The following is a 72,089-nucleotide window of genomic DNA, read 5'->3' on the forward strand; positions in this document are numbered from 1 at the left end:
CTTTGTTTTAAATGGTCTTTGTGTGAAAGACCATTTCTCATGTTTTGGGTTTGACACGGTAACCATGTTTTGGCGCTTATCTCCATAGAATCCAAAAGAACGTCTGTGGTTTCATCACTAACTGTAGAATTTATGTTATGATCAACACAATACGTGCTCACAAACATGAATGTGTAATTGATTAAAGATTTCAACTGATCTTTCACAGATTGCATGACAATTACAAAAGCTCATGTGTCTATTCAATTAACCTTACTCTTTTCACCCATGTTGTGGAGGTGCCAATGTTGGACTGGGGTGGAGAAAGTTAAAAATCATGCAACACCAGGTTATAGTCCAACAGGTTTGTTTGGAAGTACGAGCTTTCAGAACACTGCTCCTTCATCAAGTAGCTACACCAGGTGATTTTTAATTCCTTTCACCCAAACAGCATCCAGATATTGCAAGGGTTATTTAAAAAAATGCTACTGGAGCAATAAATGTAAATGCTTAATCCTGATGCAATGTTTGTGTTGCAAGCGAGCATTGCTGAATCCAACTGTGTGTTAACATGCTCTGTGGCACTTCATGCTCACGAGAGTTGAGCTCGGGGGAAGAGGTATTTGATCAGCTAGTAGTGCTCATAGAGAAGGTAATAGCCTGCCAGTATTATTGCTAGACTTTTAATCCAAAGACTCAAGTAATGTTCTGGGGATCCAGGTTCAAATCCCACCACAGCAGATAGTGTATTCTGAACTCAGTAAAATCTGGAATTAAGAGTCTAATGATGACCATGAATTGATTGTTGGAAAAAAACCATCTGGTTCACTAATGTCCTTGAAGGAAGGAAACTTCCATCCTTACCCAGTCTGACCTACACGTGACTCCAGACCCACAGCAATCTGGTTGACTCTCAACTGCCCCCTGGGCAATTAGGGATGGGCAATAAATGCTGGCCTGCCCAGTGCTGCCCTCATCCCATGAATGAATAAAGAAAGAACCATATCAGGGATTGAGGGTTTGCCAGCCTCCAACCAACCTCTATTCAAGGCCAAGACAGGAAGGCTCACGGGTGTCGTCTTGTCCCTGTGTCCAACTGAAGGCCTTAAATGGACCTCACCCTCCTCCCTCTGATATTAACCAGTGAAGGTCTGGGGGGAGGGGGGTTCTCCTTTTGGGGGGAGTTACCTGTCAAACCTACATTTAATGAGACAATATTAATTAATGAGCTCATAGTAAAGGATCCTCTTATTAACAGGTATGATAACATGAGAGCTTTGCAAATTGAGATGGGGTGAGAAATTAGTATTTTAAACCAAAATAATGCTGGTTACAAGGGTACAAAGGTATGAGACCACATTTGGTTAAAGTGCAGTGGTAAATATGTGAAAAGGTAAGTTGATTCTGTACTGGTAAACACTTTAGGAAATATTTCGTAACTGATCAAGAAGGTAGTCAATTGAGAACGAAGAAAAAAGGAAAGAAAGAAGGAACGAAGGATTATTTGTTACTTTGGTTAGACCCTCACTATTCGACTCTTCTGCCTATTGTGTTATTCCAGCCATTTGGTTTGTTTCCAGAACCATCCTGTTTTTGATCCTCTGTCATTATGAGTCGGATCATCCCTTCACTTGCTATTCAGTTGTTGATACCTTAATCACACCGTTTGACACTTCGGATCACCTGCGAAGACTTGTTCTTCAGCCTGTTGATAGCCCCCTCACACATTTTTATTTATCTTTTAACACTCTTAATTATCTGGAATTACCTGACCATTATCTCTGTGCATATAAAGTCTATGCCTGTGCTCCACTTCACCTGATGAAGGAGCAGCGCTCCAGAAGCTTGTGATTCCAAATAATCCTGAAGGACTATAACCTGGTGCCATGTGATTTCTGATGTTGATTTGCTGACAACTCTCAGGTGGGATTTCTAGCTGACTGAAGCTTCACCAAGCCTGAGGTTGGTGGAGCTAATGGTTTTTATCCCGGTTTCAGTCTGTTTATAAACAATACATCCCAAAAATAGGCTTCATTGAAACTTGGTATACAGAAGAGTTATGACCTGGGGAAGAAATCATTAGATTTGACAAAGCTGCAGATCAAATTCTGGAATCTTTTTTAAAAATCTCTTAATATTGTGAAATAGGTTGAAATTAGTTGTTTCAAAGAATTTTATGGGGATGATTTATTTAGAATGTCGGTTTTTCTAGGATGTTGTGGGTTGTCTCGAGTGTCGTGAGATTTGTCACAGCTGTGAATGTAATGAGCATTTTCAGGTTGTTCGATGCTGATTAGCTTGAAGCTGCTTCAATGAGATGAGATTTTTAGTAAGAAGATTCCTTTCTTCAACATTGTTACACAGAACCTCAAGTAGGGAGTGAAAAAGCCTCCAGTAAGACCTGCACAGTTGTAGTAATGTTGATGAGTTAACACAGTGTGGTATATGGATGTATACTACAGAAGGCTCTCTAATGTCAGCACTCTCACTTTTTGTGATTCGTGTACAAAGATAGGGAGATGCCTCTCTACCTCAACATTCTGCAATCTCTCTGCCTTAAATAACATTCTGTTTCTATGTTCTTGCTGCAATGGGACAATCTCATATTTTCTCATATGTACCATCTGTTCATATTATCCCCATTCTCTTCACCTATTTTTGTCTTTCGAGGCTCCTGAATATCCCCAGAAGTGCATTGGATCCAAGGTCCTGCCAATATTCCTTTTCGTATTGATAGAGCTAAAGTGAGACAGTTTAACAGAGCATGATGGATGGATGTATTGACTGAATGTTCTCTTCACTTGTTATTTATTCAACATGTACACTTGCGCTTTGTGAATTATGTACAATGTACCACAGCATTCTCCAGTCTCTATTACATAATATCATACATGGCTTTGTGAAGGTCAGGTCATGCCTCACAAATGTTATTGAATTGTTTGAGAATGTAACAAAGCATTTTGATGAAGGTGGAGCAGTGGATGTGGTATACATGGATTTTAGCAAGGCACTTGATAAGGTTCCACACTCCCAAAAATTCTGCTTGTAGGACCACATCCCATTTTTTACCTGTATCATTGGTGCCTGTATGCACCATGAAACTGGCTGTTCACCTTCCCCCTTAGAATATTCTGCAGCCGATCTGAGACATTCCTGACCCTTGCTTCTGGGAGGCAGCATACCATTCAGGAGTCTCGTTTTCGACCACAGAACCGGCTACCTACTTCACTTATGATTGAATCTCCGATGACTATAGCCCTTTCACTCTTTGTCCCGCCCTTCTCAACAGCAGAGCCAGTCATGGTGCCATGAATCTGGCTACTGCTTCTTTCCTCTGGTGAGCCATCTCCACCACAAGTATCCAAAACGGTATACCTACTTTGGAGGGAGATGACTGCAGGGGACACCTGCACTGCCTTCCTGCTCTTTCTATGCCTTTTGGTTATCCATTCCCTTTCTCCCTCAGCAATCCTAATCTGCAGTGTGACCAATTCGCTAAACTTGCTTTCCACTGCCTCCCCAGAATCGCAGATGCTCCAAAATGAGTCCATCCACAGTTCCAGTGCTGTCATGTGGTCTAACAAGAACTGCAGCTGGACTCACTTCCTGGACGTGTTGAGTCATGGACATCAGCTACGTCCCTGAGCTCCCACATTGAGCAACAGGAGCATAACACTGGTCTGAGATCTCCTGAAGATGTGGTCATTTTAATTCTTTAATTTTCATAAAGGATATTTAAAATCATTTGGATTAATATATGACCATGAGGTGATAGTACTATTTACATTGATTAAAAATAAAATTGATCAACCTAAGTTCAGGCAGTTTTGCATAATCAAAGAGACACTAACCAAAGGTTTGGCAGTTGTCCAAAATGCATCCAAAGAGCATTGAAAACATGAGCAGATTTTTTAAAAAAGACAGAAGTTCAAACTTTGTTGAAGGAGGGCACAATGGAGGACACGGGCAATGAGGCAATATGGGCAGAGCTCAGAAATAGGAAGGGAGTGGTAACAATGTTGGGGCTGTACTATAGGCCTCCCAACAGCAAGCGTGAGATAGTGGTGCAAATATGTAAACAGATTATGTAAAGATGTAGGAGCAGCAGGGTGGTGGTGATAGGAGATTTTAATTTTCCCAACATTGACTGGGATTCAGTTAGTGTTAGAGATCCAAATGGAGCATAATTTGTAAGTAGCATCCAGGAGGGGTTTATAGCGCAGTATATGAACAGTCCAACTTGAGCCTGGTCAGGTGGTTGAAGCTTCAGTAGGGGAATACTTGGGAATAGTGCTAAATTGGGGGAAGGCCATCTGTAGCAAAATTCAGCAAGAGCTGGGAAATGTGGATCAGGAGCAATTGTTTGAAGGTAAATCTACATTTTGATATGTGGGAGGTTTTTAAAGAGAAGTTGATTAGAGCACAGGGCAGATATGTCCCTGTGAAAATGAGGGACAGAAATTACAAGATTAGGGAACCATGGAAGACAGGTGAATTTGTGAGACTATTTAAGAGGAAAAACGAAGCATACATAAGATCGAGACTACTGAAAACAGACAAAGCTTTGGAAGAATATCTGGAAAGCAGACCAAGCTGAAATGAGGAATTAAGAGGGCTAAAAGTGGTCATGAAATATCTTCATCAAACAAGGTTAAGAAAACTCTCAAAGCCTTTTATTCATGTATAAGGAGCAAGAGGTAACCAGAGAAAGGGTTGGCCCACTGAAGGACAAAGGAGGAAAGTTATGCATGGCGTCAGAGAAAATGGATGCGATTCTTAATGAATACTTTGCATCAGTATTCACCAAGGAAAGAGACATGACGGGTGTTGTTAATGTTGTCCACATGGTTATGAAGAGTAGCAGGGATGATCCAGGTAATTATAGACCAGTGAGTTTGACATCAGTGGTAGGGAAGCTGCTGGAGCAGATACTGAGTGGCAGGATCTATTTACATTTGGAAGAAAACGGGCTTATCAGTGATAGGCAACATGGTTTTGTGCAGGGAAGGTCATGTCTTACCAACTTAATAGAATTCTTTTGATGAAGTGACAGAGTTGATTGACGAGGGAAGGGCTGTAGATGTCATAGACATGGAATTCAGTAAGGCTTTTGATAAGGTTCCCCATGGTAGGCTGATTGAGAAAGTGAAGTCACTTGGAGTCTAGGGAGTACTAGCTAGATGAATAGAGAACTGGCTAGACAACAGGAGATAGAAAGTAGTAGTGGAAGAGAGTTCATCAAAATGGAGAACTATGACCAATGGGGTTCCACATGGATCCATGTTGAGACCATTGTTGTTTGTGATATACATAAATAATCTGGAGGAAGGTATAGGTGGTCTGATGAGCACGTTTGCAGGTAATACTAAGATTGGTGGAGTAGCAGATAGTGAAGGGGACTGTCAGAAAATGCAGTAGAATATAGAGAGATTGGAGAGTTGGGCAGAGTCTGTCATTATGATCGACACATGAATGGCAGATTGCGTCCAATCCAAGCAAATGCAAGGTGATGCATTTTGGAAGATCAAATTCAAGAGTGAATTATACAGTGAATAGAAAAGTCCTGGAGAAAGTTGAGGTACAGAGAGGTCTGGGTGTTCAAGTCCATTGTTCCCTGAAGGCAGCAACACAGATTGATAGAATGTTCAATAAGGCATAGGGCATGCTTTCCTTCATCAGACAGGGTATTGAGTATAAGAGTCGGCAGGTCATGTTACAATTGTATAAGACTTTGGTTTGGCCACATTTGGATTTCTGCATACAATTCTGGTTGCCAGATTACCAAAAGGATGTGGATGCTTTGGAGAGGGTGTTGTCTGGTATGGAGGGGATTAGCTATGAATAGAGGTTGAGTAGATTAGGATTATTTTCATTGGAAAGAAGGAGGTTGAGGGGGGACCTGATTGAAGCCTAGAAAAACATGACAGGGTGGATAGTAAGAAGCTTTCTCCCAAAGTGGGGGACTCAATTACTAGGGGTCATGTGTTCAAGATGAGAGGGGAAAGGTTTAAGGGAGATATGCGTGGAAAGTTCTTTATGCAAAGGGTGGTGGGCACCTGGAACACGTTGTTGGCAGAGATGGTACAAGCAGGCACAATAGCGTCATTTAAGATGTACCTAGACAGACTCATGAATGGGCAGGGAGCAGAGGGATTCAGATCGTTAGAAAATAGGCAACAGGTTTAGATAGAGGATCTGGATCGGCGCAGGCTTGGAGGGCCTGTTCCTGTGCTGGAATTCTCTTTGTTCTTTGTTCATGTAATCCTGGCCAATAAAAAATGCTTAGTATTTTCATCTGTTTTTCTAAATATCTCAGTGACCTGTCATTGGAATTTTGTGGCCTACTCTCAAACTTTCACTACGATACTCACAACTGCCACCTGATTGACACTGTTCATTCCTCATGCCTAGTGTTTGAGGCGGTCTCCATTTCCATCTTACTGTCTTGTCTGGTGAATGATAACACTCAGGAATTGCTTCTGATTCAGTTTCTGAGTAAGCCTTTAAGTAGCTTAATTCAAAAAATTGTTACATTCTTGTTCAAGGTGAGCTAAATATATCAGCCTCATTCACTTTACCTTCATCCATGTTCGAATATTAGATCCAATAGCTGAATTCCCAAATGATCACCTTATTCATACTTTCCTCCTTGTGTAATCCTACAAGCCCAAATCCAGTCACAGCTCTGGCAGAAAGCAATCCAGGATGTTCCTCTGTAACACTTCAATTTCTTTCACATGAACTGGTTGTTCCACCATAGAATATGGACCACCCACTGGGTGGCACACAACCATTTGGTCCATCAAGTCTACAACCTCCTTCTGAAGAACATCCCATCCAGACCCTTCCTACCCTATCCCTGTAACCCTGCATTCCCCGTGCCTAATCCACCTAACCAGCACATATTTGAACTGTGGGAGGAAACTGGAGCACCCAGAGGAAACCCATGCAGACCCAGGGAAAACTTGTAGACTCCACACAGACAGTCACCCAGGGCTGCAATCAAGCCCGGGACCCTGCCACTGTGAGACAGCAGCGTTGCCACTGACCCAGTCTTAGGAAGGTCAGTATTCTTTAACCTGCCACACAATTTCTGAATATAAAATAAAATAAAGTCCATTGGAATTTGTTTCACTACGGCATTTGGTCTGCTTTCTTTTATTGGTCAGAGTATTGAGTACAGGAGTTGGGAGGTCATGTTGCGGCTGTACAGACATTGGTTAGGCCACTGTTGGAATATTGCGTGCAATTCTGGTCTCCTTCCTATCGGAAAGATGTTGTGAAAATTGAAAGGGTTCAGAAAAGATTTACAAAGATGTTGCCAGGGTTGAAAGATTTGAGCTGTGGGGGAGAGGCTGAACAGGCTGGGGCTGTTTTCCATGGAGCATCAGAGGCTGAGGGGTGACCTTATAGAAGTTTACAAAATTAGGAGGGGCATGGATAAGATAATTAGACAAAGTCTTTTCCCTGGGATGGGGGAGTCCAGAACTAGAGGGCATAGAGGGTGAGAGGGCAGAGATATAAAAGGGACCGAAGGGGCAACTTTTCCACCCAGAGGTGGTGCGTGTATGGAATGAGCTGCCAGAGGAAGTGGTGGAGGCTGGTCCAATTGCAACATTTAAAAGGCATTTGGATGGGTATATGAATAGGAAGGGTTTGGAGGGATATGAGCCGGGTGCTGGCAGGTGGGACTAGATTGGGTTGGGATATCTGGTCTACATGGACGGGTTGGACCAAAGGGTCTGTTTCTATGCTGTACATCTCTATGACTCTATCTATGACTCTACTCCCACTACAACCTCTCCACCTACCCTGTACAATAAGACAGATTTGTCACCTTGTGTAATTAATGTTTTCTCCTTCATGAACCCTTCTGGAACAGATAGTAGTAAAGCCAGTATCAGTGAACTGACTTGCTCCAATGTCTCTCAGTATCTTTCTTGGTTTACCTCACTGATTCAAGTATACCTCTCCTTTTGAAATAAAGTACTTAGAACCTCCAGTTGTCTGATTCTCAATGTCAGTACTCAAAGAATTCTCAAGACTATCCTTTCTTAGTGCAGTCTAAGTAAACATGTTCTCTTTGTATTACTCCTACAGTTTAAAATCAATTTCCTTTCTTTATGCACTTTTGACATTCCACTACTCTACTTGGTCTTCCATTTAATTTCCAGCTATAGGCATTGGCATGTCCAGACTAATTACAATGGGAACCATGTTTTGTTTCCCCCTTTCACATTTATTATTTTGACGTCCTTCTGTTTGTTCTCTAAAACTAGTGCCTCTTCCATCTGTGGATTTTCTATTCTGCCAGTTTCTTTGTGGGTGGTCATGTGACCATCAGCCCATCTGGAATGTTCTGTATGAGATATCATCGCTAGCTGCCAGAACTACTGCAGCTCTAATCTTTGATACTTAAAACCTGACTTAGATGAGCAGCAAGTTTGCAGAAATGCTTTTTTCTGAATTCTACAACGAACATAATTTCTCTCAGTTCTCAGAACTTTTCTCTCGTTTTAGTAATCTAAATCATACATCCCACTGCATTTCTTTTCTCTTGTATACATACTCCCAATGTCTGATTAAGTTTCTATCTTGGAACCTTAAGTTTTATTGAATAAGCTGCAGGGGTATGTGAATACGCATTGAGATTAATCTAATTGACAATTTTATGTTCTGCAGATTTGATCTTCTGGCAGAGTTGTATATACAGTCATAGCTGTATCCACTAGAACACTTCATTTTACATTAAGGTCCAAATATCTTTGACAACTTCATCTGTCTATCTACTTTGCCAAATGAGTTACAATTCCTTCACTGGAATCAGAATCATTTCTGAGCTATTGTCTCTTCCTTTCTTCCTTTTCGTTAAGCCTATCCTTCACTAAATTGTCTAATTTTCCCATGTATTGTAGTTCAAGTATTATTTCTTTTCGATTTCCATTTTAGTTTTGTAGCTCTGCCCTTTTCCATTACTCTGTTTTATTTTTTTCTTCACTTTTCCTTAGACTCTGTTTTTCTCTTTCCTCTAACTCTTTCATTTCTCTTTATCTGAGGTCAGTGAGTGGACGTCCAATATTGTGGGATTTGATGATGCCAAAGGTAGGATTTTAGTCCAATGGGATTGGGAGTTGGGTGTTGGTTCTGACGAGGTCGGGTCATGGTTACCATGAGGGAATTGGTGTGCGGGTTTGGTGAGGATTGGACCACTGTAGGGCACTCAGAGCAGATGTGTGGGTTGTGGCCTTGAAAGGTGTTAGGCTCACAGTGGGAAGATGGGGAGGGGGGTGGTCAGTGCTGATCAGGGCTATAGTTTAATAATTACCCATAAGTTAAAACTTCAATCCTGGGTAATGTTTAAGCTTAAGTCCGTCAGAACCCTCCGACATCTCCAACAAAATGGACTTTTTTGGAGGGGTATATATGCCATTGAAGACAGCTCCAGCTTCCAAAGTCATTCCCATGGACTCAGCTGTGACGTGATTTCTGTGTTGTCCTAAAGGGCATCTCTGGTCTACAGTTCTATAACAGATATCATAAAATAGGAAAGTCTAAGCCATAACTGTATCTACATGATGATACTAAACTGGGTGGAAAGGTAAGCTGTGGGGAGGATACAGGCTGCTCAGAGATGTGGATCCATGTTGTCATTTGGCAACAAGGTGGCACATGGAATATTGTGTAGGAAAATATGATATTATTCACTTTGGTCTCAAGAATAAAAAGGCAGATTTTTGTTTTCTTTTTAAAAATGTTGACCTTGTAGTGTTGATTTTTTTCAAGACCTATACCAGGAATGCAAAATGTCAGTAAGCTATTGTGATTGATTGGGATTGAAGTCACATGTAAAAATATTTGATTTGCAAGAGATCATTTTGAGAGTTCTGTTGGTCACAAAAATCTTTAGTGAGTTTTGAGAAGATTTATAACTCAGGTTGAGGTTCTGGATGTAGGTTTGTTTGCTGAGCTGGAAGGTTCATTTTCAGACATTTCATCACCATCCTAGGTAACATCTTCAGTGAACCTTCAGATGAAGCACTGGTGTTATGGCCCACTTCATATTCAAAAAGAATGGGTACCCAATGAACACAATCCACCGATTTTCTCAGCAACAAACCCAAAGAAGCAGTCAAAATATGACCAAAAACCCTAGTCACTCTCCCCTGCATCGAAGACATTCCAGAAATGACTACTAGACTACCCAGACCCTTTGGCATCATGGTAGCCCACAAAACCAACAACACTAAAGCAGCAGCTAATGAACTTGAAAGGCCCTTAACAGACTACAAGCAAAACTAATGTCATTTACAAACTACCTTGCAAGGACTGTAACAACACTACATTGGACAAGCAGGAAGGCAATTAGCCACCAGGGTGCATGAATATTAACTAGTCACAAAAACACATGACCCACTCTCACTAGTATCCTTACATACAGATGAGAAAGGACACCATTTCAGCTGGGACATCACATCCATCCTAGGACAAGCCAAACAGAAACACGCTCAAGAATTCCTGGGAGCAAACTCCAATCGAAACTCTATCAACAAACGCATTGACTTGGATCCCATTTACCACCCACTGAGAAAATGACATCACCACATGAAATTACGTCCAACAGGAAATGACATCACCAAACCAAGGAAATAGAAAGCGGACCATACCACCAGTGCTTCATCTGGAGGCTCACTGCTGATGTTACCTGAAATGCCTGAAAATGAATCTTCCAGCTCAGCGAGCAAATCTGCATCCAGAACAAAAAGTTTTAATGAGGAGGATGAAAAATCCTGGTGCATGGGATGCAAAGTGCATGGGATCCCATGCAAGGACTTCAGAAAACACTACATAGAACAAACAGGAAGACAGGCTAACGATCCGCCTCTATGAACACCAACTAGCCACGAAACGACATGACCAGATTTCCTTAGTAGCCGCACACTCAAATGACAAGCAACATAAGTTCGACTGGGACAACTTTACTATTATAGGACAAGCCAAACAGAGAACAGCCAGGGAATTCCTAGAGGCACAGCACTCATCCACAGATTCAATCAATAAGCACATCGACCTGGACCCAATATACCGGCCACTGCAGCAGACAGCGGGAACTGACAACCGGAAGCAGCAGATACAAATCACTATAAATGTCGGAGGAAACATCACAGAAGCACTTCACAGGAGGCTCCCAAGCACTGAAGATGTCACCTAGAGAGGGGACGAAATGTCTGCAACACAAATTCCCAGCTCGGCGAATAGAACCACAACATGTTGTGAGACCTGTCACTCACAGGATTGTTTTGTATGAGGTCATTACTTAATTCTATCTCATTACATGGTAGTTTTGCTGGGTAGTAGTGGGTGCAGAGGAGGTGGGGTGTGGAGGGCGGATATTGTTTCCTTCAAAGGAGAATCACCTCCACAGCACTAGTTATCACCAGCACCAGCAGAATTAGGCCCTTAAACCGAGACCTGAAACCATCAATTTGGCCCTGGGCAGAAAGGCTGCCAGCAAGCCATCCTGTTCTGGACCTGAATGGAGGGAGGTCACTGAGTGGCAGAATCCCACACTCTCTACCTGATCACCGACCCCCAACTTGCTGGGCTCATTAAATTCCACGGAGGATTTTAAGGTTGCATCAATTTAAGAACCTTACATTTTTCACTGCAGTAGCATTGCTAAAAACCTTGAAACATCTGTGCCCTGCTGGGGTTAGGAGGCTGAGGTGAATTAAATGGCCACATGAGCTTTTGTAATTATCTAATGATCTGTAAAGGACAAGATGAAATCTTTAACCAGTCACACATTCACACTTGTGACACACACTGTCTTAGCCATAAGATAATTTCTACACGTACTGATGAAACCACAGAAATTAGTTTAATGACTGTGCTTTTTTTTGGTAAAGAAATGGGTACTGCAACAAGCCCCAAACATATAACCATTCTTTGTCCAGACTGTAGGCAGGTTGACCATGTAACAAAGGGACAATAGTAAATATAATGTTCAGAGAGCTCATGGGTTTCCTTGTCACTAAGATCGAGACTGGCCAAACAGCTCACTCTGCTACATCCAGCCCTTCCAATATCCCACATTGTAAAATGTCCTGAATGCCCTTCCCTCGCTCGCCCAAACCTGCATCTTTTTCTAACTTCTGTTCTTTTTACTGTCATGCCATTTTCAAGTTGATCTTTTACATTCAATCAACTCCCTGCTCCTGTGGCTCTATTCTGACCACTCAGCCTCTCCTCTGGGTTCTCCCTTTAGCTGTTAATGGTGTCCTCTGTTTAGGGGCCAGCAATTTCTCTTTTATGAAAATCTCAGTAGAGACTGTATAACTTTGTTTTTATAAAAATAGAAGAAATCCAAAGCTCCAGTTATTAAATGAACAAAGTCACACAATTCATGCTTTTAAAGTTATTGTACAATAATTAAACCAGATACACATTAATTACTCTCTCCTGTAACCTCTGAAATCAGGAACCCAGAATCCAGATTTTAGTACTGAATTAATAGCCAGACAATAGGTTAAAAGCTAAGTGATCAGCATGTATATTCTCTCAACTTTTTTCTCTGTCAGTAAAAAGAACAGAAGTTAGAAAAAGATGCAGGTTCGGGCGAGCGAGGGAAGGGCATTCAAGGACATTTTACAATGTGGGATATTGGAAGGGAGGGATGTAGCAGAGTGAGCTGTTTGGCCAGTCTCAATCTTAGTGACAAGGAAACCCATGAGCTCTCTGAACATTATACTTACTATTGTCCCTTTGTTACATGGACAAACTGCCTACAGTCTGGACAAAGAATGGTTATATGTTTGGGGCTTGTTGCAGTACCCAATTCTTTCCAAAAAAAAAGCACAGTCCATAAACTAATTTCTGTGGTTTCATCAGTACATGTAGAAATTATCTTATGGCTAAGACAGTGTGTGTCACAAGTGTGAATGTGTGACTGGTTAAAGATTTCCTCTTGTCCTTTACAGATCACTAGATAATTACAAAAGCTCATGTGGCCATTTAATTCACCTCAGCCTCCTAACCCCAGCAGGACACAGATATTTCAAGGTTTTTAGCAATGCTACTGCAATGAAAAATGTAAGGTTCTTAAATTGATGTAACCTTAAAATCCTTTGTGGAATTTAATGAGCCCATCAAGTTGGGGGTCGGTGATCAGGTAGAGAGTGTGGGATTCTGCCACTCAGTGTCCTCCCTCCATTCAGGTCCAGAACAGGATGGCTTGCTGGCAGCCTTTCTGCCCAGGGCCAAATTGATGGTTTCAGGTCTCGGTTTAAGGGCCTAATTCTGCTGGTGCTGGTGATAACTAGTGCTGTGGAGGTGATTCTCCTTTGAAGGAGACAACATCCCCTCCACTTCCCCCCTCCCCTGCACCCACTACCACCCCAGCAAAACTACCATGTAATGAGATAGAATTAAGTAATGACCTCATACAAAACAATTCTGTCAGTGACAGGTCTCACAACATGATAGAATTGCACATTCAGTCTGAGAGTGAATGTAGGTCTGAAACCAATGGTTTAAATGTAAATAATTACAAAGAGTATGAATACACAATTTGTGAAAGTGCAGTGGGAAAATAGGTTAGAAGGTATGGTTGTAGATAACTAGTGACAGACATTTGGGGAAATAGCCAGGGTTGGAAGATTGAGCTGTAGGGAGAGGTTGAATAGGCTAGAGCTGTTTTCCCTGGAACATTGAAGGCCGAGGGGTGACCTTATCGAGGTTTATAAACTCATGAAGGGCATGGATAGGATAAATAGACAAAGTCTTTTCCCTGGTGTGGGGGAGTCCAGAACTAGAGGGCATAGGTTTATGATGAGAATGGAAAGATATAAAAGAGACCGAAGGGGCAACATTTTCACCGGGAGGGTGGTGCATGTGTGGAATGAGCTGCCAGAGGAAGTGGTGGAGGCTAGTACAATTGCAGCATTTAAAAGGCAGATGGATGGATATATGAATAGAAAGGGTTTGGATGGATATGGGCCGAGTGCTGGCAGGTGTGATTAGATTGTGTTGGGATATCTGGTCAGCATGGACGAGTCGGACCGAAGGGTCTATTCCCATGCTGTACATCTCTCTGTCTCTATGCTGTAAAACATACTCCATTGAGACAGAAAGATGTACCATCTTTGGTGAACTCGGGATCTAAAGATTGCATCCAACTGAAAGTAAAGACCTATAATGCCACAAAGATTAGTGATAGTCTGAGTAAAGAGAACATTTTAGAAACTAGATAATATGACTTTTGAAAAGGAGGAGAAAAAGAGTGAGAGGATTGCAACAAAAAAGCATAAAAATGGATAGTGAAAGCTTGGATAAATATGTATAATGGGAAAGTGTAGCTAAAGTGAGCACTCGTGTCTTGAGTTGAGATTGGTAAATTTGTAATGGGAAACAAAGTAATGTCAGAGAATGAAACGGTATTTTCGATGTATTTTCACAATATAACATGGAAAAGTCAAGAGGGAGAGAGAAACTCAAAACAATCAAGATCACCCAGGCTAATGCAATGAGAACTGCTGCAAATGTGTTGCTGATCAAAGCACAGCAGGCCAGGCAGCATCTCAGGAATAGAGAATGAGAAACCTCGTTCCCCTGTTCATGGGCGTTCTCTGCCTAATCAAGGGAACAGACATCAGGATACTTGTTTCAGCTGGAAGGATTTCCCCTCCTCTTATTACTTAGCCCTCTCCCTCAACTTGCTCTTCTGCCTGGCCCCTATTCCCACTCTCGCACTGTAGTACCAACAGTGGCCACATCTCCCTGTGGCACTGCTGGTACTGGCGAACTGCTGATGTTTAATTTAGTGACAGCTTTCATGATGTGGGGTTTCTGTCTAACTGGAGCTTTATCAGACTTGAGGCTGGTGGAACCAATGCTTTTATTCCTGCTCTAGTTTACTTCTTAACAACAGAACCCAAAATGAATGGATGAATGTGGATGAAACTTGGTACATGTGTTATGGCCCAAAGAACGTTTGGTCAGCTTTAGTTATTGTTTTTCACTAAAATGCCAATTTAATTGTGGATTTTTAAAAAGAATCTATTAATATCATGAAATAGACCACTGTTGTGTTTTTAAAGAATTTACAGTGTTGTTTAATTTAAAATGTTGATTGTTTTAGAATGTTGCTGGATGTTTCAGTGTGAAAATGAGAGGGAAGGTTTCATAGCAGATTGTTAAATATGGATTAACATCAAGCTGTTCCAGTGCGATGAGAAGTTCTTGATAAAGAGACTTCTTTTTATAGTTATAGAACATCAATAAGGCAGTCAAAAGCGTCGATGAAGAGATCCATCTGTCTAATAATATTGACACTGTTGATGAGCTCACACAGTATGGTCAGTGTATGTGTTCTGAGTGCTGTCTTCACTTGATACTTGCTGTACCTGATTTCTAACATTTTGTGATTCAGGTAAAGATGCCCAGGTTTCTCTGTACCACATATTCTCCCCATCAAATGTTATTATGCAAATAGCAACCTCATATTTTCCCATAATATGCTCCATTTGCCCAATGTGGCCCATTCACTTAATGTCTTTGTCGACTCTTTGTATCCTCATCACAACCGAACCTCAACTTTCCAATCAATCTTTGTATCATTTGCAAATTTGGTTACAATACAGGAGCTGCCTTCCTCAAATTCAGCAATATAGTCGCTTGAGGCTTCAGCAGTAATTTCTGCAGGGCTACGTTAGTTACAATTTGCCAAGCTGAAGATGAGCAGTTTATCCCAATTTATCTGTTACAGGTTAGCTAACTAATCTTCTATTCTTGCTAATACATCTTCCTAAAACTTCAGAGACCTTACCTTGTACAGGAACCAATTTGTGAAATGTCCTTATTAAATTCCTTTTGGAAATCCAAATACACCACATTTAGTGGTATTCCTTTATCTTTCCTGCTTGATGTATCCTCAACAAAGGACTCTACATTTTTGCTTGGTAGTATGGAATTTAAATGTAACTAAAAGGAGACAAAACATTGAAATGCTTCAACTTGCACACCTCAGAAGAATCAGGCTTGAATAAAGGGACACCATTTTATACAGCATGTGAACAAATGATTCCAATGATTTCTGTTTTAAACAATTACTCTCTGTTTCCAATCTGCATTACTGCTGGCCCCCTAATTCCAGGTGTTATAATTTTGCTCACAAGTCTGTTGTGCAGCACAAACACCTTTTGGACGTTCATGTGTAGCTTATCAATAACCTGCCCTTCATCAACCTGCTGTCATTCTCTTCAAATTCCAGTGAGTTAGTTAAATACAACTTTACATTAAGAAATCCTTGCTAGTTTAGTTAACCCACACTTGTTCCTGTGACTGTTCATTCTGTCCCAAACTATTGTATTAGAATATCCAGAATCTCAACATGACCTACAAATCTTCTCAAAGCTCACTAATTTGGATAGGTACATGGATGGGAAGGTTTTCGAGGATATGCATCAAATGTGGGCAATTGGAACTAGCTGAGTGGGCACCATGGTCAGCATGGATCAGGTTGGGCCGAAGGGCCTGTTTCCATGCTTATTTCTCGATTATTCTATTGCTCTATAATATTCAAGGTACTGACGTTAAGCTGGTCTGTAACTGCTAGGCTTATCCTTACATCATTTTGTTTTAAACAAAGGCATAATGTTTGCAATTCTCTGTCCTTTGACGACATACTTGAGTCCAAGGAAGACAGAAACATTTTGGACAATATCTCTGCAATTTCCACTGTCACCTCCTTCAATATCCTTGCTTGTATTTCATCTGATCTTGGTGCCTTATCAGTGTTAATGCAGACAGTCTATCCAATATCTCTTCCTTATGGTTTTGAATTTCCTTCTGTCATCATAATCTGGGTAGTATCATCTTCCTTGGAACAGATGGAGATTTATAAAGTCATGAGAGACATAGATAAGATAAATGGCAAGGGTCTTTGCCCTAGAATGGGGGATTTCCAATCAAGGGTCATATCTTTCAGGTCAGAGGAGGAAAACTTTAAAGAGACATGAAGGGCAACCTTTTTTTACATAGAATGTTCCTTGTGTGGAATGAACTTCCAGAGAAAGTGATGTATGTGAGTAGAGTTACAACTTTTGGATTCGTACATGAAGAAGAAATGTTTGGAAGGATATAGGCCAAGCACAGGCAGGTGGGACTAGGTTAGATTTGAATTAAGGTCGGTCTGGACTGGTTGTACCGAAGGGTATGTTCCTGTGCTGTCTGACTTTATGACTCTATAGATGCAATGTATTATATAATATCTTAACTATGCCTTGTGCTTTCCCATGTAAATCCCATTTTTAGTCCCTGATTATCCCCATTCTTTATCCCTCACTCCTTTTAATGTGCCAGTAAAGCCTTTGGGATTCCCTTTTGTGTGAACAGCCATTCTCTTTTCACAATGATTACATCCTTTAGGGAAGGAAATCTGCCGTCCTTATCTGGTCTGAACCGTATGTGGCTTTAGACTCAGAGAAAGTGGTTCCACCTGTGCAGTAAGGGAAGGGCAATAAATCCTAGTCTATGCAGCATGCCCATGCTCTGTAAATGAAGAAAAGAAATCCCACATTTGTCTTTTACTAAGGTGAACTCATGTCCTTTGCTGGTTTATAATTCAGTTTGAGATACTTTTATCAATGAACCTTTCCCATTCAAATCTGTTAAGCCTCAGACTTTTCCAAAGTTTCCATCGACTTCATGAGGTTAGAGATGAGCTGAATGGATCTTCTCACTAATCAGATCAAATCTCCTCGAACTTTTTTTTATGCTTTAACAGGATGAGGGCATTGCTGGCGAGGCAGCTTTTATTGCCCACCCCTAAATGCCCAGAGGGCAGTTGAGAGTCAACCACTTTTTGTTGTGGGTCTGGAGTCACATGTTGGCCCGACCAGGTAAGGATGGCAGTTTCCTTTCCAAAAAGACATGAGTGAACCAGATGGGTTTCTCCAACAATTCACAATGGACTCAGAGTAGGATTTCAGAATCTTAATTCCAGATGTTTCTTGACTTCAAACTCCATCTGCTGTGGTGGGATTCAAACCCATGTCCCCAGGACATTACCTGGATCTCTGGATGAACAATCCAGTGTTTATACCACTAAGCTGTTGCCTCTCCTAGAGTTCACTATTTTATTTGTAAAGTGCAACATTGTGTTGACTAAATTGATTGCATTGGTTAGCTATGTTAACTGTTGAGTCTGGAACAGCTCAGCCTATTTTCTTCTGTCATTTCAATGACATTTATGAATATCTACCCTTCTTGTTCATCTATCAAGATCTTTCAAGAGTGATTAGATTACTTACAGTGTGGAAACAGGCCCTTCGGCCAAATAAGTCCACACCGACCCGCCGAAGCACAATCCACCCACACCTATTCCCCTACATTTACCCCTTCGCCTAACACTACGGGCAATTTAGCATGGACAATTCACGTCACCTGAACATTTTTGGACTGTGGGAGGAAACCAGAGCACCCAGAGGAAACCCACGCAGGCACGGGGAGAATGTGCAAACTCCACGCAGTCGCCTGAGGCGGGAATTGAACCCAGGTCTCTGGCACTGTGAAGCAGCAGTGCTAACCACAATGCACCATGCCATGCCGTGGACTGGAGTGCATTGTGAATACAACAATGACTAAATGCAATCTTAAAGGTATCTTCTTTGTCTGCACTTAAATGCAGGGAAAGGAAGGAAACTGACTCCAAAATCTTTATCTGGATCAATTGTGTCTTTTAATTGAATTCATATCCAGGTATTTTGTCATATGTTACAACACTATCCATTTCAACTTTCTATCTTCCAAAAATTAGTGGTTAGCACTGCTGTCTCACAGCGCCTGAGACCCCGGTTCAATTCCCGAGTCAGGCGACTGACTGTGTGGAGTTTGCACGTTCTCCCCGTATCTGCGTGGATTTCCTCCGGGTGCTCCGGTTTCCTCCCACAGTCCAAAGATGTGCAGGCTAGGTGAATGGGCCATGCTAAATTGCCCTTAGTGTTAGGTAAAGGGGTAAATGTAGGGGAATGGGTCTGGGTGGGTTGCGCTTTGGCGGGTCGGTGTGGACTTGTTGGGCCGAAGGGCCTGTTTCCACTCTGTAAGTAATCTAATCTAATCTAATTTGCATAGTTGTAAATTAACCCCAGGATTTTGTTTTATTTCTCTGACCTGCCCCTTGCAAATCTTTCGTTATCTCTATCCACCCTGTTCTAATTAAATGGCACCAATTTTTTCAAAGCTTCTCTCTTTTTTGTATGTAGCATTGTTGTTTCATTGTTTTTAAAAAGTGGAGCCGTGAATTTAAGTTCTGCAGTTGCGAGAAAGCCCAATGCATTGCCATTGTCCGATGCAACATTTTGCCTCAAATATAAGAATGATTAATCCCATTATCTATAACCAAGATATAGCATTCCTGTGAGACAGCAATGTGGCTTTAGTGTTAGTGCTGACAAAAAAAGTCATTTACATAAATAGTCCTTCTTGAACCTGTCAATCACTGACTATTTCCATCATGTTCAAAGGGGGATGATCCAAAACATTAAGATATGGTATAAAATCACAGATCAGCTCACTCTGAATACACTTCTTGAGGAAGACCAGACAAAAAGAAGACAAACTGTTGAGGTAAGGTGGCAATAGGGAGAATATATTAACTATTTTAAGGCAAATATCATGCAAACTGATAGTAGAAGCAATTAAGAAGAAGTTATTGGTAATTTAACAGAGAATGTGGGATGCGCACAGTATAACGAGTGTGAACCATTCACTGATTTTTGCGGATGATAACTACCCTGTGAATTAACTTGCTCAATGTTTTGTGCCATTCTGCTGATGGCTCTGTATGAACAGCAGCTCATTGTGACCTCCCTCTCGAGTTTCACAAAATTACTATACTTTTTGCTGAAAGTTAAAGCTAGCACTTAACAGAGCAAAGTCTTTTTTTAAAATGAGGTGCAGGTTCTTGAAATGCCATTCAATATTCCTGGGTTGAAAATGTGTTGCTGGAAAAGCGCAGCAGGTCAGGCAGCATCCAAGGAACAGGAGATTCGACATTTCGGGTATAAGCCCATCTTCAGGAAGGGCTTTTGCCCGAAACGTCGAATCTCCTGTTCCTTGGATGCTGCCTGACCTGCTGCGCTTTTCCAGCAACACATTTTCAGCTCTGATCTCCAGCATCTGCAGACCTCACTTTCTCCTTCAATATTCCTGGCCCAAAATGAGAACAACTTGGGTCTCCTTCTTTTCAGAAAGTAAATTATTCCTTCGAGATTTTTAAAACTTACAAGCTGCAAATGTTTTCTGTCCTTTATCACTTTCATTCTTGCTCAGTCGTTTTTGCTTTCTCTACTTTTCTGGACCTGATTTGACTCTTACTCACTTCATTTCCTTCTCCATTGTCCCTCTGTTTGTTGATCTCTAAGTCTAATTCATCAGGGAAGTTAAGTTTGACCTAGACATTCCTATTTCCAATTATTTGCGGCACAAATAGTTTTTGAGCTGAACAATAACTGGGAAAAGTTAAGGGAAATAACCTATCCACTTACACCCATCATGTCCTGTAAGAAAAAGAATGAAAATCAGAAACAAAAACTGAAATTGCTGGAAAGGCTCAGCAAGTCTGTCTAGTTTTGTTGAGGGAGGTCATGTCCGAACAACTTGATTGAATTTTTCGACGGGGTGACCAGATATGTAGGTGAGGGCGAAGCATTTAATGTAGTCTACTTGTACTTCAGAAAGGCTTTTGATAAGTTCACATGTGGGAGACTGACAGCAAAGGTAAGAGCCCATGGGATCCAAGCAAATTTGGCAAATCGTATTCATAAATGGCTGAATGGTAAAATGATATTCCAGAGGTGTTTTTGTGACTAGAAACCTGTGTCCAGTGGGGTTCCTCAAGGATCAGTGCGGGGCCCTTGATGTTTATGGTATATACAAGTGATTTGGATTTGATATGTAGGAAGGTTCATCAGTAAGTTTGTGAATGATTAAGAAAAATTTGAAGGTGGTAGATAAAAGCGTGGCCTTAGTTTACAAGAGGGTTGAGATGGTCAGATGGGCTGATCAGTTGCAAATGGAATTCAGTTCCGATATGTGAGAGACACTGTGCAGGACAAATAAGGCAAGGGAATACACGATAACCAGTAGGAGCCTGGGAACCGCCATGTATCAGAGGGAACTTGGTGTGCACGTTCATCGGTCCCTTATGGTAGCAGGACAGGTGGATAAACTGGTTAAAAAAGCATCTAAGATGCTTACCTTTATTAGACAAGGCATAGAATTTAAGAGCAGGGAGATTATGTTGGAACATAAAACATTATCTATACCACAGCGAGAGTATTGTGTGCATTTCTGGAATCTACATTATAGGAGGATGTGATTGCACTGGAGAGGTTTACTGGGATGTTGCCTGCGCTGGAGAGTTTCAATTACTGAAGAGAGATTGGATAGGCTGGGGTTGTGTTCTCTTGAGCAGAGAAGACTGAGGGTATACGTGATTGAGGTATATAAACACCCAAGGAATATTGACAGGATAGACAGAAGGAGAAAGTGAGGTCTGCAGATGCTGGAGATCAGAGCTGAAAAGGTGTTGCTGGAAAAGCGTAGCAGGTCAGGCAGCATCCAAAGAGCAGGAGAATCGACGTTTCGGGCATGAGCCCTTCTTCCTGAATGCAGCCTGACCTGCTGCGCTTTTCCAGCAACACATTTTCAGCTCTGATCTCCAGCATCTGCAGTCCTCACTTTCTCCTTCTGTCTATCCTGTCAATATTCCTTGGATGTTTATATACCTCAATCACGTACACCCTCAGTCTTTGGATGCTGCCTGACCTGCTGCGCTTTTCCAGCAACACATTTTCAGGATAGACAGAAAGAAATTCTCCCAATGGTGGAGAGATCAATGATTGGGCATGACATAGATTGAAGATAAGGGGCAGCAGGTTTAGAGGGAACGTGAGGAAAATATTTTCCCTCAGAGGTTAGTGGATGCAGAACTCCCTCATAACATTTAAGGAGTATTTAGACGTACACTTGTGATGCCAAGGCTGACAGGGCTATGAGCCAAGTGCTGGGATAATGGTCAGATGGTTGTTTTTGACTGGCATCGACTCGATGGGGAAAAGGGTTTTTTTGTGTAGACTTCTCACCAAAGATTCTTCAAAACTGTGACAACTGTCAACGTATCTTCAATCTCTCCTCACAAACAATCCTTCAATCTCAGTGATTAAGAAAGTAAATATCCATTGAATTTCCTGTATGGAAAGTATATTCTTCCTTTGCACGAGACTCAAGCTGTACACAGGACTCCAGGTACAGTCTCACAAAGACTCTCTACAATTACAATGAGACCTCTCTACACCTGTACTCTAATACCCTTGCATTACCTTTCCCAATCTTTCAGCATTTAAGAGTCTACCAAGGTGGATATTCAGCCCACCTGAATTTTCACTGAACTCTTTACATTGAATTGATGCCAGACCTGTCTGTGGTCTATTTTCTCCCAATATTGTCTCTCTATCCTTTTCCTGCTTCCCTTTTGCCTTGACACTGTAGCTGCCATCTGCCCATTGTCTTTCCCTAACTGTTCCAAATTGAATGGTGATTTCTACAGAGGGGGAGATTGAAAGGAGCCAAAAGAAATTAGGAAGAAATGTAACATCCTAGTTTTAAAATGTAATTGGTTCAGATGCAGATTTCACAAATTCTGTGTTTACTGAAAATAAGGTTGAAGGTTTGTTCCATCAGAATGCCCATCATGAGGTGCTCTCTGTTTGTGGACTGGGTTTTGGTCTCCATCTTGGCTGCAGCCACTGTTTCCACATTTGATTCAACATTGGATGAAGCCTGGATCAACTGGAAATCATTGCATGGGAAGCAATATAAAATGGTAAGAGCTGGGCAACTGCAGTTCCACTGGGCAATTCAAAGCAGAAGTTGTTTCTCAAGTTTTAGATTGTTTCAGAAAGGCCTCTCTTTTGTGGTAAAACTGGTTTGTGTTCCCCAGGAAATGGCTACATTTGCTTCATCTTTTATATCAAAGACTTCTCTTCAGTAATTCTTAGCTCTGTGTAAAAATGAACGTGAGAATTATTTGTCTCTTTCTTCAGTTAATTTTTTTCCCTTTATTACTGTCACACATCACTTCTAATTGCTCTTTCTCATTCACCTCCTCTCTATCTTTCTTCCTCTTGTGTTCATTTGTTCTTTCTTAGTCAAAATTATTTGTTCGCTCCTCTTTATCTTACCTCCCTCAGGCTTTCCTTCCTCCTCCTTTCTAGTATTTGAAAGGGCTGACGTGATGATAATAATTCATTTATTTTATCTTTTGTCCTAATTGATTCAATTTTTACAGTTGTGCTTAATGCATGCCTTCCCCTGCTCCTGGGATTCTTAATTCAAAAACACTGACTTTTAAAAATATTAATTGATAATTGATAAAGAGGTAGATGGCTTGATGGTGAATGTGTGCAAATTCCAAAAAACCTATTACAGTGTTGGATAGTTGATTTCCAATCTAGATAACACATCTTCTAATCTGCACAGCTCCTCTGTACAGATGTAATATCAGTTCTGGTCACCACCCTACCAGAAGAATCAGAATTCTTTGGACAGGGTAAAGGAAAGGTTTACCAGGATGTTGGCTGGCATTTTAGCTGTGAAGAAAGGTTGACTTGATTGGGTTTGTTTTCACTGGAATGCAGGACGTTGAAGGGAAACCTGACAGAAGTTACAAGACTGTGAATGGCATGAATAGAATGAAAGTATGAGGCTTTATCCCAGAATTGGGGAGGGTGGGGGGTGTTAATTACTAGGGAACGCAGGTTCACAGTCTGAGGGGGATGTTTAAAAGAGATGCGCGAAGCAAGATGGTTGCACAAAGAGTGTGAGTGGAATGCGTTGCCAGTGGAGGTGGTGGAAGCGTACACAACAGCAGCTTTCCAGAAACCTGGACGAATACATGAATAGGAAGGGAATTGAGGGATACAGATCCTATAAGTGAAGACAGTTTTAGTATGGAAGGGTAAAGTGTGTCGGTGCAGGCTTGGATGGCTGAAGGGCCTGTTCCTGTGCTACATTGGTCTTCGTTCTTTATTCTTGTTCTTTGTTCTGAAAGTTAGACTACTTTTCATCAATACTAAACAATTATTGTAAAAAATTGCTGTAAAAATGATGTTCCTTGGATTTCCATAACCTACATATGGAGAACTCGATGTAACTTCACTGTTGATGGGCATAATTTTAATTTTGAGGTAATTGATTCATCGCCCGTGTTCCAGCCATCTGCATCTACCTGAATCGTGATTGTTTGTGTCTGAATAATCTTTACTGCCTGTGAGCTGGAGCCCATCAGTTCATGGTCAGTGTTCAGATGTAGCACTGTCTTTGTACTCACACTGACAGTAACAGCTGGGTCTTCAACTGACTTGATGTAACCTTTTTTCCAGGCTGAGGAGGTCTACAGAAGAGCATTGTGGGAGGACAATGTGAGATACATTGAACGGCACAACATGGAGTATGCAATGGGAAAGCACACATTCACTGTGGGATTGAACCAGTTTGGAGATCTGGTGAGTATAAATATGTTTGGGATCTGTCGTGACTGGTCACTGAACAAACACTTCACCTTGATATATGGTTTAACTAGTTTGTATCACTGAAAGCCACTAGCTGTCAGCTCCACCCTTTTATCCTACACTCACTGTGCCCCTTCTCATGTGTATTTATTCCGAGTCTGATGCTGTTACAGAAACATCATCAAGTCATACAGCACAGAAACAGACCCTTCGGTCCAACCAGTCCATGCTGAACATAATCTCAAACAAGTCCTGCCTACTGTTGGCTCCTATCCCTCCAAACCTTTCCTGTTCATGTCCTTATCCAAATGTCTTTAAAATGTTGTAACTGTGCCCACATCCGCCACTTCCTCAGGAAGTTCATTCCACACGCGAACCGCCCTCAATGTAAAATATTTGTCCCCATGTCTTTTTTAAATTTCTCTCCTCATACCCTAAAAATGTGTCCCTAGTCTTGAAAGCCTGTATTCTAATATTTTTTGCCTTCTTTGCTAACTCAGTGAAAACACGAGATCACAATCTCAGAAGATAATGTCAGCTTTCCCTTCACATTTGGATGTAGCCATCTACTGGCCCTGGTAAAGTTAAGATATATCGAGCTCTGACCCAGTGAGAGCAGTTGTCAGAGTAGGACCAGGGTTTAATTTACTGGTATTTCCTGAACAGGAAAAACATACTTTGTCTGAAATGAAATGTTCAATTTATTTTACAGCAACAGAACATATGGAGAGCCACATGGATAATGAATACAGTTAAAAATCACACAACACCAGGTTATAGTCCAACAGGTTTATTTGGAAGAGACCCAGGTCAATTCCCGCCTCAGGCGACTGACTGTGTGGAGTTTGCACGTTCTCCCCGTGTCTGCGTGGGTTTCCTCCGGGTGCTCCGGTTTCCTCCCACAGTCCAAAGATGTGCAGGTCAGGTGAATTGGCCGTGCTAAATTGCCCGTAGTGTTAGGTAAGGGGTAAATGTAGGGCAAGGGTGGGTTGCGCTTCGGCGGGTCAGTGTGGACTTGTTGGGCCGAAGGGCCTGTTTCCACACTGTAAGTAATCTATTCTAATTTTCGGAGTGCTACTCCTTCATCAGGTAACTAGTGAGACAGGATCACAAGACACAAAGTAAAAGATCAAAGTATCACACAACTGGTGCGATGTATTGAACAAAGCTGGTTTGCTGTTAAGTCTTTAATCACTTTGAAAGGGTTGCTGGTTTCGATTCATTTATATGTAAATCCCAGAACTTCTTTCAAGTCACATTCTTGAGTTAACTTAAGGTTTTGTTTTAAAAAAATGACATCTCAGCTCAGACAATGCATTAAAGGTGTGAGGTTATAGTATGTCTGTATTCTAACCTTGAGTCAGACTGGTTATATTTCCAAAGTAGGAATTAATAAAATTTCACATGAGCTGACTGCCTACAGATTGTGTGCTTTGTGAACAAAATAGAATGTACCTGCAAATACAAATCTGCAAATGCAAATTCACCCATAGACTTATCTGAGAGTGTGTGTGTGTGTGTGTGTGTAAGGGAAAAAGAATGGAGAGTGTGTCTGTATCTGGGAGAGAGAGAGAGAGAGTGTGTGTGTGTGTGTGTATGTTCTTGGTATGTGTGTGTGAATATGATGGAGTTTATGACTGTGAAAGGGTGTGCACATGAGTGTGAGAGAGAGTGTGTATGAGAGAGGCTCTGCATCAGTGTGTGAGTGTGTAGAATGTGTGTGTGTATGTGTGTGCTTGTGTATGAGTGTGTGTCTGAGAGGGTCTCATTTAGTGGGGTCACCCGTAGTGCGACATGAACACAAGGTCCTGGTTGAGGCTATCCTCATGGTACCGAACTTGGCTATCAGCCTCTGCTTGACAATTCTGCTTTGTTGCATATCCCAAAGTCCACCTTGGAGAATGGTAATCCGAAGATCCAAGATCGAATGTCCCTGACCACTGAAGTGTTCCCCGACTGGGAGGGAACATCCCTGTCTGGTGATTGTTGCACGGTGACCATTCATCCGTTGTCATTGCGTCTGCCTGGTTTTTCCAATGTACCAAGCCTCAGGGCATCCTTTCCTGCAGCCTCTCACAAGCATTGACTCTGCTACACTTGTGCACACACTCTATCAAGCATAAACACACCCAAGCACACACACTCTCACACGCACACATTCTCTCTCTCTCCCACACAAGCAGACGCACAGATAGGTCTATAAGGTGAATTTGCATTTGCAGATTTGTATTTGCAGACATTGTTTTGTTCAAAAAACACACAATATCAGTCCATGTGGCATTTTGTAAATTCCGATTTTGGAAATACAACCAGTCTGATTCAAGGTTGGAATACAGACAGATGTTAACTGCACACCTTTAATGCATTGTCAGAGCTGAGATGTCACCTTTTTTGATAAAACCTTAATTATCTCAGAATGCGATGCGAAAGAAGTTCTGGGATTTGAATATTAGCGAATAGAAACCAGCAACCCATTCGAAGTAATTAAAGACTTAACAGCAAGCTAGGTTTGTTCAATACATCGCATTGGTTGTGTGACACTGTGATCTTTTACAACAATTCCTGTGTCTAATGATCCTGCCCCACTAGCTACCTGACAAAGGAACAGCTCCAAAAAATTGCACTTCCAAAAAAACCCGTTGGAATACAACCTGGTGTTGTATGATTTTATTTAATGTTGTCCCCCCCAGTTCACCACCAACACCTCCACATCATATTTACCCATAGGAAATGTAGGATCCATAATCGTCTTTAAAAGTTAACATACAGAAACCACAACAGACATTTAATCCCCAATCATTTACAATTTAATGTTCCTCAGTCCCCTCTTCTAGCCTGAGCAACTATTCCCTTTCCTTTCCTTTCTCCAATCGACCCTCAGAACATAAGATTTAAATCCTAGAATCCCTAGAGTGTGGAAACAGTCCCTTCCATCCCACAATTCCACATCGACCCTCTGAAGAGTAACCCACCCAGACCCATTCCCCCCTACCCTATTATCCTAGATTTACACCTGACCAATGCACCTCACCTACATATCCCTGAAAACTATGGGCAATGTAGCTTGGCCAATTCATCTGAGCTGCACATCTTTCGGCTTTGGGAGGAAACCAGAGCACTCGGAAGAAACCCACGCAGAAACGGGGAGAATGTGCAAACTCCACACAAACAGTCGCTTGAGGCTGGAGTCAGACCCAGGTCCCTGGAGCAGTGAGGCCGCAGTGCTAACCACTGAACCACTGTGCCAAGCCACTACAAAAACATCAGCTCCTTATTTATCAAATTGCTAGTGAATGATTAGGCCATTCAGTCCATTGAGTCTGCTCCATCATTCAATCCTGGCTGATCGTTTCAATCTCTTTCAAAACCAACAACACCCACAGCTCCCTGGACTACACTTCCTCCCACTCCAATTCCCCCTTAAAAATATGATCCCTTACTCCCAATTCCTCTGCTCCGTCGCACCTGCTCCCAGGAGGAACAATTCCATTCCAGGACATTCCAGGTGTCCTCTTGTTTCAAGGACCACACTTTCCCCTTCCAAATGATCAACAATGCCCTCCATGCATCTCCTCCACTTCCTGAACATCCACCCTTGAGCCACATCTCTCCAACCACAATGAAGATAAAGTCCTCCTGTCCTCACATTCCACCTCATGAGTCTCTGGATTCAGCACATAATCCTCTGTCATTTTTGCCACCTTCAGTCTGATCCCACCACCAATAATATATTTCCCTCCCCACCCCGTCTGCTTTCCACAGAGACCATTCCCTCCGTGACTTCCTGGTTAGCTCCACGCGGCAACGCACGGAATGTTTCAGGGAAATCTCCGGGTCACACACACCAAATACCCCCACTGCCCTGTGGCTGACCACTGCAACACCCCCACACCCCAAACCACCAAGTCCTGGCCTCCTCCTCCCATCATCTCCTTCCAACCGCTGACTGGAAGGAGAACACCTCATCTTCTACCTCGCTTGCTGTTAAGTCTTTAATTACTTCGAATGGGTTGCTGGTTTCTATTTGCTAATATTTAAACATTGACTTCACTGGTTTCCAAATCTCCCTTCACCCCACCTTATCCCAGATCCAACCCTCCAGATCAGCACCGCCCTCTTGAACTGTCTTACCTGTCCATCTTCCTTCCTACCTATCTACTCCAATATCTCCAAAAACCTGTCAAAATCATCTCCTACCTGCATCCACTGATCACCACCTTTCTCCCAGCCCCACCTCCATGCCCCTATTTATCTCTCAGCCCTCTTACCCCCTACATTCGTGCTGCAAGGCTTATGCTTGAAACTTAGACTCTCCTGCTCCTTGGATGCTGCCTGACCTGCTGTGTTTTTCCAGCACCACACTTTTTGACTCTGATTCTCCATCATCTGCAGTCCTCACTTTCTCCTGATAGTTTCCCACTCCCGTTCTCCTGCCTACTCTCTGCACCCATTGATCCCCTTACTAATCAATAATTTATCTCTGTCTTAAATACATTCAATGACTTGGATCCATAGCCTCTGTGGCAACGATTCGCTGCCTCTAGCCGAATAAAGGTCTCCTCCTCTCAGTTCGACAGGGTGGTCATTTGTATAGGACCAGTCGGTGGACCTGGGATTCCTCCTCCCACTGTGCACCCAACCCAGGAACACAAGCAAGGACCTCATTCTCTCAGCAATCTGTGTCAGAGAGTCACACAGATGTACAGCACAGAAACAGACCCTTCGGTCCAACTTGTCTATGCTAACCAGATATCCCAGCCTAATCTAGTCCCATTTGCCAGCACTTCGCTCCTATCCCTCTAAAACCCTTCCTATTCATATACCCATCCAGATACCTTTTAGATGTTACAATTGTACCAGCCTCCACCACTTCCTCTGGCAGCTCATTCCAAACTTTAACTTTTTCCTACCAAAATGCACCGGCTCACACTGACCCGTACAGAAATGAATGTGCCAGGTGGATGCTCAATTTGTAAGTTTGTTAATGGTTAATTATATCATATTGCACGCTACATGAATATAAGCCAATTCATCCAGTTTGGTGTGATCAGCAAATTTGGAATTTGTACTTCCAATTTTAGATTTCAAATCATTCATATAAATCTTGTGGGACATCTTCCCATCTGAAACCTACGATTATTCCACGATTTCTGATACTTGTAATCAATTAATGACCTTTTGTCTTGATTTTCTAGACCACGGAGGAGTTCAGTCAGCGTTTCAATGGATTTAAAGAAAAGAAGATTGATCACACAGCGTGTGAACTCTTTGCAGCAGCAAATCATGTTAAATTGCCTCAGAGAGTTGACTGGAGAACAAAGGGTTTTGTTACTGAAGTGAAGGACCAGGTGAGATTAGACAGACTTCATACAAACCTTACTCAAGGCCCATGTAGAAAATCCCCAATTTATATTATTAGCTCAACATGGAAAACAATGGCATGGAAATGTGTAAATAAACCAATAAAAGGCTAGAAACTTCAATGTGGTAAATTGAGTAAGGCAGTTCCAAACCTTTTTTACATGGAGGGAGACAAATTCCAATGTTCTTTCTATCTCAGATGTGTATTGTAGACATATATTTGGGTTTGGAAAAGGAGGAGAAGGTTAGGATAGGAGTTAAGGGATAACTCGCTGTGTCCCAGGGATCAGAAATCCCCTCCTTCTCCCATTCATGTGGACATTCTCTCCCTCTCCTGCTCACAATCACTCTCTTCTAGTCCCACTGTGAACCCTCACTCACCCTCCCTTATTTCCTCATTCCCTCATCCACGCTCTCCCTCACAAAACTCACACAATACACTATTTCTTACTCACACAGCCACACTGTCCCTCTCTCTCATACATACACACTCACCCTCACACTCACCCTCACACTCACATGCCCCCAATTACCTTGCCTTATGCGTGCACTGTTTCAAACTAACACATACTCTCTTTTACACACTCACTAATGAACCTGTCCTGATCAACCATGGGAGGGACGTGGCCTCTGATTGCAGAAGCATCTCTTCAGAGTCATCCACTTGTACTTCCTGTGTTTGGACCAGACAGAACCCTTTGGTGGGCCACAGTATTAGACAAGGCTGGTCTAAAGTAAAGGGGCATGTGAAAGGGTGATGATAAATATTTACATCCATAACTGGTCTGACCTACATCTGCCTCCAGACCCTCTGGCAATTAGGGTTGTGAAATAAAGGGTAGTATTATTTAACTGAGACAGTATGAACTTCAGTAACATTCCTGATCTCTCCCTGATGTATGTAAAATATTAACAGAGGTCCTGAAGATGAATTTAAACAAATCATTTCTGTTGTTTCTCTGAGGTTTCCGACAATCTTCTGCGAGCATGGTAAGCAATCAGAAAGGCCCTGTCCTCCCAGCCCCAACCACCAGACCCCAATGTCACAATTTGGAGATGCCGGTGTTGGACTGGGGTGTACAAAGTTAAAAATCACACAACACCAGGTTATAGTCCAACAGGTTTGATTGGAAGCACACATTGCTTTCGGAGCGCCGCTCCTTCATCAGGTAGTTGTGGAGGGCTCAATCCTAACACACAGAATTTATAGGAAAAATTTACAGTGTGATGTAAGTGAAATTGTACATTGAAAAATTGATTGTCTGTTAAAGTCTTTTGTCTGTTTGAATACCATAATACTTTCACTTCTTTCATGTGTAAATCACAAAACCTTTTTTTTAAAAGTTGCATTGTCAGGTTAGCTGGGTGATAGCTCGACAATATGTCGAAGGTGTTAGCCCCCTGTGTTCTCTGTCTATGCCATGATGTTTAGATTGATTCTAATCTAAAAAGTGAGATAACAGAGTTTTACATGAATGCTTGCAGTTTTTGAACAAAGTCCAATGTAAACCTGCAAGCACAAATTCACCCCACAAAATATATGTGTGCATGTGGGTCTTTGTCTGTGTGTGTGTGAGAGACTGTGTCTGGTTTGGGTGTTGTGAGTGTGAGAAAGTGTATGTGTGTGTGTAGTGAGTGTAGAGTGTCTTAAGTCTGTGAGGGGGTGCATGTGTGAGTGTGGGAATGGTGTCTGTGTGTGCGTCTGCGTGCGTGTCTGCGTGTGTGTGTGTATATAGAGTGCAATGGTGGTCACCTGTAATGTGACATGAACCCAAGGTCCCGGTTGAGGCCCTCCCTATGGGTACCGAGTTTAGCTCTCAGCCTCTGCTCGGCCACTTTCCTCTGCTGCCTGTCCCGAAGTCCACCTTAGAGGATGGTCACCCAAAGGTCCGAGTTCGAATGTCCTGGACCACTGAAGTGTTCCCCAACTGGCAGGGAACCCTCCTGTCTGTTGATTGTTGTGCAGTGCCCATTCATCCGATATCGTAGCCTTTGCTCGGTTTCCCCAATGTATCATGCCTCAGGGCATCCTCGCCTGCAAAGTATAAGATAGACAACGTTGGCTGAGTCAAATGAGTGTCTGCCATGTACAAGGGGAACACTTCAGTGCTATAGGACATTTGACCTCGGACCTTTGGGTGACCATCCTCCAAGGTGGACTTCGGGACAGGCAGCAGTGAAAGGTGGCTGAGCAGAGGCTGATAGCTAAGTTCGTTACTCATAGGGAGGGCCTCAACCGGGACCTTGGGTTCATGTCACACTACAGGTGACCATCATTGCACTATACACACAAATAGACACTCCTACACACACACACACACACACTCACTCACACACACACACATACAGGCACTCCTATACACACACATACACACGGACACATATACACAGACGCGCACACAGACACCCACACACACTCTTACAGACACACACACTCCCACACTCACATATGCACCCTCTCACAGACTTAAGACACTCTACACTCACTACACACACACATATACTTTCTCACACTCACAACCCCCAAACCAGACAGTCACACACACAGACAAAGACTCACATGCACACATATATTTTGTGGGGTGAATTTGTGCTTGCAGGCTTACATTGGACTTTGCTCAAAACTGCATGAATTCATGTAAAACTCTGTTACCTCACTTTTTAGATTAGAATCAATCTAAACATCATGGCTTGGACAGAGAACTGAGACAGAGGGGGCTAACACCTTCACCATATTGTCTAGCTATCACCCATTGTTAACAGCTAACCTGAGAATGCAACTTTTAAAAGAAGGTTTCATGATTTACACATGAAAGAAGTGAAACTATTATGGTATTCAAACAGATGAAAGACTTAACAATCAATTTTTCAATGTATAATTTCAGTTACATCACACTGTAAATCTTTGCTATAAATTCTGTGTGTTATGATTGAGTCCACCACTATCACCTAATGATGGAGCGTTGCTCCGAAAGCTAGTGTGCTTCCAATTAAACCTGTTGGACGATAACCTGGAGTTGTGTGATTTTTAACTTTGTACAGTGTCACAAGGGTGTGTGTAGAAATGGAATGTGGTGCCATCTGGTGGCCAGGAAGAAGATCTGCAATTGTTGCAGTCAGATCTGTGGGCCCCAGGCTGGTATTCACAAACCAATACATTAAAATGTCTGAGCAGAATTCGAAGCAACGAGGTAAAAACAATGACTGCAGATGCTCGAAAACCAGATTCTGGATTAGTGGTGCTGCTGTGCTCTTCCAGCACCACTAATCCAGAATTCGAAGCAAGAAGAGTAACGGAGGTATACTCGAGCTGTCAGTTTTAGATTACTTACAGTGTGGAAACAGGCCCTTCGGCCCAACAAGTCCACACCGACCCGCCGAAGCGCAACCCACCCATACCCCTACATTTACCCCTTACCTAACACTACGGGCAATTTAGCATGGCCAATTCACCTGACCCGCACATCTTTGGACTGTGGGAGGAAACCGGAGCACCCGGAGGAAACCCACGCAGACACGGGGAGAACGTGCAAACTCCACACAGTCAGTCGCCTGAGTCGGGAATTGAACCTGGGTCTCTGGCGCTGTGAGGCAGCAGTGCTAACCACTGTGCCACCGTGCCGCCCTAGAAAAAGTTTGACACGCACGATTAATGAAGGACAAGTCGAATCCTGTTTGGGTCTGATCCTCTTGTTGGAGCACTGTTATAAGATTTTCTTTGCTTATTGACTCCTCCCTCTTGCACAGCTCAAAACTAAATGTTGTAACAGAAGCTAAATACCATGGATGCTGAAAATCTTCACTGAAAATTGTTTAAAAATCAAAACCATTCCACACATCACCCAGCAGCTACAGGGCAGTTAGCACTTTAGATCAATAACATTTCCCAGAAACTAAAATGTTCTGCCTCCTAAATGCTCCATGCTAATTCTTTCTCGCTTCATAGGTACTGCCAGACTTGCTGAGTGTTTCCATCAGGTTCTGTTTATTTCAAATAGTTAGAGAGCATGGGAAAACATTACAATTAAGAATAACTTAAAATCAAGTCTATGTGCTTTAATTCTTGTGATTTGTGGCTGACCCCAGAAAGTCTGTGACCAGTGAAGGTTCCTGTCTGTTGGGTGATCTTGCCGAGTCCCACTTCCTAGTGGATGGAGACGCAGCAATATATTTGGGCCACTTTTCACCTGAATGTAGGATTTCTACTGGAAGCCACGTTTGAGAAAGATTGACACAGAAATTGACTTAGCTGAGCACGGGGTCTGGTTTGCTGTAGAGAGAGAGAGAGACACCTACAGTTACTAATGTTAATAGAAGTCTAGTTTTTTCCGACTGCCACATTAACAGGTGAGTAGAGTTTTACAGACTGTTACTGAACAAGTTTTCCCCAGACTAAAACATGGCCATCCAAAGTTGGTTAAATTGTTCAGGAGCCAGGGGTTTTGTTCTCATGACTGTGCTCCTGGGTGAATCACTTTAGTTCACAAGATAGTTTCTATACTAACACTTCTGACACTTATCCATTGGTATGAGATAAATGACCCCGTTTGTGCCTCTTGCAGCACATTAAGCTCAAATAACACTCTGTTCCGAAATTGCCATCTCATCTGTTGGTCTTTTTTTATGTCTGTGGACTGCAAGGTCACAGTGCAAAGTGTGTCACATGGGAGAATTATATAACCTCTGTTCTGGTTACAGCTGATTGAAACTTTCCTTCCTTTTACTGTGGTGAGGATTTCCCTCTTATTTCAGTCTCTGACTAAAGTGGAACAATTATAAGACAAAGGACCCTCTGCACAAACTTGACACCTGAGCAATCTTTGGCAGAAGGGGATTGGTTAGCGCAGTTGGCTGGACAGCTGGTTTGCAATGCCGAATAATATTAACAGCTTGGGTTCACTTCAGCATTAGCTGAGGTTACTATGAAGTATTCTCCTCTCTATGTCTCCCCTTGCCTGAGGCCTGGTCACACTCAGATTAAACCATCTCTCTCTAACAAGGGAGCAGCCCCATGGTCTGATAAGACTAGGACAACTTTACTGTTACCTTGGCACAGTCCCATCTTTGAAATGTACGCAATAAAAAGTTTTTAATGTGAGAATGGTCTAATGAAAAAGCTCATTCTAGTAGCAGGTCGTAACACAGGTTTATTACAGTATTGGTAACAGCTTGTAGTTTGACAGAGAAAAACCCTGAAGCACTTTGTTGGATAAGATCAATTAAATGTGTGGTTTACAAGTGCCCCTCATGTGAGGGTTAAGAAGCCTGTCTGGATTAGAGCTTCCAACAGGTTAAATACATTATACGTTTCCATGTAGATGATAACACAAATGTTTGTCTACTCTCTGTCATTGTTCAGGGACAATGTGGCTCATGCTGGGCTTTCAGTGCAACTGGATCACTTGAAGGACAGCTTTTTAAGAGAACAGGAAAGCTGATTTCTCTGAGTGAGCAGAACTTGGTTGACTGTGATTGGAAAAACTGTAACTGTTGTGGTGGACATGTACAAACTGCTTTGGAGTATGTAAAACAAAATGGTATTAATTCAGAACGTTCCTATCCCTACACAGAAAAGGTAAGCTTTAAATTAATTCATCCTTTTTTCGGAAGCATATGATTACTTACTTAGTTGTCTCTTTTTAAATTAAATATTGAGGTGTGAATGTTTTGTTTTTAATATACCTTAGGACGGTGAATGCCACTTTAACAGAAGTGATATTGTCACCCGTTGTGCGTGTGTGAAACGCATTCAACAAAATTCTGAGCATCAACTCGCTGAAGCAGTGGCTCAGGTTGGACCCATTTCTGTTGCTATCGATGCAGATCACAAATCTTTCCAAAATTATGAAGGCGGTAAGAAACAAAATTCATTCACGTTTGGAATAATGTTCAAAAGTAAAGATTTTTCATATTCAATGTGCTATCCATTTAGAAGATATTTGCCATCATCGTTTTAACCACTTAGTAAAAGCAGGACAAAAGTTCATGGGAATGTGTTGGAAATACAGTTTTTCTTATCAAAACCCAGAATGCCCGTGTCATTCAAAACACAAATCTCTCTTTTGCTCCACCCAATTGGTGAAATATTCAGTGGGACTTCCCATGATTCAATGCTAAGAGCTCTGATGCTTTCAGTCTACATTCATGATGTGGCTTCAATTTGAAGATGACTTGAAATGCAGTGAACAATCCAAAAAAATGGCTTGTTGTTGGTAAGTCGTCACAAGTTGCCTTTAATTGAGCTACTTATTAGGAAATCCTGCAGACAATCATTTAATGAAACAATGATTTAATGTTTATTCCATGTAGCAACCAAGATAAGACCCCTCAAGTAAGCAAGTTAATCCTCACAACCTGACTTGGTGACTATCTGATTAATGGTGGAATCTGGCCCGGATTCCAACTAAAAGTGTCTGTCTCTGGAAGTGCTCAGGGATTGATCCTTGTACAGTGTTGTTCTTCAAAGGTCACTAAGGTGGAGTTCTGGAATTTGATTCTTTCACACATTTTCGTCCTTCAATCTCTGTGGACGATTTTTCTTTAAACGTCCTTTCATCCAAATTACTGCAAGTCTGCAGCTTGCCTTATTATCAGAAGTAGCTTCTTTGTTCCTTGTTACATTTGACATTAACTGTCTGTTCGAAGACACAGCTTTCCTGTAGTTAACTCCTTCAATCCTTCTGCATGACAATCAGTTGCCCTTGTGACATAAAGCATCCAGTTTCTCAAGCAGGCACCAAAGCAGTTTTGTCGAAATAATCGTGACTCCCTCCTTTCCAAGACATGATGAACTCATTTATGAGTTTGTCCTTGTCCTTTAATAGTTTATTCCAGACAGATTTATTGCTGATTCTTTCTACATCGAAGTTTATCTTTTGTTGATTCATTCTATCCATGAACAGCGACTAAAGTTCTGGAGTCCGTAAAACTTAAAGAGGAAATGAGTTAAAATGAAATGGAGACACCAGGCAGATGAAACAAAATACACAAAATGCATTTTCTTTCGAAGAATGAGGATAGACTGTGTCGACAAAATAAAACTGTTTTGAAGAGCATAAAAAAATAGAGTCTTAAGGTGTTTATCCATTAATTTCGAAGATGGCAGACAAGTTAAAAAAAGAGTTGTTAAACACATCATAATCCTGAGCTTTATGAATAAAGGTATAAATATGGTGAAATAGAAAGAGACGCTATCTGTGTTGCATGTCAGATTACATTCTTAATCAAAGCCAGGAGGCCAAATATAACAGGTTGAGAGAGAAAATGAAGAGGGAAATAGAATTGCCAAAGAAAGACTAAGCTCACACACTTCAATAATTTCAGTCCGAGACAAAATCTGAATCAGTAGTGTCTTTTATTTTACTCTTGCAAGAGGGTGTGATGTCCACTGTCTACAAGGCAAGGGACACACACACCGAATTCAATCAATACTCGATATTTATATAATTTGGTTTCTTTGTTTTTCATTACTCCTCCCCTGTTTACATCTTCGACTTCCCTAAGACCGATACCCATCACTCCTGTTTATCTCTTGCCTTATCCGGCTTTGTCTGTGACAAAATGCTAATTTCTGGCCTCACAAGGCCGTTTGACCTCATGCTGCTGTGGATTATTGTTAGGCATATCCTTTCCTTACCATTATCTACTCCCTCCATCTGTGCCTCCCCTACCATACTGATCCTTAAGACCCCTTTAATTGGGGTTTGTTCCTGTGTTTCTGTAAAAGTGGGAAACAAATGTTTATACCTATTGTTTGTACAGGCGTATCTAGCTTAACCCCCTCCCCTCACAGCATCTTATCTATTTGTCTGTAATATCTACCATTGTTTGCAGGCACATTTCATTCTTGCATGTACATTTTAGCTAATACAAAAACAATTATGTATTTCCTTCACATCGTTTCGATTCTTGTTGACTCAGCTTTTGGCTGAAACAATTATACACTGGTGCGAGTTCATTTACCTTGCATAAGTAAATATGATTGCAGAAGTAACACTACTTTACCTGTATCCCATAATTTCCCCTTTTTCTTTAATTATCATTTGTTACCTTCTGCATTTTTCTGATGTCACTTCCAAATTGATGAGCATCTTACCCAAAATTTCATTTATTTTGGAAATCTCCCTGAGGTCACTTATTCCTTCATTGTTTAACAGGGAGAGCCCTTCGCTCCGAGTGCTCTTTAGGGGCATTTGTTTCATTAAGGTCGTCACAATCAGTCTCGGGGTTAGCTCTCGTATACAGGGTGTGATACAACAGCCAATAGCTACCAATACCCCTGCTACTACTCTCAGAGAAGTAAGGATGGAAACCACCACCCCTTTCAATTTTCCAAAGCATGATTCAAGCCATCCTGTGAGAGATGTGTCTACTCCTGACGTCTCAGCCAGTTCCTCTGCTAAGGTAGTCAATCCCCTTAGGGCCCAAGTAATTGAACCATCAGGCACAGTGCTTTTAGGAATAAAGGTACAACAGCTTCTTTCTAACATCACACACACACACCCTTTTTTTGCTAGAATTATATCAAGGGCCATTCTGTTTTGCCATGCCATCCTACTTGTCGCATCAAGTTGTTTTGATATTCCTTTAACCGCACATCTCTTGTATAATTTATGAACCACTGTTGATTTAAAAAAATGGAATTTATCCAATCTACATTTTTATTAATTGTTACCCACCAGAAGAGAGCTGACTCAAAGCCTGCTGCAATCTGGTTGTGAACCTTGAACTCATCAGGTACCACCCCCCCCACCCCCAGGGACTCCTATAGGAGTCTAGATAAATCCTGCCATCGAAAGAGGTGTCTAACAGTGATCTCTTACTCCTTCCATTTTTCTCTACTATCTTTTCCTTCACAAATGCCAGGGTAAATGGAGTTGCCAATTGCACATATCCCTCTCCAATCCGGAGGTAGGGTGGGTCTCAATATTTTGCCTCCACAGTATTACCACAGATCCGCTCGGGGAACCTTTAGTGCTGAGTAGTTCCCTCCCTTGTCCGTTTCGGTGACTTTCTTAATGTCTGTACACAATTTCAGCTCCCCCAAATCCCTAGACCGATTTGTACCTCGTCTATGCACACACGACGTGTGATTTCCAACTGCAGCTGAAAACGTAATGGGTGCTTTTAAGTCTTTCTTCTCCAAGGGAGGGAACGTCAGAGATAGGGAGGCACAGTTCCTATCATTCCATGCAGCCTGATCCTGGTACACGGCTATCATACGTTTCATGCCCTTCCTGTCTCGCTTCCAACCAAGCGGAAAGGGAACCACCTGGGCCACTGGCCTACTGGGGGCACATGCATAGCAATTGCTCTTGTTCAGATTTTTTACAGTATACTTTACCCATTCAACCCAGACATTTGCATCCCCCTACCCAGTTTCTATTTCAATGGTCTGTTTCAAGTCCTTTACCTCTATAATTTTTAGTACTTTAGGATCATTGGGAGGGGTGAAAGGTTGTACCTTATTATCCAGTAGTTCTGCCCATTTTCCCTGTTCTATGCTAATTCGAAAACAACAGCCCAAGAAATCCTTCCCATTTGCTTTCATTTCTATCCCAAATGTTTCATCTAATGTATCTCATAGGTTCCCCCCCCCCCCATGTGGTTTTCTTTATTGTTAAGTATATTGGGTTACACTCTTTATCAGGACAATCAAGAGCTGGTCGGAAGGTGTACTGTGACAAGACCATTATGCCAAGTACCATCCCCAAAGGACTTAAGATGTATCTCTGAGCTGCCATCCTGTCTCTGATCATCCACATTCCCACAATTTACTAAGCTACATGCATCAGGTCTATTACTTGCGGATTATCAGACTCAGGAACTGTTAATAACACATATGAAAATAATGTTTGACAAAATCCCGATATTAAGAGAGCTTGTATCATAACCTTAAGCATCCCCAGCATTCTAAAAATCATGTTGAAGCACCAAAAGACTTAATATACAATTCTACAGAAATAATCCCGCGCTCGCGTCGCCACTGTATAATTGGTTACTCAAAGTCTCTTTAACCTGAGTTTCAGCGGGTCTTGCGTTGATTCGGCTGTCCAGACTTCTTCCTCAGCTGGAGGGTCCACTGGCCCTTTGATCAGAGTGTAGTGAGTCCAGCCTTTCCCCGCCGTCCTTATTGCCGTTTCGGTAGTCAAAAGAGCCTGGTATGGCCCTTCCCAGTCCAGCTTCAATTTAGTCCCTGTCCATGGTTTTACTAAGACCCAATCTCCCGGTTGAATCGGATGAACAGCGGGGCAGAGTCTGTGCCAATAAACCCTGTTTCCTGAAGAAAGAGGAGGACTAGCCCAGTATATACTTCTTTAAGCACAAATTTTTAGTTTCTGGGATTGGCAGTGGCCAGAGATAGGAACTTCCCGAGGACCTGGGATAGTAGGTATTCGGGAATAAACCACTGCTTCCTGTGGATACAGGGCTGCTTCTTTCGTTACCTCATCAACCAGTAATGTAGTTTTCCATTAATTAATGCAGTCATGTTTTAAATTAACCATGAATCAATATGACAGGTCACTGAGAATGTGTGAAAGGATCCTGCCAATTAATATTGATTTAGGCTAGCACAATTGATATATTATAAATATTAATTATTAATTATATATTGTAGAAATATAAAAATCATTATCTGTAATTCAGGGTGGAAATGCAACAAATGACCAAAACATTTTTAAAACTGTAATTGCGCAGTTCTGTTTGTTTACCAGTCACTTGTGCTTTCTCATTCTGTTTCTGTGATTGTTTTGCTCGAGCACATTCATTTTTAAGAACCTCAATAGACTTCATAGCACCATTTGCAGTTAATTCAATCCCAATTTGGTGGCAGTATTTTGTCATGAGCGCAAAACAGTCTTCGTGCCTCCCATCACAAAACTATCACCACAATCCAATTAACTCTTTTGTTCTCCCTGCCTTGGGCTTAAACTTGAAGGATGACCTTGCTGCCCCTGTATCGACTAGGAAAACTACGTCCTCTTTATAAAGTCCCACCTTTATATTTATCAAGGGTTCCTGGTGGGTCCCCGGGGGCAAGAACTCCTGACACCTCTTTTTTTCATCAAGGTTCATAAACGGTACTGTCTTTACTTCCTTTTTCAAATCTGGACACTCTCTCTTAAAGTGACCCGTCCTTTCACAGTAATAACATCCTGCCTGTGGGGATTTCCACTTCGATCCTTGTTCCTGTCCACCAGACCCCCTAACATCTCCTCCCTGACCATTCTGGTTTCTTTCTCCTTTTAGTTTTGTCCTTTTCTTTATTATCTCCTCAGCCGTGGGCTATCATTATTTTTGCCTTTTGTTTCTACTTCTCAGGTTACGTTGCCAGATCAATTGCTGACCTGATTTAACCAACCGAACAGCCTTAGGGCCACCTAATGGCCGTTCTTCATCACCCAATGTTTTATTTAGACCTTGAGAAGTTTTTAAAAGAAATATTGCAATATTTCTTGCTCCCCATAACTTCAAATACCAATTCATCAATTTATGCTTGACTAATTTTAAAGCCTGTTCCTAACTTGTAAATATATATTTATATATTATAAATTCATTTATTCAGTATTCAATATTTAAAATGTAAAATGCATACAGTTCCCAACTTTGAAATCCACTATAATTACCCAGTTTTAGTCCCTTAATTTAAATCCAAAATTATTTTTTTAAGTAGTCCTGACCAATCATTGCTCAATTACAATGCTATAGGTCGTGAAATAATCGGAGCTGCCTTAAAAGAATTTGTCTATTCAAGTTAAAAAAAACTTCTAATGCATGAACAATGGCCGAATCCAAGGTCACAGATATTAACCATAGGATTTTGTTTTTACTACAATCTAATGTTGAACTGAAACTTCAACTGTCCTCCATAAATTGCTGTTATGTAAGGATAAAAAAGATTAATTAGAAACTGATAGTGAGTCAGTCATGACCTGTAAAAAGAAAAGGAGTTATCATTTTATTTTCATAATCACTATAGAATCCTTAACCTTAAAATAAATCATGTTAAGTTTCCATAATAAAAATCAGATTCAAAACTGTCCTGGAACTCAAGCTCTAGGGAATAAAGCACAAACATTCAATCATCAACAAACAAATGTGCATTCAAACCAAATCACAAAGGATTAAACTTTCTACCAGCTGAACAGCTCTTTTCGTTCTCTCTCTCTCACACACACCATATCTCAAAGTCACTTCCTGAGCTTCCCGAAACAACACGTCTGAGTGCTCCTTGCTTCATCCCTCTATCTTTTGAATATTTTTCTGGATGTCTGGCCATGACTTAGTTACAAAGTGTACCCTCAGTAGCCCTTCAGCCACTAGCCCTTCCGACTTGAAGCATAATCTGATTCCTCCTGACTGTAAGGCTGTTTCTCATTGACATATAAATTCAGATATTTACAAACCCAGTCTTCGTCTGACCTGTACTTTGGCCAGAAGATGGTGGGACAAAGAATGGATTCCTTAGTCCATACAAAGCAACAATATTTAATCATTTTTTTCCCTTGTACAAGTATTATTTTTCCAATCCACAACATCCTGCCCAACAGACTTTCTGGAGGTATGTTGTAAGGGACCCCGCCTCCATTTCCATTGCCTTTTTCTTCTTTTGTTCTCCTGGAGGCTTTTTCCTTACCCACGGCACAGCCCATATTGAGTTCCTTCGTTAGTCCCTTATTAACGACTAAACTCAATCCCAGCCATCAAGGCAGTACTTAAAAGTCAATTTTCTTACCTTGATCTGTGTACAGAGTTGCCTGGCCCCTTTTTGCCGTATTTCCTATCAACCTCCTTTCACTGTCTGATTCAGATGTCTCTCTTGTGGGATTCGTACCAGTCGCCCAAGGACGCGTCTTCTCAGTGTCCAGGGCCAGCCACCACCCCCCCCCCCCCCCACCAGCAATGAAGAATATCCCAGACAAGCCCCCAATTGTGAGAAACAAAGCTCACTCACTTCAACAATTTCAGTCCGAGACAAGATCTGAATCAGTAGTGTCATTTATTTTACTCTTGCAAGAGGGCGTGGTGTCCTCTGTCCACAAGGCAGGACACACACACACACTGAATTCAACTAGTGCACAACATTTATGTAATTTGGTTCCTATTCTTTCATCCCATTGCCCCTCCCCTGTTTACATCTCCCATCTCTCTAAGAGGAGCGCCCATTACTCTTGTTTATCCCTTGCCTTATCCAGCCTTGTCTGTGACAAAATGCTTAGTTCTGGCCTCACAAGGCCATTTGACCACATCCTGCTGTGGGCCATTGTTAGGTATATCCTCCCTTACGTGTTATGACCTTATGACCTCATGAATTCTTGATTGTGGTTGGTTCTTGTTTTTGCAGAAGCGGGAAACAGATGCTTATAACTCCTGTTTGTACAGGCGTGACTAGCTTAACCCCCTCCCCTCACAGCACCTTATCTATTTGTCTGTAACATCTATCATTCTTTACAGGCACATCTCATTCTTGCATGCACATTTTAGCTAATACAAAAACAATTATGTATTTCCTTCACATAGTTTTCATTCTTGTTGGCTGAAACAATTATACACTGGCATGATTCATTTACCTTGCATAAGTAAATATGATTGCAGAAGTAACACCACTTTACCTATATCCCACACTTACTAAGTATACCTCCTATGTTCACATCCAAATCATTGATATAAATGATGAAAAGTAGTGGATCCAGATCCAATCCATGTGGCACTCCACTGGTCACAAGCCTCCAGTCTGTAAGGCAACCTCCGACCACCACCCACTGCTTCTACCTTGGAACCAGTTTTGTATCCAAATGGCTAGTTCTCCCTGTATTCCTTGAGATCTAACCTTGCTAACCAGTCTCCTATGGGGAACCTTGTTGAATGCCTTACTGAAGTCGATATAGATCATGTCCACCGTTCTACTCTTATTAATCATCTTTCTTACTTCTTCAAAAAACTCAATTAAATTTGTGAGACATGATTTCCCATGCACAAGGTTGTGCTGCCTATACCTAATCAGTACTTGCCTTTCTAAATACACGTAAATCCTTTCCCCCAGGATTAACTCCAACAACTTGGTCACCACTGATATCAGACTCACCAGTCCATAGTTCCCTGGCTTTTCCTTACCACCTTTCTTTTGTAGTGGCACCATGTTAGCCAACTGCCAGTTGCCTGGTACATCACCAGTGTCTATCAATGATACAAATATCTCAGCAAGGGGCCCAGCAATAAGTAAACCTAAGGGATTTTGCAAACATATGAAGCCAGTGGTAAGAGGTGTTAGGTATAAACAAAAGGATATCATCTGATGAAACTCCTAGCAAAGTTGCCAATCTTAGCCACAACCAGAGTTGCAGGCCCTTTTCCTGACTAATTACTGACAAATCCGAAAAAGGATCAGTCGAGTTAGCCACAGTCAATTTAATTCAACTTCAATTAGGAAATCAGAATGTTCTATTTGATTGTTATCTTATCAGTTACTCTGTGACTTCCAATCCCGAGAATCTTCTGAAACGTGTTTAAAATTAATTTCTTGCACAGATAATATATTTGTACTCTTTGCAGGTATTTATTATGAGCCAAACTGCAGCAGCACAAATCTTAATCATGCAATGCTAGTGGTTGGATATCAAGACGATAAACAGGGGAATTATTGGATTGTTAAAAACAGGTAAATCCACAAAAATATTCAGAAACACATAAATGTGTATTAATTCTCACTGTGTTTAACTTATCTACAATTACATTTTTCTTTTTAAATATTGTATCTCATTGAGTCATAGAAAGGTTTATAGAATCATGCAGCATAGGAGCGGGTCCTTTGGCCCTCCATGTGTACACTGACCACCACACACCAAACTACACTGATCCCATTTACCTGCTCTTGGTCTGTAGCCGACTTTGCCCCAGCATTTTGAGTGCGTATCCAGATGTTTCTTAAATATTATAAGTTCCTGTCACAAGCTCCCTATCAATCAGCAAATTCTATATTTCAGCCTTTTCTTTTTACAGATATCCCCTAAACTACCTATTCCTTAAACATTTTGCTATCTGGTCTTAGAAATGTCTGCCATGAGGAAAAGATTCTCACAATCTGCCCTGTCTGTGTCTGTCATAATTTTCTATATCTCAATCAAATCTCCCGTCAGCCTCCTTCGCTCCAAGGAAAACAAACCCAGTCTCTCCTCATAACTGAGGCTTTCCATCCCAGGCCCCATCCTGGTGAATCTCCTCTGCACCTTTTCCAGTGCAATCACATCCCTCTGATGGTGTGGTGAGCAGAACTGCACTCAGTGTTCCACCTGTAGCCTAATAAATGGTTCATAGGGAGGAATCATATCTGTACTGGTTTTGGAGTTTAATGTTTTCAGTGTGGGTTAGCACCAGGACTGCACAGTGTGTGTTGTTACCTTGCTTCCTCATTTTTCTGCTCCACTCCAGGATTTGTGACTTCCCCTCTTGCCCTAAACCAGGGGTGGGGAACCTGCGGCCTTAAGGCAGCATGAGGCCTTCTCCGGCCATTGTGTGTGGCCTTTTGAATGAATCCAAATTTTGCAGAGCAAATATTTTACTTTTTAATAATATGTTTTTTCATCCTTTATTATTTTTATTTTAATCTTAAAATGAATGTGTTTAAAATACCAGAGAGTAAAAGAAAATTCAATGAAATAATCCTCACAGACTGACCACCACAATTAAAAAATTGGTAAGTCATAAGGGCTATTTCGACACCTGCTATGCTCATGATTTAGTTATAATGTGACTCTAGAATGTACATTATCTTCCCCGCCTGGCTGGCACCACTACCACCCGAGGCTGGTTGGCGAGTCCCTGTGGGTATCCAGCATGCCAGTGTTTATCAACTTATGACAACAGTACACATGGCTTTCCAATACAATGCACATGTCTTCAGTGACACGCACGAGAAATGCTTTCTTGCTTTTCAACCACTTATTGCTGCGAATCTGATTCTCCTACTTAACCAAAATCAAGACGCCTTTAAGGTCACAAATGACAGATACCCATCTGGAAGATCAGCTAAAACTGCAGACCTCCACGCTGCAAACAAATATTCAAATGCTTTCCTACAAAAAGCAGTCGCTACAAAGTCATTAAAATGTTAGTTAACTTTAGAATTCACATTTTTTTTTAGTTGGTTAGTACATAGTAGTTAGGTCTTTACAAAATAATGTGAATTTTGAAGAATATATAATTGAAATTTCTCGGATGAGGTCTTATTAGATTACAACTAACATAATGCAGCCTTCCAACATGAAAAGTTCCCCACCTCTGGCTAAACCATCCATTGAACTTCCAGCTCTTATCCAAACCAACCCAGGCTGTAACAGCCACTGGCTCCCTCAGAGAAAGAAATAGTCTCACATTTCGAGTACATGACTTTGTCACTCTTTTTAATTGTTGACAGAGTGAGAAAATGAGTGGAATGGATTGTAAAGATGCATAAAACAAAAGATAAAAGCATTACTGATGCTGGAAAAGGGGGGATTGAGATACAAAATAGGTGGCTAATGAGAGGTGTGAATTGAAGAAAATAGGTCAATCCTGTTGAGAGCAAACAAGACATGGGGGTTGGTGATAGGGGGAGGGAAGTGGTGCAGAGGTGGTCTAATGAAAATGGAGGTCAGTGTTCACACCTTGAAGCTGATGAATCCAATGTTGAGTCCTGAAGGCTGTAAAGTGGAAAATGACGCTGGCCTTGAGCTTCAGTGGAACACTGTCACAGGCCTGAGATCAAGAATTGGTTCAGGAACAGGATAATATATTCAAATGGCAAGAAGCAGGGAGATCAAGATCACCTTAAAGGTGGAAGTGTTCTGCAAAGCATTCACCCAGTCTACATTTAGTTTGACCAATGCTGAGCAAACCATATCGTGAACAGTGAACACGGTCGGGTAGATTGGAAGAAGTACAAGTGAATTGCTGCTTCATCTGGAAGGTGTGTTTGGGGCCTTGAACAGGGAGTAGGTAAAAAGACAATGTTATACCTTCAGTGATGGCATGGGAATGTGCCAGGGCAGGGGAGAGTGTGATACAGAAGGGCTAGGAGTGATGGAGAGGGGGGATTGGTTCCAGTGGAATGCTGATAGTGAAGGGGAGGGAAGATGTGTTTCCCTTTTGATTCCCAAGATTACTACTGCACTTGGACCTCAAAGGCCCATGTAGATGGAAAGAAAATTTAAGGGAACGCTGTCTTCCTTATCTCATTATAAAGAGAAGATCCTTCTGTGACCATCCCAAGCAGCTGACCATGTCCAAGTCCCTGAACTGGTGTCAGAGGTTACCCTGAGGTTTCATGCAGAGACACCCCCCCCCCACTGACTGAAAGCTGTCAGCTTCCAGACTGAGACTGCTGACAACCCTGACAATCTGCTGGTTGTGTGTGTGTGTGTGTGTATGTACGCTAAATCAGACAGCAGTACTGTGAGCCTTATGTCTCCGCATTCAGGGAGGCTCAGTGTCAGTGAGCACGAAGAGAGCCCTTTTAAGGTACCAATCGATGGTTTTTTGCAATTCATTGAAATGTGATATCAAATCTCGATGGATTTCAGTGGGACTTCCTTGTCCCATTGCTTTAATGACTGAAGAGAGAATATATGGCTCAATAGATCTCCGTTTGATATTCCAATTGGAGGAAGGTGAGGTCTACCCAAATTAAAAGCCAATTCTACTCAATCCAACAGGCTGCCTCTGTGAAAGTAGGTTTGGGAAATCTGATTCAGTATCAAACTTGGTTCTTCACATCCTGATATCAGAAATGACGACTTTGTTACAAGTTCTTCCTCCTCGCATTTCCGTTCAGCCATCAAAACTCAGTCTTCGTCTCTGTAGGAGAAAGTGAGGACTGTAGATGCTGGAGACCAGAGTCAGAGTGTGGTGCTGGAAAACCAGGCAGCATCTGAGGGGCAGGAGAATCAACGTTTCAAGCATCAGCCCTTCATCAGGAATGTCGATTCTTCTGCTCCTCCGATGCTGCCCAACCGGCTATGCTTTTCCAGTATCACACTCTTCGACTTAGTCTCTATACGCTTAATATCCAATTCCAACTAATTATTTTGCACTGTTTCCTCACCACCTACAGACATTGAAACCAGAAAGTAGAGCTCAACTGATCAATGCACCCTACTTTAGAAAGTCTAAATTATTTTTGCCCTTCACAATCTTCAAGGTGTCTTGTACATCTCAATGAAGGTGATGACATCTCAATGAAAAATCACAATTACTTCATCACTGATTTGGATGATATTCTTGTTTCCTTGTCAGCATGGAACTTGGGCAAAAAACAGGAGGGTAAATGATTGAGAAAAATGAATTTAAGTTATTAATCTTTGCCACCGTTTACAATAGCAACCAGGGTGTATAAGCATCTACCTGCTCCAACCCTGAGCTGCTTCTTCTGAACATTGTGTCACAATGAGAACAACAAGGCCCAGGCAGACACTCGAGTGATGCACTGAGTGCGAGTCCAGCTTTGGTCTTTGGGAAAACAGTAATCTGATGTTGAAACGTTCAGTTAGTTAAATGTTCTGTTTAAAGGTGTGTTTGAGTGGAAATTTAACATAGTTCTCTCTTACATTTTAGTCATGGAACAGACTGGGGCATGAAAGGCTATATCAAAATTGCCAAGGACAGGGGCAATCACTGTGGAATCGCTCGGTTGGCACTTTACCCTGAGATGGAAATCTCAAAGTGCCAACGCTAACACCAACCAAAAGGAATCAATTGCTTGCCTGGTGCTGCTGATTTTCTGTCTAATCTTGATGAGTATCTGTCTTGCTGCATCTCTGCATTGATAATGCTGCTTTAATCACGTCTGGATGTTCCAAAATGCTTTGATTAATGAAGTACATTATGAAGAGTAGTCACAGATAAAGAGAGTGAAAATCTGTTTTCAATAAATGAAACATAATAAATGCATGTGCTTGAATAGTAAGATAAACAGCAAGGCCATTGCCCGTTGTGCACAGTAACAGGGAATGACTACATTGTCTAACATTCAGGTAATGGCCTGAAGATGTTATTTGTGTAAAGCATTGGATATAAAGTGTGACAGCAATCAATTTGTGGGTCTTGGTTTTTTCTTAAATATTGGATTGCACAGGAAATTCAACAAGTAGTTTTTCAGTAAAGCAGACTGTGTTACTTACATTCCATAAGAGGAGTAGTTCTAATTTCATCCAACTTCTTCCATATTCCTACATCCCATTTCATTCAACCCACCAGCTAACCACTTCTGGAACGTTAACATGCCAAACCCAGAATTTGTTGCACTCAACAACCTCACAACCTTCGCTTTAAACATTTGCCTGTTCTAATGTCGTTGTGCATCTACATCCATTTTGTTCTCATCTTCATGATTATAAACACAAAATTACTGAATAATTTTCAAAATCACAATATAAACCAACCCAATTTTTCGAGTCATTCTGTGCACACATATTCTTACACAGCAGGTAGTACCCAATCTATTATTTCAACATCCTTCCTGAGGGTGGAAGGCACTGTTACATACAATTACCCCAACTATGTTTATTGGAAGGAATTACCTTTCATGACTTCAATTCCATTCCAGCACAAGTATTTCTGGTGTTCCCTGAGGGTCTGTCCTTGGCTTTCCCCCCTCCTCCACCTATTTCTAATCTACTTGATGTCCCCTGGTGATAACATTGAGAAATACTGTTAAATTCCACTTACACACTGAAAGCAACTCGATTTATCTCATCAGAATGTTTCTCAATCCCACCACTGTTTTTAATTCATCAGATTTATTGCAATACAGGAATACAGATCTATCCTCCTGCTAAATATTGTGGTGTCCAAAACATTGCGGATTCTGCCACAATCTTGAATTCAGAGCCACCAATTCCTTCCCTCTCCCTGACTACTGTGAAATCAAACTGTACTCTTCTCAATCCAGGTGTTGTATTTGACTCCAAGCTGAGCTTTTGCCTGCACATATGTGCTAAGCTCTGTGCTCCTATTGCCTCTGCCTGACTCAACCAATTGAGCTTCTGCTCATCTGCTGAGACTGTCATCCATGTCTGTGCCTTCTGGTTTGTACTGTTCCAGCACACTCATGGCTAGCCTTTCACCTTGTATCTTCCATCATCTTCAATTCATCCAAAACCCAAATGCTTTCATTCTGATTTACACCAAATTCGGTTCACCTACCAGTCCAGTGCTCATTGATGTACAGTGGATTTTATCTTGTTTTTAAAATTCTAACCCTTATTTTCAGATCTCTCTCTGCCCTTGCCCTTCGCTATCTCTATCCTTCACTCCACAACCCCTCAATGTATCTGTGCCTCTCCAATGCAGGGTCTATAATTTAGAAAGATATTTTTAGGTGTTTCACAGGATATGCTTGAACAAGAATTGACTGCAGCTAGTAGTGGACATTAGGAGATGTGACCAAAAGCTTGGTTAAAGGGAATTCTAGAGCTGGAAGCCTTTTGACTGCTAACGGTGGGGCTCTGTTATAACCCTGGAGCAGACTACTGAATTTACAATACCATCTGTCCAGGGACTTGAAAGTTTACTCTTTAAAAGTAGACTTACTAAGAGAATATATCCACACCATTTCATGGTTTTGCCCAAAAGCACTAACCTTTACTGCACAGCATTAGAACTGTAATGTGGTCTACATCCATATATAAAGGTACAGTTGCGATGGTGCACCATAGTGCTAGGGGACTGCACTGATTCGAACCTACTGATGCTATTTTCCTGGGCTACTCAGGAAAGCCTTGGCTGACCCAATATAACCAGGGGATTAGAATCTCCTCAGCTGAGGACTGACTCCAAGCACAGCCAACTGAAAGAGCTTCAATTGGACACTGACTAATTGGACATTTGAGTTCATGTGAACTCATGCTGAGATCTTTGATTTTAATGTCTTACGTTACCTTTCTTTATTCTTTCTCTCTTGGATACATTGATGTTCCATGAGCCATTGCTCTGTGTTTTGCACGCAGTAATAAACCCAACTTTCTCTTAATTCTAAAGATTTTGCTGCTGGTTATTTTAAATGGCATTTTACAAATAGGATTTGGGGCAACTCATCATAATCTATCTTTAAAGGGAAATAAAAAGCCAGAGAGGTAATTACGAACAGTCTCTGTTATAGATTGAAGAGAAGAACAGTAAAAATAATTCAATTTATTTCTCCCTCTTAGTCATGACAGTTGCTGATGATTATAATTCTTCACTTTTGCCAATCTGACCTTGGAAGACCATGTCAAGAGCCATTCTGTCATGGATTGTATCAATAACTGCATCTGTTCTTCTCTCTACTCTCCTCTGCAGTCCAGTACAGCCTCACCATTGCAATTTCACCCTGTCTGACAACAGTTACTTTTCCCACCTGGTCCTGTACTTACATGGCTCTTCATTCTAATTTTGTTCAGCTGTGGATATAAGTTTGCTTGCTGAGCTGGAAAGTTTATTTTCATACCAGGTGACACCATCAGTGAGCCTTTGGTGAAGCGCTGGTGTTATGTTCCGCTTTCCATATATGTGTTTACGTTTCCTTGGGTTGTTGATGTAATTTCCTGTGATGGTGTTGCAATTTCCTGTGTTGCTGATGTCACTTCCTGTTCTTTTTCTCAGAGGGTTGTAGATGGGATTGAAATCTATGTGTTTGTTGATGGAATTCCAGTTGTTTCTCGGAATTCTCGTGCATATTTCTGTTTGGCTTGTCCTAGGATGGATGTGCTGCCCCAGTCAAGGTTGTGTCCTTCCTCATCTGTATGTAAGGATACTGATGATAGTGGGTCATGTCTCTTTATGTCTCCTTGATGTTCATGTACCCTGGTGGCTACTTTTGTGCCTGTTTGTCCAATGTAGTGTTTGTTGCAGCTCTTGCAAGGTATTTTGTAAATGACATTTGTTTTGCTTGTTATCTCGACTGTGTCTTTTATGTTCATTAGCTGCTGTTTTAGTGTATTGGTGGGTTTGTGGGCTACCATGTTACCCAGGGGTCTGAGTAGATTGGCAGTCATTTCCAGGAATGCCTTTGGTGTCGAGAGATTGGCTAGAGTTTCTGAGCATGTTTTATCTTCTTGTTTGAGTTTGTTGATGAGAAATCAGTGGACAGTGTCTTTGGCTACCTGTTCTTTTTGTATCGGTGATTTTCCTCTGCTCTGGGTAGTTGCTCTGTGCTGCAGTGTGTGCTAGCTTGTTGACACAATGTTTTCCTGGAGCTTCAGTTGTGGGTGTTGGGATGATTGCTTCTGTAGTTCAGTATTTGTTCCGTATATGTTGTTTTCTTGTAGACGCTGGTTTGAAGTTTCCCATTGACTGTTGGCTCTATTGTGACATCTAGGAATGACTGTTGTTGTTGTTTTCCTCTCTTTTGTAAATCTTATGCCAGTAAGGATATTATTGATGGTCTTGAAGGTTTCCTCTAATTTGTTTTGTTTCATGATGACAAAGGTTCCATTCACGTCGGGGACCCAAAGTTTGGGTTGGATGGTGGGCAGAGCTGTTTGTTTGAGTCTCTGCATTACTGCCTCTGGTACGAACACTGGCACTGGGCCAACACACCCATTCTAGGTCATGCCAAACAGAGACTCACACAAGAATTCCTGTAAAAATGTCATTTAACTGGAACTCTAACAACAGACACATCGATTTGGATCCATCTGCCATGAAAGGGACAGTGAGGGGTTGGGGTATGGGACAGTGAAGGGTTGGGGTAGAGGGCAGTGAGGTTTTGGGGAATGGGGCAGTGAGGGATTGGATATGGCGTAGTGAGGTGTTGGGGTATGGGGCAGTAGGGGTTGGGTATGGGGCAGTGAGGGACTGGGGTACGGGGCAGTGAGGAATTGGGTATAGGGCAGTGAAGTTTGGGTATGGGGCAGTGAGGGATTGGGTATGGGGCAGTGAGGGATTGGGTATGGGGCAGTGAGGGATTGGGTATGGGGCAGTGAGTGGTTGGGGTAGGGGGCAGTGAGGTGTTGGGGTAGGGGGCAGTGAGGTGTTGGGGTATGGGGCAGTGAGGGACTGGGTATGGGGCAGTGAGTGGTTGGGGTAGGGGGCAGTGAGGTGTTGGGGTATGGGGCAGTGAGGGACTGGGTATGGGGCAGTGAGTGGTTGGGGTAGGGGGCAGTGAGGTGTTGGGGTATGGGGCAGTGAGGGACTGGGTATGGGGCAGTGAGGGGTTCGGGTATGGGGCAGTGAGGGGTTGGGTTTGGGGCAGTGAGGGGTTCGGGTATGGAGCAGTGAGTGGTTGGGGAATGGGGCAGTGAGGGACTGGGTATGGGGCAGTGAGGGGTTCGGGTATGGGGCAGTGAGGGGTTGGTGTATGGGGCAGAGTGGTTTTGGTATGGGGCAGCGAGGGGTTGGGGTATGGGGCAGTGAGGGATTGGGTTTGGGGCAGTGAGGGGCTGGTGTATGGGGCAGAGTGGTTTTGGTATGGGGCAGCGAGGTGTTGGGGTATGGAGCAGTGAGTGGTTGGGGAATGGGGCAGTGAGGGGCTGGTGTATGGGGCAGAGTGGTTTTGGTATGGGGCAGTGAGGGGTTGGGGTATGGGGCAGTGAGGGATTGGGTTTGGGGCAGTGAGGGGCTGGTGTATGGGGCAGTGAGGGGTTGGGGTAGGGGGCAGTGGGGTGATGGGGTATGGGGCAGTGAGTGGTTTGGGTATGGGGCAGTGAGGGACTGGGAATGGGGCAGTGAGGGGTTGGGGTAGGGGGCAGTGGGGTGATGGGGTATGGGGCAGTGAGTGGTTTGGGTATGGGGGCAGTGAGGGACTGGGAATGGGGCAGTGAGGGGTTGGGGTAGGGGGCAGTGGGGTGATGGGGTATGGGGCAGTGAGTGGTTTGGGTATGGGGCAGTGAGGGACTGGGAATGGGGCAGTGAGGGATTGAAGTATGGGGCAGTAAGGGGTTGGTGTATGGGGCAGAGTGGTTTTGGTATGGGGCAGTGAGGGGTTGGGGTATGGGGCAGTGAGATATTGGTATGGAGCAGCGAGGGGTTGGGGTATGGGGCAGTGAGGAGTTGGTGTAGGGAGCAGTGAGAGGTTGGTGTATGGGGCAGAGTGGTTTTGCTATGTGGCAGGAAGGGTTGGAGTCTGGGGCAGTGTGGGATTGGGTATAGGGCGGTGAGGGATATGGATATGTGGCAGTGAGGGGTTGGGTATGGGGCAGTGAGGGACTGGGTATGGGGCAGTGAGGGGTTGGGGTATGGGGCAGTGAGGGACTTGGAATTGGGCAGTGAGGGATGGGGTATAGGGCAGTGAGTGGTTGGGGAATGAGGCAGTAAGGGATTGGGCTTGGGGCAGTGAGGGAGTGGGATATGGGCAGTGAGTGGTTGGGTATAGGGTGGTGAGGGGTTGGGGAATGGAGCAGTGAGGGGTTGGATATGGGGCGGTGAGGGTATGAGGCTGTGAGTAGTTGGGTATGGGGCGGTGAGGGGTTGGAATGGGGCAGTGAGGAATTGGGGTATGGGGCAGTGAGGGAATGGAATATGGGCAGTGAGTGGTTGGGTATAGGGTGGTGAGGGGTTGGAATGAGGCAGTGAGGGGTTGGATATGGGGTGGTGAGGGGTTGGAATGAGGCAGTGAGGGGTTGGATATGGGGTGGTGAGGGGTTGGGGAATGGAGCAGTGAGTGGTTGGGTATGGGGTGGTGAGGGGTTGGAATGAGGCAGTGAGGGATTGGGGAATGGGGCAGTGAGGGGCTGGGGAATGGAGCAGTTGGGGGTTGGGTATGGGGCAGTGAGGGGTGAGGGTATGAAACTGTGAGGGATTGGGGTATGGGGCAGTGAGAGGAACTGAGCTGGTTGGGAGTCAGTGATGTCAGCAGCTGGAACAGCACATGTACCAGCCGATGGAGTGAATTTGTTTCTCTCCACCGTCAGGAATGACAGTGGAAATAAATAGTCACGGAGTCAAGTGACAATGGCAATTGCTGGTTCACCAGCATTACATTTGTGTCTAACTTATTCAGAACTCCCTTTGTGGGAGAATGTATGGTTTCTTCAGTAAAAAAGACACCAAGGCTGTTAAAAGGACAATGTATACTGGGCTATATTTCTGACCCAAGCAGTATAAAACTATCACCATGAGGTATGAGTCCTGAAGCAGGAAACCATGTCGCTGAGCTCTGTGTGCTGTGATCAGTGAGATAGCTGAATGATCTGGAGCTCCTGTAAACTCAGGAGACAGTTTGGGCAAATTATGGTTCATTCTGTCCAATGAAAACTTATTGTGATCCCTTCCTTTCGATCTTACCGTGACCAGAACAACACACAGTGCTCCAGCTGTGGCCTAACCAAAGTCCTGCACAGCTCCATCATCACCTCCCTTCTCTGAGAATTGTGTCCTGGATGATAAAGCAAAGTGTCCTGTCCAACTGCCTGCAAGATTTATTGAAAGCTAACATCCTGCAGGTGAAGCTGCCCAGATAAATCTCAGTTTTCAGTTTCATATCTTTGCAGCCTTCTCTTGGAGATCAGTGGAAGGATACACAGATAATTTCACAGGTTTTCAGGTTGTGGCTGTCATTGTCTCGATCCCAGCCTTTTGGGGGTTTGCTCCTGCACGGCAGAAGGGTTGTCTTTCAGCTGAAGGGAAGCAACAAGGCCCAGTGCACCTGAATATCCCACTGGGATTGATCCATAGTTCAGAGCGAGAGTTCTGAGCTCTGCTCACTGCCTGGAGTGGGGTTTGGGTCCAACACCTTCAAACTCAGTAATGGGGAAGTTACCACGAAGACAAACACTCTCTCATCTTCAGTTGTGAGGGTATTGCTTGTTGTATAAATGTTGAAACATGCCCTGTTTTTGTGTTAAATGTATTTTCCTGTATTTACAGAGGGACGCTCTCTCAGAGCAGAGTGTTGGAGCCTGAATGGAAACAATGTGGCTTCAGGATAAATGGCAGCAGAAAGACGCTGGGAGCTCTGAGTCAGACCGAGCTGAATGTCAAACATTGAAAAAGAAATTCAACAGGGATATATTTTACATTGATATTCTCAATAATATTTATATATAACAGTGATCCCATTGTGAGCAAATTGGTAAGTAACAGTGCGCTACAAACCAGCTTCTTAGAGGGCTTTGATTCTGCTTTCATGGGAAATGAACTTTGCTGTAAAGACCAGAACTTGACACCTTCCTGTAGTTTTCCTGGATAAGGTGGTAGTGAGCTGTTTTCTTGAATCACTGCAGTCGATCTGATGTTGGTACGTTCACAGTACAGGGCTATTAGGGTGAGAGTCCTAAATTGTTGACCCAGAGAGAGTGAAGGAGTGGTGAGAGAGTTCCAGGTTCAGTGTGTGACTCAGGGAACAGCCTGTAGGTGGCAGTGTTCCCCAGCATCTGCTGTCCTTCACTTTCTGGATGGGAGAGGTCACAGGGTCATTGTTGCTGTCAAAGAAACCTTCGTGATTCCCAGCCACACATCCTGTAGATAATGTGTACTACTGATCCCTCAGGTGGGAAAATGGAGTTGAGGGTTATTACATCAGCTCTGATCTAATTGAATGGCAGCACAGAATCAGTGGACTGAATGGCCCCCTCCTGTGTCTTATAGTTTATGACCTATTGGGATGAATTCAATGTTTAAGATAATAAATGGGATGCTGAGAAAACGATATGCTGTGTCCAGGATTGTGCTGAGCATTTTGAAAAGAGCACTCATCCAGACAAATGGAGCGTATTTAATCCCAATCCTGATGGGGATGTTGTAGATTGTAGAGAAGCTCTGGGGAGTCAAGCAATGAGTAACTTGCTGCAGAGTCACTGGATATGAACCTGCTTTTGTAATGACAGAGCTTAAACGGTGGTTTCAATTAAATTGTTCATCAATAAAAGCCCCCAGACTGTTGATAGTGTCTTGGGCATCAGTTTTTTAGAATGTCTGGGGATGTGAGTCAGTGCAGGGGGTCCCGGTCTTTAAACAGAAGCTGAGGAGAGCAGCAACTCAAGAGACAACAAACCCAGTGTAAACTTGTGAAACTCAGTTCACAGTTGATGAAGTGGATATGCCAATGAAAGCCAAGAGACTGATGGAGTTGGATGTCTAAGGATAAATAAATGAAGTGAATAGCCAAGGTCTTTTCCCCGGGGTAGAGGAGTCCAAACCTAAAGAACATAGGTTTAAGGTGAGAGGGGAAAGATATAAAAGAGACCCAAGGGGCAATCTTTTCACACAGCGGATGGTACATGTATGGAATGAGCTGCCAGAGGAGGTAGTGGAGGCTGGTACAATTGCAACATTTCAAAGGCATTTGAATGGGAAGGGCCATGTGCTCGCAAATGGGACTAGACTAATTTCAGATATCTGCTCGCCCTGAATGAGTTCAACCGAAGGGTCTGTTTCTATGCTGTATATCTCTGTGACTCTAAATCCAATGAGTAAGAAGTATATATCAGTCCAACGATCCAATCTGACCGACCGACCGACTGATATATCAGTCCAATGATCCAATCTGACTGAATGGCTGACTGATATATCAGTCCAATGATCACCTGACAGGCCCAGACCAATCTCTATAAGATGCTGGTTAGGAATTACCATTTTAATCAAGAAGCGTTTAAACTCAGTGAGGTGTCAAGAAATTTGCACCTATCCAGTGTATTCAAAAAGAACAGGTACCAATCTACATAGTCTACTAATTTCTCAGCAGGAAACCCAAACAAGCAGATAAAACATGTCCAGAAACCCTAGCCACTCTCCCCTACAGCAAAGACATCTTAGGAATGACTGCCAGACTACTCAGACCCCTTGGCATCAAGGTAGCCCACAAACCCACCAATACAAAAACAGCAGCTAATGAACTTGAAAGATCCTATACAGACAACAAGCAAAACTAATGTAATTTACAAAATACCTTGCAAGACTGTAACAGACACTACATTGGACAAACAGACAGAAAAATAGCCACCAGGATACATGAACATCAACTAGCCACAAAAAGACATGAACCGCTCTCACTGCTATCTTTACATTCAAATGTGGAAGGACACCACTTTGACTGGGACATCACATCCATCCTAGGACAAGCCAAACCGAGACAGGCACGAGAATTCCTAGAAGCATGGCATTCCAACCAGACCTCTATCAACAAACACATCAAGTTAGATCCCATCTATCACCCCCTGAGAAAAAGAACAGGAAATGACAATTCCAACCCAAGGAAACCTAAACACATAAATAGAAAGCTGGCCGTACCACCAGTGCTTTAACCAGAGGCTCACTGATGATGTTACCTAGTATGGTGTTGAAACATCTGAAAACAAACCTTCCAGCTCAGCGAGCAAACCTACCATCCAGAAATTTATATCTCTTGTTTCGCTGACACTTGCATGATAAATGTAACTAGTTATATAATTCCCCATATGGCATGGGAAAAACTTGCAAAACCTCCTTTGAAAACACCTACTAAACCCCACAGCCTATAGAACATAGAACATAGGGCATAGAAAAATACAGCGCAGTACAGGCCCTTTGGCCCTCGATGTTGCGCCGACCCAAGCCCACCTAACCTGCACGAGCCCACTATCCTCCATATGCCTATCCAATGCCCGTTTAAATGCCCATAAAGAGGGAGAGTCCACCACTGCTACTGGCAGGGCATTCTATGAACTCATGACTTGCTGAGTAAAGAATCTACTCCTAACATCAGTCCTATACCTATCACCCCTTAATTTAAAGCTATGCCCCCTCATAATAGCTGACTCCATATATGGAAAAAGGTTCTCATTGTCAACCCTATCTAAACCCCTAATCATCTTGTACACCTCTATCAAGTCACCCCTAAACCTTCTTTTGTCCAATGAAAACAGCCCCAAGTGCCTCAGCCTTTCCTCATACGATCTTCCTACCGTGCCAGGCAACATCCTGGTAAACCTCCTCTGCACCCGTTCCAGTGTCTCCACATCTTTCCTATAGTATGGCGACCAAAACTGCACTCAATACTCCAGATGCGGCCGCACCAGAGTCTTATACAACTGCAACATGACCTCAGGACTCCAGAACTCAATTCCTCTACCAATAGAAGCCAATACGCCATATGCCTTCTTCACAGCACTATTTACCTGGGTGGCAATTTTCAGAGATCTGTGTACGTGGACATCAAGATCCCTCTGCTCATCCACACTACTAAGTATCCGACCATTAGCCCTGTACTCCAACTTCTGGTTACTCTTATCAAAGTGAATCACTTCACACTTACCTATATTGAACTCCATTTGTCACCTTTCTGCCCAACTCTGCAGCTTATCTATATCCCTCTGTAACCTGCCACATCCTTCCTCACTGTCAACAACTCCACCGACTTTCGTATCATCCACAAACTTGCCCACCCAACCTTCTAGCCCCTCCTCCAGGTCATTTATAAAAACAGCAATGGTCCCAAAACAGATCCTTGCGGAACACCGCTAGTAACTGCACTCCAAGATAAACCTTTACCATCAACTACTACCCTCTGTCTTCTTCCAGCCAGCCAATTCCTAATCCAAACCTCTAACGCACCCTCAATGCCATACTTCCGTATTTTTTGCAGTAGCCTACCATGGGGAACTTTATCAAATGCCTTACTAAAATCCATATACACCACATCTACTACTTTCCCCTCATCCACCTCCTTAGTCACCTTCTCAAAGAATTCAATAAGGTTTGTGAGGCATGACCTGCCCTTCACAAAACCATGCTGACTATCCTTGATCACATTATTCCTATCCAGATGTTCATAAATCCTATCCCTTACAATTCTCTCTAAGACTTTGCCCACAACAGAAGTGAGACTCACCGGCATATAGTTACTAGGATTATCCCTACTCCCCTTCTTGAACAGGGAATCATATTTGCTATCCTCCAGTTATCTGGCACTATTCCTGTAGACAACAAGGACATAAAAATCAAGGCCAATGGCTCTGCAATCTCCTCCCTTGCTTCCCAGAGAATCCTAGGATAAATGCCATCAGACCCAGGGGACTTATCTATTTTCACCCTTTCCAGAATTTCCAACACCTCTTCCCTACATACCTCAAAGCCATCCATTCTAATTAATTGTGACTCAATATTCACATCAGCAACAATGTCCTGTTCCTGAGTGAATACTGACGAAAAGTATTCATTCAGTGTCTCTCCAATCTCTTCAGCCTCCACGCACAACTTCCCACTACTATCCTTGACTGGACCTATTCCTACCCTAGTCATTCTTTTATTCCTGACATACCTATAGAAAGCCTTTTGGTTTTCCCTAATCCTACCAACCAAGGACTTTTCATGTTCCCGCCTTGCTGCTCTTAGCTCTCTCTTTAGATCCTTCCTGGCTACCTTATAACTCTCAATCGCCCCAATTGAACCTTCACGCCTCATCTTTATATAGGCCGCCCTCTTCCCTTTAACAAGGGATTCCAATTCCTTATTAAAGCACGGCTCCCTGACATGACCCTTTCCTCCCTGCCTGACAGGTACATACTTATCAAGGACACTCAATAGCTGCTCCTTGAACAAGCTCCACATATCGATTGTGCCCTTCCCTTGAAGCCTACTTTTCCAAACCACGCGTCCTAAGTCATGCCTCACTGCATCATAATTTCCCTGCCCCCAGCTATACCTCTTGCCCTGCAGTGCACACTTATCCCTCTCCATCACTAGAGTAAAAGTCACCGAATTGTGGTCACTGTCCCCAAAGTGCTCACCTACCTCCAATTCTAACACCTGGCCTGGTTCGTTAGCCAGAACCAAATCTCTATCACTGAGAAAGACAAAGGGAGGTAATGGATGGATCCAGAGCACGGAGACTGTGTGATTTGAGAAGGTGACTTACTGTCACATTCCCAAGGACAATGGGCTTTTGGTATGCTTTCCTTTATTGGTCAGAGTATTGAGTATAGGAGTTGGGAGGTCATGTTGCAGCTGTACAGGATATTGGTTAAGCCACTGTTGGAATATTGCATGCAATTCTGGTCTCCTTCCTATCGGGAAGATGTTGTGAAACTTGAAAGGGTTCAGAAAAGATTTACAAGGATGTTGCCAGGGTTGGAGGATTTGAGCTATAGGGAGAGGCTGAACAGGCTGTGGCTGTTTTCCCTGGAGCGTCGGAGGCTGAGGGGTGACCTTATAGAGGTTTACAAAATTATGAGGGGCATGGATGGGGTAAATAGGCAAAGTCTTTTCCCTGGGATGGGGGAGTCCAAGACTAGAGGGCATAGGTTTAGGGTGAGAGGGGAAAGATATAAAAGAGACCTAAGGGGCAACTTTTTCACAGAGAGGGTGGTACATGTACGGAATGAGCTGCCAGAGGAAGTGGTGGAGGCTGGTACAATTGCAACATTTAAGAGGCATTTGGATGGGCATGTGAATAGGAAGGGTTTGGAGAGATATGGCCCCAGCAGGTGGGACTAGATTGGGTTGGGATAGCTGGTCGGCATGGGCGGTTTGGACCGAAGGGTCTGTTTCCATGCTGTACAACTCTATGACTATGACAATCTGGGATAGGCAATAATGCTCATATCTCTTGAATAAACTTTTAAAGATCTTACATTTAATCCCAATCACCCATTATCTTGATGACCAGCACATGTTCTTGGTCAGTATTAAAATTCTCGCAATTATTTTCAAAACTCCCCACAACCCCACGCTCCTTATCTCTGTAGCTTCGTATAGCCCACACCCACTGAATTATCCTCCACCTCTGGCCTTTTGAAAATTCTTCTTTCCTCATCTCACTCCAACTGCCTTGGAGCTGAGCAATGGGGATGTTGTCCCTCATCCTCTCCATCTCTTTATCATCCTCTTCCCCTCTTGGTTTCTTCTCCTTTAAGAAATCTCTTACAACCAGCCTCTTTGATCCTAATTGTACCCAATATGGCTTCATGTCAAATGTTATTTGATAACATTCCTGTTGCAGCATAGAGTCATACAGATATACAGCACAGGAGCATATCCTTCGGTCCAACACGTCCATGCTGCCCAGATTTCCGAACCTAATCTAATCCCATTTGCCAGCATTTGGCCCATATCCTTCTAAACCCTTCCAATTTATATACCCATCTAGATGCCCTTTACATGCTGTAATTGTACCAACTTCCACCACTTCCTCTGGCAGCTCATTCCATACATGTACCACCCTCTGTGTGAAAAGTTTGCCCCGTAGGTCTCTTTTATGTCTTTCCCCTCTCACCCTGAACGTATGTGGCAGCATGAAGGATGTCTTACCCAAATTGAAGGTGATGCGTAAACAAAAGTTGTTGGAGAAAACAGCGTAGTGATGGTGCTGTGGCTTGAAGAAGTTATTGTGTCCTGGTTCTTTTTGAAGAGAGGTTGTAAGGCAGAGGCACAGAGCAGCCTACCAAAACCACTAGAGGAAACAGCTTGTGAGGCCTTGAGTTATTTTTAAAGTCGGAGCAATAGAGGCAGCCTGGCTGGGTGTCGCCATTTCTCACAGACCAGGATTCTCAGGTTTTTTTTTAGATTTTCAGTTTAGCTTTAAGCAGTTGCTGCTGTGGGCATCAGGAAGTAGAAGCTATCTTTTCCTTCTCTCCCGTTACAGCTAGAAGCCGGGAGCTCACTCTGCTGCTGGGTTGCCTGAGGGACAAGTCTGCTTTTCTGAATTTGCCTTTTTGCTCAAGGTGTGTGTTTATAGGATGTTACTATATTGGAACAGTTCATTTGTAACAGTTAATGTATCTGTTAATCCGTTAATTTTTTCCATTCGAGTTAAGTTATTCTAAATTCCTCTTTCTTTGGTTGTATTTTAACCATAATGTTTAAATAAATTGTGTTTTGCTTAATGTCAAGTAATTGGACCAGTCGCATTACATCAGGAACACAGCAAGTCACATAAGCTCTTAAAGTAAGAAAACATTAGGGTCTAGGCTACCTTCTTAAAACAGTTTGTGGGGTCTGGTCTGTTCCATAACACGTAGCGTAAATAGTCTAGAACTGACTGATGTACAATTATTATGCCTATCTCCAATGGAGCATCAAGCCATTTTTTAATAACTGCTGTAAGATATTGTGCTCTTTGTTTCCCTTTTACATCTTCAATTTCCATATGTGTTGAGAGGTCACACATGACAAAAAGAACTGCAATTTGTTTACTGGATATTGTTCCTGATTGGGCCAATGTATAGAAAGATTCCCAGGATTGGATATCAACTGAACCTCCAATCTTACCAGCTAACTCTATGTTTTAACAGTGTGTAAATTACTCAGGAGTGCCAATGAAAAGCATTTCATTTTGTCGTGACTGTAATCAATTACTGCACTGGCATTCAGACCAGAAATCATGTGCCATTTCTACAGATCTTTGCCACAGTCCCTTCAGTATCAACTTCAAAGCTTAAAGTAACTTTGATGCTTAATTTATAAGATTACAGTCCAATATAGCAAGTTTTATTCAATAAAAAAACTGAAAGAACTGCAGATGCTGTAAATCAGAAAGAAAAACAGAAATTGCTAGAAAAGCTCAGCAGGTCTGGCAGCATTTGTGGAGAAACAGATCCATTTTGAGGAAGGATCACTTGATCCGAAACGTTAAGTCTGAGTTCTCTCAGTTTCCTGTTACCACTGATACGATGGTGAGTTATGTCTTGTAGCAACTTCCGAATTTGGTCATGATTGTATCAAGCCACAGCCGTGACTGGGACTGCCTGACAGTGACATTGCCATTATACCAGAGGATAAACTGCAAAACTGGCAATGCCACATTGATTCTTCATGTCTTTAGCGAGAAGCATGTACCCGTTGATGCCCCAATGCTTACCCCAGCTGGAGAAACAAAAACAAATTTGCGTTAAATTACACATTGTCCTTGCTTTCAGGCTAATGGCTCCTTACAGCAATAAGACCAAGTGAAAAATCTCACTATACATTCCTAGGAGTTGAGTTTGGGAGAGGTCCAATGTGATAAATCTGATCTCTTGATCGAATGTTAGACCCAATCATCAGTCCTTTTAAAACGTCTGTTATCAGATAAATTATTTGAATGATTTAAGCTTTTAAATTGTAGTTTATCTAAATAGGAAGGAGACACAAATAGTACAATTCACATTACGTTCCCACTGAAGTGGAAATCCAATGGCTCTCACACACTGGATGAAAATTTTACCCATCCATGCACTCTATCATTAATACCATCTCAAAACAAGTACTGTACACGCAGCCCTCTCACAAGGAGATCCAAAGGAAAAGATTTAAGGTTTTCTCTCCCCAGGGTAATGAATACTTGATTCACTATTCAGTCCAACACGAGTCTAGACCCAATTGATTTTTGTTTGCATGGTTGGTGAGCACTCTGAGTTTTGAGCCTAATTCTGAAATAGAAGCCCTCAGGACAGAGGGTATTGGAATATATTGTGTGGGAAGTACCTGTTTTTAATAATCCAATAATTCTGTGCAGTTTCTCCTTGACCATAAGTTCCATATCCCACGATCAGCACTGCATGATTCACCTTGGTAGTGCTGCATTTGTTATCGAGATAAATCCCTGTATGGAAATAAGTTTAACCAGATGAAGAGCCTGCAATAAATCTCCCTGGAAGACTCTATACCTCATCTCTGATTACTTTCCCATGAAAATCAAGTATGGCTCTTTTTGTCAGACTGGACCATGTGTAATTCTGCACACAGGATGGCTATCACAAGCTTTTGCCCGAAACGTTGATATTCCTGCTCCTCAGATGCTGCCTGACCTTCTGTGCTTTTCCAGCCCCACTCTAATCTAGACTCTAGTCTCCAGCATCTGCAGTACTCACTTCTGCCACCACACGCCTGTGCCCACTGTACGGTAGACATATCCCAGAAAATCCTATTCCCTTGCTTTTTCCACAAAGCACCGTGACATTTTCTTTCCTCCAAATATTTTACATATGTAATACATTTTTCAATTATTCACAGTTATTTATGATGCTACTTTCATCACTTTTTCAGCCAGTGCATTCCAGGCCATAACAAGACGCTGTATAGGAAATAATATTTCATCAGGCCATCTCTAGACCTTTAGCCAGTTACCTCAAGTCTGGGTCATCTAGTTGTCAATCATTTTTTTCATAATTTCTCCTGACTCACTCTATCAGTGTTTATGAATTTGAACACCTTTTTCAGACCTCCTCTTAATTTCCTCTACTTCAGAGACTATCCATTTTTCCAGTCTTTTTCCATAACCTTCTTTGCTCCCGGGCTGAGAACTTCCCTTGAAAGGCCGACGTTTATTAATTATCCCTCTTGTCCTTGAGAAGGATGTGGTGAGCTGCCAAATCGACCTGCCGGAATCTAGACCCGTCCACAGTGTTGCTGGGACTGTGAAGGAGCAGCTAAATGGTTCCCAAACAAAATGATGTGCAATTTAGAGGGGAATTTGCAAGTTCTCCTTTATCTGCTGCCTTTGCTCTTCTGGGTGTTAAAGATCACAAATTTGGAATGTGTTGCCAAAGGAGCTTTGGTGAATTGTTGCTGTGCATTTTATTGATGGTTACCCCACAGACACCATGTGTCAATACTGCTAGAGTGGTGAATGTTTAGGGCGGTGGATGGAGTGGTGATTATCAAATGGGCTCTGGATAGAGACAATTTTATTGAGTGTTGTTGGAGCAGATTCAAATGGGTCAAGAGAAATCACTCTCATCTAACATCACGATGGCTCAGTGGTTAGCACTGCTACCTCACAGCGCCAGGGACCTGGTTTCGATTCTGACTTCGGGTGACTGTGTGGAGTTTGCACATTCTCCCCGTGTCAGCATGGGTTTCCTGCGGGTGCTCTGGTTTCCTCCCACAGTTAAAAGATGTGCAGGTCAGGTGAATTGGCCATGTTAAATTGCCCGTAGTGTTAGGTGCATCAGTCAGAGGGAAATGGGTCTGGGTGGGTTACACTTCAGAGGGTGGATGTGGACTTGTTGGGCCAAATGGCCTGTTTTCACACTGTAAGGAATCTAATCTACAAATAGGCTCTTCTGAATGGACTATAATGTGCTCTGCAACTAAGTTATCCTGGCAGAACCTAAATTATACATTGATGAACAAATTATTGTGAATAAGTATCACTCGGTTGCACTGATGACACCTTCCATCACTTCGCTAATGGGTTTATAATTGACCAGATTGGATCTGCTCTGTATTTTTATGGACGTACCTGAACAGTTTACCATTTATTGGGCCAGAACAGCTTGGTTAAGGATTCGACTCATTCTGGAGCATCGGTCTTTACACCTGGCATGTTATTCCCTCTTGTTACCTTTCCTATGTCTACTGAACTCAGCTGTTTCTTTGATATCAAAGCAAATTAAGTGAGTTGCCTGAAGATTGGCAGCGATAATATTGGGAATATCACAAGGAGCCCCAAACTAATCATGTATTCAGTTTTCCCAAATGAAGATGGTTGTGCACTCTTCAATCTTCTTTTCTGTATTCTGATGGGATTGATTGTCACTGAGGATGGACATGTTTGTGGAGTTTCCTCTGGTTGTTTAATTGTAAGCACTATTTGTGACTCTAACCAGATCCATTTGTTGTGAGATGGCCCAGCTCAGACTGTGGCATACTATGATTAGATTAGATTACTTACAGTGTGGAAACAGGCCCTTCGGCCCAAGAAGTCCACACCGACCCGCCAAAGCGTAACCCACCCAGACCCCTACATTTACCACTTCACCTAACACTACGGGCAATTTAGCATGGCCAATTCACCTGACCCGCACATCTTTAGACTGTGGGAGGAAACCGGAGGAAACCCACGCAGACACGGGGAGAATGTGCAAACTCCACACAGTCAGTCGCCTGAGTTGGGAATTGAACCCAGGTCTCTGCCGCTGTGAGGCAGCAGTGCCACCGTGCCGCCCGTAAAACACATGTTTAACCTGCAGGTAGTCCTGCGTTGGTGATACAGCTGGCATTCCCTCATGCAGTCCTCAGTGACTCACATGGGACCCCTGTCTTGATGGTAATGTTCAGGTGAGGGAGCAGTTTGCATGGAATACAATTCTTAGCCCACTGCACTGTGATGGATGCCCAGGTATCACCTGAATTCCATTTATCGTGATGGTAGTTCCACAGAATGCAATGAACGATATCACCAATGTGGAAATAAGATTTTGTCTTCACAATATGTTGTATGGTGATTACTCCTTTTGGAACTGTCATAAACTGATAAATCTGTAGCAAGTAAATTGGTGAGGACAAGATCAAGGCTTCTTTTCCTGCTTGCTGATTCTTTCACTATTTACCACAAGCCCAGTCTGGTAGAAATGACCTTCAGGATTTAGCCAGTTTAGTCAGTAGTGCTGTTATTAAGCCATTCTTAATGCATTCCTTTTCTGCCCTAAGTACCTCTTTCAACTATGTAAATTATGATGCACTGATGACTGGCAGGACATTTCCTTGCCCAAGTTTGACCTATTCCCGTGATTTAAAATTAATGTTCAGGACTCAAAAGGTTACCCTTGACTGAATATATACCACAGTGCCACCAGTGAGCTCTGGCAGTGGAAATGATGTAGCACTGAAAGTAGCTATTTAGCCCAGAAGGCCAATATCAGATCTTTGGGAGAGCTGTCTAATCCATCTCATCCCTTGACTCTTTTCCCCATAGTCCAGTAAACCTCTGCCTGACCTTGTAAGTTTAACTGACCTCTAAATAATTTAACAGAGCAGAATTGCTGCTGGATTCTCCCTCAGTCATTCAGAACTCTGACCTCCAACAATGAGGCTTCCAACAATAGCTGGAGGCACAAGTGGGTACCATGGTGTGCACACAACGTCCCTCTTTATGTGTAATCACAGAATCACTTCGTGTAGGCCTTACCTGATTGATAGAACTGGAAGGATAGTTGAGCTGCATCAATTCCAACTGATATGGGTCCAACTGAAGCCACTGCCATTGCTAATGCAGGCTCACTGCCCTGGCGAATGGTTCTGTACCCAGTACAGTTAGCAACACTGTACAGGGGGTTGTACCTACAAGACTGCTTATCCTATAACATAGAGAATAAAATCAACAGCCTGTAGTATATCCTGACATTTTCATTTGAGCTGAATCTCTGGAGCTAATGCCTCCAGATATTTCAGACAACAAAGACAGCAACAACAGTAACTAGTTTTAAAACTAACTCTAATATGCAAATCACTTTGAAATGGTTTCACAAATGTGTGCAGATCGTCCAATGGTAGGTTAAACGGTGGTGGTCAAAGAGGTGGATTTTAAGGTGGGTCAAAGACAGTGAGAGTGTCAGGAAAGCAGGGGGGCTTAGAGGAGTAACTGAAGAGAATCAGACCCAGGGAGCTGAAGGTACAGTGCCCAGTAATGGAGCAAAGACAGCAAAGGATTAGGAATATGAATAGGGGAGATAGTGGCACAACAGTATTGTCAATGGACTGGTCATCCAGAATATAATGTTCTGAGGACATGATGGACATAATTTACCACGGTAGATGGTAAATTTGAATCCAATACATATCTGGAGAAAAAGGCTAAAGTAATGGCAATCGTGTAACCACTGCTGATTGTTGTAATGTGTTTTAGGAAAGGAAGTTTGTTTTCCTTAACCAGTCTGGCCTTTATGTAACTCCAGAAGCACTGCAATGTAGTTGTCTCCTAACTGCCCTCTGGGCAACTCGAGATGGGCAATAAATGTTGGCCTACCCAGCAACACCCACGTTCATGAACAGATAAAATACAAGTATTTGCAGCTCTGGTAGATTTGCAATGTTGTATGATTAATGAATTCACCATAGGTTTACATTTAATCACCTACAAAAGCTGAGATGTGCCCATGTTGTTTTTAAAAATTCTCAGAAAGACATGGTGGATCAATGGTTAGCGATGCTGCCTCACAGCACCAGGAATCCAGGTTTGATTCCAGCGTCGATGTGGGTTTCCGCAGGGTGCTCCGGATTCGACCCACCGAGCAAAGATGTGCAAGTTAGGTGGATTGGCAATGCTAACCTGCCCAGAGTGTCCAGGGATGTATTGGTTAGGTGCATTAGCCATGGGAAATTCAGGGTTACTGTGATAGGGTGAAGGATGGGCCTGGGTGGGACACTCTTCAGAGGGTCAGAATGGACTTGTTAGGCCGAATGGCCTGTTTCCACATGGTGGGGATTCCATTCCCCACTTCCAAAGCGGAGCTGGGTGGCCACGTCAGGAAGCATTGCAGAGACAATCATACAGAGCCCAAATCTAGTTTGGAGCAAGTGAGGATGGCACATTTTCTTCCCAAAAAGACAAATCAACCAGTTCAGTTTTTATTACAGTCTGGCAGTTTTTTGTGAACTTTCACCAAAACTAGCTTTTTAATTGCCAGATGTTTAAAAAGCTGGATTGACATTCCCCAAAAATTTGGTGGGACTTGAACTCATCGTCTGTTGCCCAAACCTCAAGATTGCTTATCCAGTAACTGAGCCATTAAACATATATTCAAGTGTGTTCCACCAGCTAATCTAATGATACCTTATGATGAATTGGTCATTTGGGGTGGGGGAGGATGGAAAACTGGGCAAAGGAACCATTTCAATTATTTTCTGTCATTCTGAATGAGAATTGTACCCAGCGTGGAACTCAGGGGTATGTCTGAACAAGGTCAACTGGAAGAAGAGGTTACAAGTATATCGTGTTTTACTAATTAGGAACAGTTGGAGCAGGAGATGTAGAAAGATATACAAGAAACTTTAAAGTGGGATGTGGGAGGACAGACTTTTTCTTTAGTTGGAAAATCATCAATTTTAAATTGTTGCTGAGGTTGAGAAGATGTTTGCAGAAATGTTGAACGATTGAGTGCTGGCTGGAATTAACATTGTGAGAGAAAAGTTGCTCAGTGTTTGAAGTACTATAAGAGACATGGCCACTTAGAGTGAACAAGGAAATCGGATTAGGTTTGGTCTGCTCTAGCCAAGAGCTGGTACAGATAGTCCCCTCTCTGTGGTGTTACCTGTTTGGTTCTATTGTTACTGTCAGGCAAAGCTCCCCATGACAGGAGCATTTGTTAAGGTTGATATGTGAGAAGAATCTCTGTTTCCCCCATCAGCTCCATGCACCCAAGCACATGCAGGTATTAGCAAGCTAACATGGTACAATTGATATGATCTGGTTGTAAGTGAGCAGTAGGATATTAGGATTATAGATTCTATTATCTATTGAAATAGAACATGGTATCGACTTAAAAGTAAGACACTGACGGAAACTGTAATGAAACATGTTAAAGCTTAAAAAAATTATTGTTATTGGTGGAATAAATTATTGGAGTAGCTTCCCTATATTACTGACTGACTGATATAATTATTAATGTGGATGCACAGATAATAAACAATGAAAGATCTTACTGTTGCTGTGTAAGGGTAGGATGTCTCGTTTTCTATTCCACCATTGCTCTGTATATACTTAAAGGCTTCTTCCACCAGTCCACCACTGCATCCTTTGTTACCATGGTGTCTGGAACAGTCGACCAGATTCTGTTCACTCAGTGAGATGAGTTTATTTGTCTTCTTGTAGATCTGACCCTCCAAAGATCCAGTTGCACTAAATGCCCAACACGAGCCACAGTGACCCTGATAATGCAGTAAACAAGGTCACCCTCTGTTTTATTTAGTTACAGATCCATTTAAACCATGATTCAATATTAATGTGATTCAATTTTGTATCATAATAACAATAAGCCACAATTATTTCAAGAAATACTCCTCACCTATCACAATGCTGGCAGAACAGTAACACAATATGTCAATGAACAAAGAGACCATAATGGATTCCAACAAGGAACTAGCAGGAGTTTTGCCAGTATTAGGAATTGGAGTCATCAGGAATGCGTCAAGCATATACTATAGCTAGATTAGCTGAATGGACCAGAGGTCTTTTGCCTGAAGGTACAATTTTAAATTCACTGCTTGGAAGCAGTGTGACTTAAATAAAATTTCCAATGAGATAGAAGTGTATATAAATAACAGGAACTGTTTACTTTATTTGAAAAGAAAGCTCTGACATTAGAACATTCAATTCCATTCAAAATATCTTACAGTATGACTGGACTTTGATTCAAATAACCCAGTTGGACCTGAAAATCTCTCTTTAAAGATACTTATTTTCACCTGATTCTTCACTTCTGTGACATATCCATGTTTACGCCAATCAATGGTCTGAGGAATATCCATATCGTCATCCTGGAGGAGTGGCTCTTCACTGGAAGCTGGGCTCTGTGGGTTTCTTTGAATTAATCCATTCAGGACTTGGTTGAATTCCTCACTGGTCTGAAGAGTAAAAGTAAAATAATGAGGATATTCTTTCTATTTCCATGCTTATTTCAAAGAAAGGATAACTTACACTTATATAGCATCTTTTGCAGCATTGCAGTGTTCAAAAGGTTTTTTTTTAACAATCAATGAAATTCAGTAGAATTGTAATCACTGTTGTAATTTAGGAAACATGGTAATCAAATTCCATCAATCTCCCACAAACAGCCATGCAATGACGGACAGAATATTTGTGTTTCGTGATATTTGTTGACAAATATTGGCCAAGACAATACTGAGGACTCGACTGCTCATCTTTGAAATGGTGCCATAGGATCTTTTAGGTCCACTCAGTGCAGGTTAGTTTCTGGTTAACACTCCATCCAAAGGACAGCACCTCCAACAGTGCAGCACTCCCTGACTTGAACACTGCCCTACCAATGTTATTCTCCTAAACAGCCCAGAAACCACTTTGCAAAGGTGGTAGAAGCAACAAATTAATCAAACGATTATCAGATTACAGGAGGCCATTCAACTGTTTGTGTCTAAAAAGCTAGTCTTCTTTCCCTTTCTCTCTTTTCAGAATTGCCCAGTTTCTTTTTGAAATCTATGATTGAATCTCTCTCCACCATGATCTCAGGCAAGTGCATTCCAGATTCTAATCACTCATCACACACCCCCTCATAAACAAAACGTTTTTCTTGATGTCACCTGTGGTTCCTTTGCCAACCTCTTCAATGGGTCCCTCTGGTCCTTCACCTTTCCATCCAATAGGGAACAGTTGTTTCATGGTCATTGGAGGATTGGACATTAGTGAGCATAGTTTTGAAATAAAGGGTCGCTTAAAAATGGAGAAGAGAAGGAACTTCTTCTCTTTAAGAGTCATAGTATTTGGGATTCTCTACCCCAGACAGCAGTGAAGACTGGATTACAGAATATATTCAGGGTTGAGTGAGATGGATTTTTGATTTAGCAGTAAGATGGAGTTCAGGCCGTGAGTAGATCATC

The 72,089-nt window shown here is 42.4% G+C and overlaps 2 protein-coding genes across 3 annotated transcripts in view; one reads left to right on the forward strand and one right to left on the reverse strand.

Annotated features, from left to right (window-relative positions):
* Positions 1–19,564: 19,564 nt before the first annotated feature.
* On the forward strand, positions 19,565–48,976 carry LOC132828997 (procathepsin L-like). Its single transcript, XM_060846255.1, has 8 exons — positions 19,565–19,602; positions 22,720–22,861; positions 24,420–24,542; positions 29,744–29,896; positions 35,269–35,484; positions 35,597–35,762; positions 44,463–44,568; positions 48,498–48,976. The coding sequence occupies exons 2-8, from the start codon at positions 22,721–22,723 to the stop codon at positions 48,616–48,618; spliced, it is 1,026 nt and encodes a 341-aa protein (XP_060702238.1). The 5' UTR covers positions 19,565–19,602; position 22,720; the 3' UTR covers positions 48,619–48,976.
* Positions 48,977–63,241: 14,265 nt separating this feature from the next.
* Positions 63,242–72,089, reverse strand: part of LOC132828999 (procathepsin L-like) — an 18,997-nt gene continuing 10,149 nt past the window's right edge. For both annotated transcript variants that reach the window (XM_060846258.1, XM_060846257.1), the window contains exons 4-8: positions 70,941–71,099; positions 70,179–70,403; positions 67,666–67,834; positions 64,239–64,356; positions 63,242–63,638 (exon numbers count right to left, since the gene is read on the reverse strand). In XM_060846258.1, the coding sequence (XP_060702241.1) occupies positions 63,539–63,638; positions 64,239–64,356; positions 67,666–67,834; positions 70,179–70,403; positions 70,941–71,099 (771 nt within the window). In that variant the 3' untranslated portion in view covers positions 63,242–63,538. The remainder of the gene's footprint in view (positions 63,639–64,238; positions 64,357–67,665; positions 67,835–70,178; positions 70,404–70,940; positions 71,100–72,089) is intronic.

This window comes from Hemiscyllium ocellatum, chromosome 28, assembly GCF_020745735.1.
Source record: "Hemiscyllium ocellatum isolate sHemOce1 chromosome 28, sHemOce1.pat.X.cur, whole genome shotgun sequence".
Taxonomy (NCBI): domain Eukaryota; kingdom Metazoa; phylum Chordata; class Chondrichthyes; order Orectolobiformes; family Hemiscylliidae; genus Hemiscyllium; species Hemiscyllium ocellatum.

Excerpts from the sequence above, each read along its gene's own strand:
- LOC132828997 (XM_060846255.1), top strand. The coding sequence starts at position 22,721 with ATGCCCATCATGAGGTGCTCTCTGTTTGTGGACTGGGTTTTGGTCTCC. Across the intron at positions 22,862-24,419 it reads ATGGGAAGCAATATAAAATG|GCTGAGGAGGTCTACAGAAG; the intron begins GTAAGAGCTGGG and ends CCTTTTTTCCAG. Across the intron at positions 35,485-35,596 it reads CCTATCCCTACACAGAAAAG|GACGGTGAATGCCACTTTAA; the intron begins GTAAGCTTTAAA and ends AATATACCTTAG.